We start from the raw sequence: 72,089 nt of genomic DNA on the forward strand, positions 1-72,089 counted from the left end.
TTGCCTTTAACGCGTCTTTACTCTCCTGTTTTTCTATCCCATCTTTCAACTCTCCTACTATCTGCACGTGGTAGCGATTGTGGCTCGGCTTGAGCCAGTAGGCAGGCCTGTGCACTTTCCTTTTCTTTCTTCCTGGCAACAACTTCTCTCTCTCTCTCTAATTATGAAAAGTGGCAGAGTGAAGCAAGAAGGACGAGAGACACGAGAACACAAGACAAGCGCTTGTCCTGTGTTCTCGCGTCTCTCGTCCTTGTTGCTTTGCGCTGCCGATTTCCATGAGGAAAAGCGCTGCCGCTCCTTCTCAGAGTACATCTCAACTGCGCTGCGAGAATTGGTTTGAGGAAAGGAGAAGCAAGTCTCACGTTTTGAGGGTGGTGGCGAAAGACATTTATTGCCTCGAAGAGAGTACATACAGGGAGGTATGATCGGACCGCTTGTTAAGTGGCCGGCCCTCACAGACTAGGCGGGGTTCCTGGTACGGGACACCAGTGGCGTCGGCCGCTGCCCGGATGCGCTCAACCAGGGCCGTTTGGGCCTGCAGGTCAGAGCAGCCGAGCATGGTCGCCTCCCAGTCCTCCAGGGTGGGGTGGAGTGATGGGGATATTGAATAACTTTATCATTGACGGACCCCTTATAGCCGAATTTTTTAGTGGTGGGTTGCCTCCTGGTCGTGGGTGGTGGCCGGCTGCCCGTGTCAGACGGCGACCTTCTCCACCCACTACACTAGGCTCAGTTGCGAGGTCCGGTCGGAGCAAGAGACCACGACCTCCAACCCTCCGTGTCCGCGAGGGACCATTGGGCTGGTGGATGTATGGAGGGACCATTGTCGGCATATGAACATAATGTGGCCGAATGTGGCTCTCGGGACCCCACAGAGGGAACACTAAGGGGTGTGAGCAGAAGCGAAGACTAGCGTAAGTAGCGCTGGGAGGCAATGCTGCGAGCCTGGAGAGAGAACGAGTCCACACTGATTGAAGAACTTTATTGTTGCAAAAGGATTCTCCTGGCAAAAGTGGGGCCCCCACCGGGAGGAAGAAGAGGAAATACTTTTTAAAAAAGAAGGGTTGTGCGAGCTTATGAGTGGGTTCCTCATTTCAGGGCATCACTGGCTTAAGCTACCCAGCGGACATGTTCTTTGAAGGCCCGTTGGTCCTACAGGTCATCGCTCTTCTGCAGCACGTCCCACCACTGAAAAGCCGTGTTTTTCGTCTGTAGTGTGTTTGGCTTGGCCCCACATTCTTACACAATGTGAAGAGCATAGTGCGGGCCTGGCACAAGATGCATCTGTAGGTGTATAATGCTCGGAGCATGAGATGTAGTGTATGGAGAGTATGGAGGTTTGGAGTTGTGTTCGTCTGTACCTGACGCAAGAGACAGCATATCGGGTGCCTAATTTCCTGGTGGAGAAAGTGTCTCTTCTGAAGACGCTCTAACTCGAGGCGTGCGTTATACCTGGAAGGCAGAGGGGTAAAATCGGGCACAGTGTATGACCCTGCTCAGTTGATAATGCTGTCGCGACTTGGTAGCATGTCCGTCTTTCCGGAGGGGAACGCTACCGCGTGCAGGTTTGAACGAAACCGGAGAGATCAGACAAAACAAAACGAAGCCGTATTTGTAATTTAAAGGAAAGGAGCCAATAAAAAAGGAAAGCACCAAGAAAAACACACACTCAACACCCGTACAACACTACAGAATAAAGGTAAGTGCTCATTAGGTACTGAGCGTCCAAGGTGAAGCGGTGATGTCTTGCAGGCATAGCGATTGTCCAGACCCACTAGAGTATCGGTTACGGGTCCAATTGGACTTATTTTTGGAAATGTGGCGGAAAGTTTGAAGGATGCTTCACTCCCGCCACCGGTTGGCCCGGTATTACACTGCCTCAGGGATCGGCCTTGTCTTTAGCGCGTCTTTACTATCCTGTCTTTCTATCCCATCTTTCAACTCTCCTACTATCTGCACGTGGTAGCGATTGTGGCTCGGCTTGAGCCAGTGGGCAGGCCTGTGCACTTTCCTTTTGTTTCTTCCAGGCAACAACTTCTCTCTCATGGCGGACACGGGTGGTTGTAGTGTGACGTGTTGCTGGCGTTAGGTCGAAGAAAGCGGCGGAAGGGAGCGAGGTAGTGCTAGGAGCGGTGAGGAACACGGGGAGACGCCGGTGGACTTCCGTCAGCAGCACGAAGAACTTGGCAGCAGCAGAAAGAACAAGCGTAGCCGAGGCCCGTCGACGGCAGCCCGATTTATCAAGCGGCTTATTTTCAAGAAACCTTTCGCGATAGGCATCTGCTGTAAACCGAGAATGTTGGAGAAGGGCTACCTTTGCCTTATCGTAATCGATTGGATCAGTTGGAGACAGTCGACCGAACACACGGAGAGCCTCCCCACTCAGACATACTCAGTGCAGTAGCCCATTTTTCTTTGGGCCAGCTGTGCCTTTCTGTAGTACGCTCAAAACGCTTGAGGTATGCATCCAAATCATCCATGCGACCGTCGAAAGGCCGGATCAACTTGTAGGCTAACCGCTGCTGAGGGCCCCGGTGCGGGTTTTAGATCACCCCTCCCCCCCCCTCCAGCTTCTGCGAGCCTTAATTGGAACTGCAACCTACGGTCTTCAGCCTCTTCTAGCGATTTTGCATGCTCGCGTTTGTTTGGTGCTTTACGCTCCTCAGCGACTGCTTGCGCCTTGGCGTGCTCGCGTTCGGCTTCTGCTTTCGCCTTGGCGTGCTCACGTACGGGTTCTGCTCGCGCCTTTTCATGCTCGCGTTGAGCCTCGCGTTCGGCTGCACGTGCTGCGCGTTCCTTCCCTTGCTCGGCAGCCACCCACGTGCGCAGCTCGCTTCCTTTCAACCCCAACTCTTTCCCTAACTCAATTAACTCCGTTAGCGTGCTCATCGTTTCATCATGAAAAAAATTCTACAATATAAGGTAAACGGCTTCGTTCTGTCGTGGACGCCAATTGTCGAGAATTGGTAGCGCGTCCCCGACATTCCGAAGGGGAACGCTATCGCGTGCAGGTTCGAACGAAACAGGAAAGAGATCAGACAAAACAAAACGAAGCCGCATTTTTAATTTAAAGGAAAAGTACCAATAAGAAAAAAACACAAAGAAAAAAGAATTGCTGACGGCCTAGCTCTTTTTGGTCAGGATATATGTAGCGAAATCGCCGAGATTTCTGCATTGGAAAAGTGAATTCGCCAAATGTGCCTTTATTCATGGTTAAAGCTTGAGCCGTCGTGGCGGATTGGTAGCGTCTCCGCCTCAAACGCCATAAGCCCTAGTTCGATTCCGGGCTTGTGCCGGTATTCGCCTGGCTGGAATAAAGCTGTCCAGTTCGCGTCTCAATGGTCCTGTTTTCCTCGACTCTACAGGTACCGGCGTTTTTTATTCAGGGAGTGTGAGGGGGGTTTCAGTGGCTCTCATAGATGCCGCCACCGAATACGATGGTTAGCGTTTAAGCGCAGACTCTGTTAAGGCGCGTTTATACTCCGGCGCAACGCGCGCGTGCGCGCTGCACGGCGACGTCACGTCAGCCAAAGTTTGACCCACTATACTCCAACTGCGCTTGAGCGCCGACGCGTTCGGCGCCTTCGGCGCACTCTGACCGCAATGGCGGAGACGTGGAGCTTGTCTCCATTTCGCGCTGAGTGCGCCAGCCGCAGCCGGCCCGGCCAGGCCGGTTCGGCTCCACGGCGAGGCACGCATTGTGACGTCATGTGCCACCTCGGAGCACCGCCACGGCGAAATCGCAAGTTCACGGCAAGTAAAGCATTCGCTTTAAAAAATTGGCGTTGGCTTAGCTCAGCTATGCCAGGATATACGGAGCGAAGGCTAAGACATAGCATGGTTAGCCTTGGTTAATCTTGATTGCAAGTACATGTTAGTCTGGTTGTATAGCTATGTAGTCGCATTAAAGATGACACAACAGTGGTTGAGGCGCAGGCGAGCTCTTCTTTTCAATCCTCCGACGTGTTATCAGGCATGCGACTAAGGAGAGCGCAACGACGAGGAACGCGGTGTGACGTCATGCTAGATAGCGCGGCGAGCGCGCAAAGCACAGTAACCGTCTCACATATCTCGGTGGACACCTAAACATGCCATAAAGGAAGGGATAAAGGAGGGAAGGAAAGAAGAAATAGTAGTAAGTAGTTTTATTAAAATGATAATAAAAAGGAATGAAAAGATTTTTGCTAGCCCCGGCATCTAAAGCACCTGAGCTGGGGCAGCGGAATAAAAAAAAGGACCGCAGGCAGAATGAAGAAATGAAATGAAAGAGGTGAAGGGACAGGAAGAGAGGGGGAAAGAGAAAGAAGAAAGAAAAATTTTAAAGTTACATTTTGAGGAAAGGCGCGGCGCTGCGCAGCGGCAGAAGACCTGTGGCTCGGTGCTACTAGTGACGCGTGCGCAGTTGTTGTTAGGGAGCGCGAGAGAGAAATATGCGCGGCGAGGCGCGCGTTGTGACGTCATGTGCCTCCTCGGAATGCGGCCACGGCTTTCTTCCTTCTTCCTTTCCTCTTTCACTCCCTCCCTCATCCCCTCCATTACGGCGCGGTTCAGGTGTCCAACGATATATGAGACAGATACTGTGCCATTTCCTTTCCCCAAAAAACCAATTATTATTATTATTGAAATCGCAAGTTCACGGTTAGTAAAGCTTTAGCTTTAAAAGAGTGAGTTGCCCATCCAAGCAGCCTCCACTATTTCTCCTTATTCAACCCCTGATCACCCATACATTCCGCGGAGTTTCCCTCAGAAATCGCTAGCGCAATCAACACTATAGCTGCCAAACAAATGGGAGCGATGCAGCAACAGCCATACAAGCTCAGGCGCAGCTCATACAGTCCATGACTGACAAGATAGAAACCGCGATCAACACGCGCTTGGACAAACTTGAATCCAGCATCAACAAGCTTTTCGAACTTGTACTTTATCAGGAATTGCCTCGTAAGCAGGACGTAGCGCTACCCGCGGCCTGTCCTCATCCAGTTTCTGCAGACCAGCAACTTGGCACAAAATAGCACGCGAAAAGGTCGTTGGCGACGCCAATCCACTACACAAACAGGAACATTTATATGGCAGTGTAACTGCCGCAGAATACGCCATAGCAAGCGCAGCATATATCGTAAAGTCCGCTAATCCCCCCCATGTCATCTCTCTGCAAGAGATGGAAACCAATCGCACTCATATCCGCCGTTACCAGATAGCGGCCCCTACGCCGCGTATGCCAATTTCACGCTCGCATCAATGCCGGTGCTAGACCGTACACCCACAAGCACGCCCGACAGCAAGGGCAATCATTATACCAAGACAGAGCTCAGCTCACCAGCGCACAGATGGTGGCTGCGTTTTTATGGAGGCAAAACGCTGAGGCGCCCGTGTGCAGTGGGATGTCAGTGCATGTTAAAGATAATAACAATAATAATAATAATTGGTTTCTGGGAAAAGGAAATGGTGCAGTACCTGTCTCTATATTGGCGGATACCTGAACCGCGCCGTCAGGGAAGAAATAAAGGGGGGAATGAAAGAAGAAAGGAAGAAGAGGTACCGTAGTGGAGGACTCCGGAATAATTTAGACCACCTGGGGATCTTTAACGTGCACTGATATCGCACAGCACACGGGCGCCTTATCGTTTTTCCTCCATAAAAACACAGCCGCCGCGGTCTTGAGGGAAGGAAATTGCAATGAAAATTGGTTTTAAGGGAGGGAAATACGCCTGTATCACTATTCTCGCCAAACACCCGCACCACGCCAAAAGAGAAGTGAAATTCCTTTCCTTACTGCGCGGTTCAGGTGTCCACCGAGATGCGCCATTTTTCACTCACGGCCAAAGACGCCGACGACGCCGGCTTTTCTGCTACACAGCTCCTTAATCCTGTCGCGTTGAAAGTGCCTCTCTCGTGGTTGTGCGGGAACAGCACGAGTCACAAGCTCGGCTTCCGCCTGACCGAAAAGAAGAGAAAAAAAACTGTTGTCTGCATCCGCCTTATGGCGCGGAGAGGTGGTTTAACTATGTCGGAAGGGTACCAGAAGGCTTAAATTCCAACACGTCAGCTAGGCGAAAAAAATTGGTTTCTTGCAGGCGGAGAATAACGCAGCCAGATGAAGGAGCGAATACGACCACCTCGACCTGCATCTTAACATTGCGGAACCCTTGCACGTTAAGAGTGATAATGTTAAAGGTAGTCATGTTAGATATAAAAAATAAAACGCAGAGTCGCAAAGCTTAGGCAATAAAAAGCGCACCACGAACGGCGCCAAACCACCTCAAAGCAGTTCGAACAGCGCGAAGGACTACGACCGGTTCAGATGACTGCTAATGGAGCCAACAGGTTTCGCCAAGCTTATAATCTTTGCCATTGCACGAAACGCTCTAAGGTGCACTGGGTATGTCAGTGAATGTAGGCCTTTTACACCGAAAGCTATAAGATTTCCCTCCATGTGCGCGAGTTTGACCTTGAACCGAGGAGAAACCACATGACAGCTATAACGTAACTCAGCCGCCGTCGCCAGTCTTCAGTCGCGGAGGTCCCGGTCCCCATGTTCTAGGCGTGCATGCCAGGGGCGGGGAGCAGGGGACCTCCTACACCAGTGGAAATAGTTTTAATCCCAGCCATCCGCCGCCGCACCCGCGGATACAGAGGGGCCGTCGGCGTTCATCGAAGTTGTCGTTGACAACGTTCTAAAAAACTGCTTTTTGAGGGAAGGAAATGACGCTGTATCTCGCTTTCACTGTGGACACTAGAACCGCGTCTTAAGGGAAAGGATGAAAGAGGGAGTGAAAGAAGGCAGACAGAAAGGTGTGCCGTAGGAGTGGTGTCCACAATTATTTCGGCACTACGGCACCTCCTTTTCTCTCTTTCTTCTTTCAGTCCCACTTTCGTTCCTTCCCTTACGACTCGGTTCGGGCGTCCACCGAATGTGAGTTACTGCGCCATTTCCTTTTCTAAAAAAAGAAAGAAATTCATTTTTCCATCCGAACGCGGCCTGGCATAGGAAAGGTCCAGTAGCTAGTTCGCATCAAGCAGAAGTAGTGGTGGTTTAATAAAGTAATAACAAAAACCAAGGATAATATTTTTGATAGCCCCGGCATCTGTCATCGAACTGAAGCACCTAAGCTCGGGCAGCGGAAGTAAAGGATAGCATGCAGAATGGAGAAATGAAATGAAAAACGTGAAGGGGAGGAAGAGAGTAAAGGGGGAGAGGTCATGTACGCAAACTATTTACGCAGTGATAAATGTGTAAAGGTTGCGTGCGTGATTAGCTCATGATGAAGCAATAAAAGCACACGCGCACAGCACTATGTTGACTACAACTGGAGTGGGGCATCCAGTTGTTAATCATCTAAGGTAGCACTCCCAGAGCATATGGTCACTGCTTGTAACTACCTGGCAGACAAAAGACGAAACGTCAAGCCCGTCTTTTTGAGGAATGCACAGATGCTCACCAAGGTTTGCTCACGGGAGCGCGCACTGCCCAGCGGCCACAATAGTGTCGTGAGGGAATCTCGAAAATGCACTTTGAGGAGCGGAAAGGCGCAGTACCAGATGAACCGCGCCCGATGAGCAGGGGTAGTAAGGAATGAAAGAGACAGGGGCTGTAGTAGATTCAGGGGATGATTTCGACCGCCGAGAGTGCTCTAGCGGAATGGAATGAAGCGACGCTTTAGTAACATCGGCAAAAGTTCACCGTTGATGTAAAACACATATCATCAAATTACCACATTCCATGCACTCAGCCGCATGACACTGCCACCACCCCACAGTCCCTGCCGCCCTTATCCAGCGCCACATGGCATCAATTAGAGACGGGCTGCTTTATTTCACCCTGTCGTCTCTCATGCTTTCACTACAGCTTCCCTCCTGATTGTAACACTTGTGGCGTGCCTAGATCCACACTTTTCTACTACCTTTGGGAATGTCCTTCCCCACAGGCAGTACCCCCATCCCTAATCCCACCCATTTTTCCTGGGAGGCTGCTTTACAGAGCGCTAAGCCCGGCATCCAGAAATCGCTGCTGTAACGGGCTTTATGTGAAGCACAAGCCTTTGGATTCCTGGACTAGCAGGAGACCACACTGGAATATTTCTTTTCATCGAACAAAAGTTGTGTCCTTCGATCTATCAATCCATCCATACATCCATCCGTCCATCCGTCCGTCCGTCCGTCCATCCATCTCTCCATTCATTCATTCATTAATCCATCCATCCATCCATCCGTCCGTCCGCCCGTCCGTCCATCCATCCATCCATTCATTCATCCATCCACCCGTCCATACATCCATCAGTCCGTCCGTCCGTCCATCCATCCATGCATCCGTCCGTCCATCCATCCTTCCATCCATCCATCCATCCATCCATCCATCCATCTACCCGTCCGTCCGTCCGTCCGTCCGTCCATCCATCCATCCATCCATCAATCCACTGTTATCCTGACGACTCGTTTTTGCGATGAAGTGTAGTGCAGAACCATGCGTCGAATCCACGCATCTAGCGAATTGCAGTTATTGCGGTTATGTTTAACGTGCACTGACATCGCACAGCACACGGGCGCCTTTAACGTTTTGCCTCCATAAAAACGCAGCCGCCGCGGTAACCCTGGATACCCGGATCAGTAGCCGAGTAACCACTGAGCCACCGCGGCGGGTTGAGGAAATGAAATGATGCAGTAACTTTCCCGCTTATCTCACGGAGCACCCCAACCGGTAGCTACAGCCTGTTGAGTGGAACTTGGTCCCGTGACCAACAACGTGACGAACCACGTGATCAGCCACGGCGCCACGCCTCCGAAAGCTGCTTTGCACCACGTGACCATCCACGCGACACACGCGGCGCAGCCACGCTGAATGCTCGAAATGCTACCGTAATGTAGTTATCGCTACAAAAGAGGTGCCGTAGTGGAGGTCTCCACAATAATTTCGATCACCAGAGGATCTTTAACGCGCAGTGACGTCGCACAGAACACATAAGCCTTATGCGTTTCGCCTCCATCGAAATGAGGCCGCCGCGATTGGGTCAATTTTGCTTTCAAGCTCGTAGTTTTATGTTTGCTGGAGCCAATGAGCGTACATACAAACTTTCTCTAAGTGTGTCTACGAAAATGTCTGGCACGTCTATGCGAGACTCCACGGTAGCAGAGGCCGAGGAAGGAGCCGTTGCGGTAGCGTTGCCGGCGGCTTTAGAACCGGGCGTTCGCTAACAACACTCACGGCTCTCAAGAGCCTGATGAAATTACATGAATAGCAGGATAGGTCGTCACGCGCTCCGTATACTCGTCGCAGTGAGCGACAGAATTATATACTCTGAAGAAGAAAACGACAAGAACACACACAAAATTCTGTGCGTACCTGTACACATGGCAGTGGCAGGAAATCAAGAGGCTGACAGCCTCGCTCAGGGATACATCATTTTCCGATCATCCGACCAGACCGCGGAACTTGTGCCAGCATGCAAGGAATAGTCGGCCAAACTAGAAAACTAAAGGCAGAAGAAAGCGATGTCCCCCACCGCACAAATCTCTCAGCAGAGAGGAAGCTATCGCTTGGAGACAATTACAGACAGGTCGTTACCCAACCTACATATACTAAACAAAATGCACCCTACGATGAAAATGGACAAATGTCCCTGGTGCGACGAGAAACCCACACTATATCAGATCACATGGGACTTTCAAAACAAAGACATGGTCCCCAAGATGCAACACCCAAGTGCAGAACAAAGAGAGACTCTGCTTTCCAGCAACTGCTGTGAAGACCAAAAAGGTCTGGTAGAGCGAACTCAATGGGTGCCAGTGGCCAGTGGATCCCTGGACTGAGGGCAACCGACAATTTGTTAGAACCTAACGATGTCTGTCGACAGAGAGGACTCTTGGTGATACAACTAAGGATAGAATATCTCTCGTGATGTCCCAAAACCGCAGAAAGAAGCGCTAGAGTACAATAAAAATTTTTCCTCGTCCTCCTATGGCAGTCACAGACGCCAGTGAAATTAGAACAATATAGCTCCTCTACTTCACGGAAATTCACACTCCTGTTTCGTAATCTGTCGGGATAGCTGCAGCTGTCCGTAAGACAATAGGAGACTGCTCTAAAAGTGTGACGGTGGCTGAGCCTTGATGGTCACGGGATGTACATGGCGACCTCTGACCGTTACCTCTAGTATTGAAGCTACCGCTTCGAAAGGGATATGTAGCTTATGCGAGAAAAGCTCACAGGGCAGGTCTAGACGAAAAAGAGTTATCAGTGAAAATTTTAAAGCAGTGGTGTCAATGCGTCACCGTCTAAGCACAATAACCAAGGGCCTTCATGAATAGCTTGCTCTGCACAATACCTCCAATCTTTCATCAAAAGACCAACTGAGAAACCTATACAACAAGTACATATTAAACTTTTTTTGTGGAAATCCTTCAAGGTGCAGTCGACTTGTAACAGGAAGTGCTTAAAAATTACTAAATAATCACTGTATTATTAATGCGAAAGCATCGTTAGGCTAAGTCGGCTGCCGCATGTCTGCAAAATGTCTCCGCCGCAGTTATGGCGCTTTCAAAAAAAGATAGCATAGAACGAATTATTGTAATCGACAGAAGACAATATCAGAATTATGCACAAAAAGTTGAGGTCAAACGGATGATTATTAATTAATTACACCCAAAATATCTCAAAAAGAGAGAATAGTTCAGAACATAGCGAAATGTGAAAACAAGTAGGTCGGGAGAACTAACCATGGCGCCAAAATTCAAAACGAATCATGGCGCCAAGTTCGAAAGCTCAAAGTGGGCAACTGAAATGAAAACGGGGTATAACAACAGTAAATGTGATTAATTAGGGAAATTTATTTCAGCAATTGGGGAAATTGTTGAATTAACATCGAACCTCACAATCAGTAGAATCATTAAAACCAATTTATAGCTAATAAATAAGACTTAATAATAAGGCAAAAGGGGCAAAGAGAATCAAAGAGGGCAAAGAGTGTCGAAGGGGCATCAAGCGCCCACGACCCCAGACCAATTCTGCTAGTTCGGGTGCCAGGGCACGCAGGCAACCCCGGAAACGAGGAGGCGCACTCTACTGCTCGAGCATACGTCCACCGAGCAGGCCAAACAGTCGAGAGGGATTGCGCGAAGGACAGACTAATCGCCTACAATGAAATCATGCTACACTACAGACAGTAAAGGGTCACATATCCGCCACCACACCACACCCTCAATAAGAAACAACAGATTATATGGAGGCAACTCCATTGCAGAACGTTTCCTGCACTGGCCTATCTGGCACTAATACACCCGGGTCAATACAAGCACGAATGCTCTCTTTGTGGGGCTCCAAGAGCAAACTTCGAACACATACTCTTCATATGCCGAGCAGTCCAACCACCATCTCGCTGGAACCTCACAAACCTAGCAGTTTAGTAGATCGTGGTCTCTAGCTCAGAGCCGCCCTCACAGAAGGGGCTGGTGGGATTGGCGGGGAAGGTCGCCAGAAGTCATGAACTGATGGCCGGCAGCCGGGATTAAGAACCCAGCCAACCAAGCCTCCCCTAACGCAATCTTCCAATGCGGTTTGCCGCAGTAATCTTTAACGCTTTTGAAAAGATTCTCCCCCTTGGGTGATTCCCATAGTAAATATTTGAACGAAATTGTTTCCGCTTCGACTTAGTGGAACGGGTCCCTGGTTTGAATCCTGGACCAGGAGAAAGAGCAAGACATTTATTGGCACCCGTCACAGAAATTGACAGAGTCAAGTCACTCAAATTCACTGACGAGGAGGATATTTTTTTACCAGCAAGGTTTCCGTGAAAGCTCTGTAGATTTTCTTTGTCGCCGCAGGGACACCCACGGTTAGATGGCAATGAGAAATTACCCGCTTGTTTATATATAGTTAAGGACCGTCTCAGTCACGAGCGGAACTCTCCCGTTCTCGACTTTAGACGCATGGGCTCGACAGATTCTATCATCATCCTCTTCGAACAAAACTGGGTGCCCAAGCACATCTACTACTCCACGGTACTCTACAGGTGCTACCTCTTCAAAAATAAGATCGAGCACTGCCGTAACTACACGCATTCGGCCACCGTGCGAACGTGTGCCCGGCTCCCAAGCAATACCGTTGTCCCGGCTGCGATCAAGTCATCCCCCTGAGGTCCACTCCTGCACGCCGCAATGCAAGGTCTACGGTAATGCAAACCTGACGGCGGACAGAACGCGGAAGACACGTTCTTGTCAAAAAGAGGTACTGGGATGCCAAGTGAGCCGCCGAGGCAAACGCCAGCCAGACTGCCGCCAGTCAGGCTCCACCCAAACACCGCAGCAGCTCCACGACCCGCAAGCCCCAGGCCCCGCCGCTCACATAGAAGTCCTTTCCGGTGATGCAGCCTGCTGCACACAAACAGCTGTCCAGCCCTAAGAAGCCCAAGACCCGGTCCCGCTCCTGTCCTGCAACACGCCACCAGCCCCTCTGGTCCCACCGAGGCTTCCGCCGCCCCTACCCCCACTCTCCGACCACCACCTACTCCTACGCGCGAACCGCCTGCCAAGAAGTGGGCAGCAACACCCACTGCCTCACTGACCGCACCAACCCCGACTGAGGGAATGCCAGCCCTGCCTCCAAATTTCGAACAACTCATGGAGGCGAGAATTCAAGCCGCGGTGTAGACGGCCATCCAGGCCTTCACAAATCAATTCGCCAAACTCAGTACCCGTCTAGACGAATTTTCTAGCCAAATTGACGAGCTTTTTAAAGAGCAAGAGGCTCGCCAAGCCACAGCGCGTGCTGCAATGCGGCCTAAAGAGAAAGCCCGGCTGCACACCGTCTCCAACTACTCCACGGCAAACGACAGCTTCAGTGATGGCGAGACCACGCACTAGCCTCACCATCTGTGGTTCCAAGAGGGGGCTGCTTCACGATTTCCCAGCTCGGCCAGACGGCCCCCACGTGCTTGCGCTTCAAGAGCCCTCCAATCTCACCCTACTAAGCTACGTGCCCATCGTCTCCTTTTCTCCTACGCCCCCTCGCGTTGAATTTCTTGTACGCCGTGCGCTCACTACTATCTGCTACCACCTCGATGTCCCCGAATTTGACCATCTGCTCATCGAACTCACGCCTCCGCGCACTCGGGATACTAGTCTCTCCATCCTTAACGTGTACAGCCACCCGAAAAACCTGCGGCACGACTTCGACCGACTATTCCCGCTTGCCAAGCGAGGGGGAACACAGCCGACGCCCCCAAGGGGCGCGGGGTGTGGCTTGCAGCTGAGCAGGCCGGATTGTCTCCTCCCACATACCCCACCACCCCTACTCCCACCAAGAACAGCGTCTGCGCAGACACTATTCCTGACCTCACCTTCACACATCGCCTCCCTCACGCTGCGTGGTGTAACACAAGGAGAATTTCGGTAGTGACCACTACATTATCAAGATTCTCCTACAAGCAGGCCCAACACGTAGACCTTCTCGTCATGCCACCCTCACGAAGTGGGACTCGTTCCGCACCTCCCGAGCAGCCCGCACTCTACACACCATCTCAGACGTAGCCACTTGGTGCGACCAACTCCGGCGTAACGACCGCGCCATGACTAACCACTGCCCTGCAGAAAGGGCGGATTTTCATCTCCTGCACCTATAGGAGGCCAAGGCGGGTCTCGAACGGAGGTGGCGGCGTCAGCGCTGCAATATAACACTCAGACGCCGGCTGACCCGGCTCAACAAGGAGATTGAGACGCATGCTACAACTCTGTTTCGCAAAAATTGGGAATCTCTCTGTAGCAACCTGGACGGCAACATGAGCCTGCACCAGACCTGGAACCTATTCCGCCATCTCATTGATTTGACTCAGTCTAAGACACACTAGAAACACAACCTCATACACACATCCGAGGCATCCCACAGAAACTCCTTGACGAGCTTCATTATCTCTACTTACCCGCATATCCCTCCGCAGACAACCCTGACTACACAGGCTTCCCCAACGACTTTCTCGACCAACCGGTCACCGAGGTGAAAGTGAGGGCAGAACTTCAGCGCCTCAGCTCGTCCTCAGCTCGTTGTAGTGCACAAAGAATCCTCCAGTACATCGATTCCCCCTATGTCAAAGCCCTAACCGACTACTTCAACGAATGCTGGCTGTGCGGCGCCCTCCCACCTCAGTGGAAAGACGCCAAAGTAGTCTTTATTCCGAAATCTGGCAAACCTCTCCTTCCCGCTACCCTCCCTGCCATCTCTCTTACGTCGTGTGTGGGCAAGCTCATGGAGCTTGCTCTCCAGACCTGGCTCAGCCGGTATTTAGAGAACAACTACCTAATGCCTTCTTGAATGTTCGGATTCCGCCCGGTCTTATCCACCCAGGACGTCTTTCTACAACTTAAGCAACCACATTCTTGACTCCCCTGCGGGCGACACCAAGGCTATAGGCGGCGTCAACCTAACAACACCTTTCGAAAATGTTTCCCACGCAGTCATCCTAGATGGCCTCCACGCCCTACACGTGGGCCCGCGGATGTACAGTGACGTACGCGATTTCCTCTCCGAACGAACAGTCACTCTCACTATAAGCGACCATCGGCTGTCCGGTGTCTCAATGGGAGCGCGGAGAACTCCTCAGTATGCTCTACTGTCTCCTATTCTTTTTAATATAGCCCTTCTCCAAACTCCCCCACCACCTCGCCCAAATACCCGACCTACATTTCAGCCTCTATGCTGATGTTATGTTACCTCGCACGTCATAGAGGCAGTGATGCCGACATGGAACGCAGCCTACAGTCGGCCCTCAACATCATCGACTTATACGCTCGCACGAGCGGTCTAGACTGCTCCTTTTCTAAATCAGAACTCTTCTACCGCCCAGGCCGCACGACCTCGCCAACTCTCCCATCTCACTCACTCTAGGACACCACCCTCTTCCCCTGGTCTCCAATATTCGCATCCTGGGCCTCGTCCTTCGCTCCCACGGCGCGCATGGCAATGCCATCCAAATTCTCCAGACCCTAGCCCAGCAAGCCACCCTTCTCATTCGGAGCGTGGCGAACCGGCACGCGGGTCTGCGAGAGCCGAACACTCTCCGCCTCACCCAAGCTTGCATCACGAGCCGCACGGCGTACTCATTCCCTTACCTGCCCCTAAAGAAGAAGGAGCGGGACCGCATCAACGCATTCCTCAGGAGCTGCACGAAGGTTACGCTCCGCCTACCCCCCAGCACCTCTATTACCCGGCTCCTCAACCTCGGCACCCACAGCACGTCTGAGGAGCTGGCAGAAGCCACCCTAACAGCACAGCTGACTACCCTGTCGAGTACCGCGACAGGCCGCACTCTACTCTGTCAGCTAGACATCACCCCGGTCACCCATCCTGCCGAGGGGGTTCCCCTATCTCCAGACCTACGCTCCCATCTCATCCTTATTCCAATCCCTAAGAACGTGCACCCCGAGTACGACGGAGAACGCAGGATAGCCCGCGCCAAAGCCCTGCACAATCTCTATGGCAGCAGTCCCGAGGTAGCCTGCGTGGACGCGGTAGCGTACTCGTCGGGCTCCCGCATGGTTCTCGCCGTCGCTAATTCTCAGGCCCGACTCATCGCATCAGGATCCGTCACCACCGACTCATCGGAAATTGCAGAGGAAGCCGCCATTGCACTCGCTCTTTCCTCCACCTCTTCCACCAAAATTATCTCCCACTCAAACTCCGCACTATCAAATTTCGCCAAAGGCCTGATATCCCGCAAAGTGGCTCGGCACCCTTCTTCTAGCACCTTCTGGCACCCCACCCACCCACCCAGCTTCTGGCACCCCACCCACCCCGTAACCCTTATCTAGACCCCCGCACACGCAAGCCTCCCGGGTAACGAGGATGCCCACTCTCTCTCCCGAGGTCTCACTTTTCGGGCCGGAGTTGGACCTCCTCCGCCATCCCGGGAGCGTCTGCTTACGTTCAAAGATATTCTTGCCTTCTACCGAGATACCCGGCGCGTTTACGCACCGCCGGCTCCCTCCCTAGCCTTAACCCAGGCTTCCCACGGGCGCCGACTATAGACACGAACTGCTCCCTACCCTAATGACGACTTTGGTATTAGGGTCGGCTAGCGCGAGCGCAATGGCAACCTCCTCTCAACAGGCTATTCGCAATTACGATGCTGGCCGTATCTCTTGCCAGGCGTTACACATTCTACGTTCTACAGCACCCTCTTCCACATCTCGCTTACTTCTTTGGGCTCCAGCCCACGAGTCGCTCAGCGGAAACGCCCAGGCACACACACTCGCTCGAGATCTCAGCTGCCGAGCCGAGAGTGTGATCAGCCACCCTGCTTCCGCTGACACTAATATCCCACGCGCTTCACTATCTCTACTCACCACTTACACGGACATACTCCAGCACTACAGACTCCAAAGGTGCACATATCCTCCCGCACACCGCGATCTAACAAGGCGCGAGGCCGTCCAATGGCGCAAACTACAAACTGGCAGCTTCCCACACCCCCTCTTATACAGCAAGATATTCCCGGAACAGATAGCCCCCATGTGTAAACACTGCTCAACTCCGGCCACACTCATACACATGGTGTGGACATGTCCACATTACAACAGAGACAACGCAAACACCCCAGAGACGTGGGAGTCTCTCCTGTGTACTTCCAAGCCAGCAGACCAACGCTGGCTTATCCAGCGCGCGGTGGAGGCCGCGGCATCCCAAAGGATCCCCGCCGACCTCCTCTAAGTCAGCGCAACCGGTCCTTTGACTGGTCCCCTGTTTTTGGGCGCAATAAAAGAGTTTACCTACCTACCTCCCTACCCTATTCGAACCCGACTGCAGCGGCTGCGTTTTTATGGAGACAAAACGCTAAGGCACCCGTGTGCTGTGCGATGTCAGTGCGCGTTAAAGATCCCCGGGTGGTTGAAATGATTCCGTAGCCCTCCACTACAGCACGCCTTTTTTCTTTCACTCCCTCCTTTATCCCTTCCCTTACGGCGCAGTTCAGGTGTCCAACGATATATGACACAGATACTGCGCCATTTCCTTTCCCCTCAAGACCAATTATTATTATTGTCCCTACCCTATTCTCCTTCATGCCCGCTACCCCGATCAATTCCTTTCTTCTTGTAAGCTCTGCGGGAAACCGGGAGACTTCCTTCATGTCCTCCTCACATGTCCTGCCTTCCCACACCCTCCCTCCCCCACCACGGCGGTGTCATACTGGGAGACTCTCCTGCCCACCTCCGCTGCTGCTGACCAGTGCCGGATAATTACCGACGCCCTGAAGCGGATAGCCCTCCAAGGGCTGTCCTTTGCCCTGTAAGGACATCCCCCTAAGGGTTGCCTCGTGCCATGTTAGGGGCCTTGCCCCGCTCTGTATTTGGCAATAAATGTTTCCACCACCACCACCACTCTCTTCGTCCTCCTCCCTCTCCACTCCCCCCTCTCACCGGTGCGCCGCGCCGCCGGCAGCTGCTCAGCACCACGTGACCGACCACGTGACCACGTGATACCGCCGCCATGCTGAAGGCTCTAAATGCTAGCATAATGAAGCTATCGCTGCAAAATAAAACGAGGTCAGAGCATCTTCCTTTTTTGTCTGCATGTAGACAGCTCTCCCGATACATAATAATAATAATAATAATTAGTTTTTGGGGAAAGGAAGTGGCGCAGTATCTGTCTCATATATCGTTGGACACCTGAACCGCGCAATAAGGGAAGGGACAAGGGAGGGAGTGAAAGAAGAAGGGAAGAAGGAGGTGCCGTAGTGGAGGGCTCCGGAATAATTTCGACCACCTGGGGATCTTTAACGTGCACTGACATCACAGAGCACACAGGCGCCTTAGCGTTTTTCCTCCATAAAGACGCAGCCGCTGCGGTCGGGTTCAAACCCGGGAACTCCGGATCAGTAGTGGAGCGCCCTAACCACTGAGCCACCGCGGCGGGTCGGTACATCATCTGCAAATTTTCATTTGTGCGAAAGTTACCTCCTTGCACGGTCATTTTCTAGCGCATTTGATACGGACAAAATGCTGTTTATGAACACATGACTTTTTCTTCGCACATCCGCGTGCGCACGTACTGTCGGCTGCAGAAATGAATGGGGTGGGTGTTCTTGGAAACAAATAATGTGGATTAGCTAATCCAGGATACAAAGCGAAAGCTGTCAGCGTTCATTGTGTCATAGCGTTGGCGTTGATCACGCTCTAGACTCCGATGATGTTGAGAAATCAAAGGGGGCCAAACTGGCTGCATGGGTCAGTGGACACCTAAATTGCGCTTTGATGTACGTGGCAGCTGTGAGACAGAGAGATGGCATGGTGGGCCTGCTGCCTACCCATTGTGCGGAACGCGGTCAAAATAGCTTTCTGCGCAGCGGTGGTTCAAAGGTTAGAGCGCTTGCCTACAGATCTGGAGTACACGGCTTCGAAGCTGACCGCGGCAGCAGCGTTTAAAAGGAGGCGAAAAGCAAAGGCTCTCCTGTGCTGTGGGATATCAGTGCACCAAAGAACCTCAAAAAAGAGAAAATATTTTTTTAGTGAAAGGAAAGGGCGCAGTATCTGTCCCCACTTTCGCCAGGATAATCCTTTTGCAACAATAAAGTTCTTCAATCACTGTGGACTCGTTCTCTCTCCAGGCTCGCAGCATTGCCTCCCAGCGCTACTTACGCTCGTCTTCGCTTCTGCTCACACCCCTTAGTGTTCCCTCTGTGGGGTCCCAAGAGCCACATTCGACCACATTATGTGCATCTTCCGACAATGGTCCCTCCATCCACCCTCCATACATCCACCAGCCCAATGGTCCCTCGCGGACACGGAGGTTGGGAGGTCGTGGTCTCTTGATCCGACCGGACCTCGCAACTGAGCCTAGTGTAGTTGGTGGAGAAGGTCTCCGTCTGACACGGGCAGCCGGCCACCACCCACGACCAGGAGCCAACCCACGACTGAAAATTTCAGCTATAAGGGGTCCGTCAATGATAAAGTTATTCAATATCCCCATCAATCCACCCCACCCGGGAGGACTGGGAGGCGACCATGCTCGGCTGCTCTGACCTGCAGGCCCAAACGGCCCTGGTTGAGCGCATCCGGGCAGCGGCCGACGCCACTGGTGTCCCGTACCAGGAACCCCGCCTAGTCTGTGAGGGCCGGCCACTTAACAAGCGGTCCGATCATACCTCCCTGTATGTACTCTCTTCGAGGCAATAAATGTCTTTCGCCACCACCCTCAAAAAGTGAGACTGTTGCTTCTCCTTTCTTCAAACCAATTTTCGCAGCGCAGTTGAGATGAACTCTGAGAAGGAGCTGCAGCTCTTTTCCTCATGGAAAGCGGCAGCGCAAAGCAATAAAGACGAGAGATACGAGAACACAGGACAAGCGCTTGTCTTGTGTTCTCGTGTCTCTCTTTCGTATTTCTTGCTTCGCTCTGCCGCTTTTCATGATTAGAGAGAGAGAGAGAAGTTGTTGCCAGGAAGAAAGAAAAGGAAAGTGCACAGGCCTGCCCACTGGCTCAAGCCGAGCCACAATCGCTACCACGTGCAGATAGTAGGAGAGTTGAAAGATGGGATAGAAAGACAGGATAGTAAAGACGCGCTAAAGACAAGGCCGATCCCAGAGGCAGTGCAATACCGGGCCAACCGGTGGCGGGAGTGAAGCATCCTTCAAACTCTCCGCCACATTTCCAAAAATAAGTCCAATTCGACCCGTAACTTTCATGTCTAATTTCATGTTTATTCGCCAACTAGCCCGCACCTAAACACTAATCGGCGCTTGGGGAAAGGAAATGGCGCAGTATCTACCTCATGTAGTGGCCGACACCTCAACCGCGATGAAAGGGAAGGGATAAAAGAGGGACCGAGAGAAGAAAGGAAGAACGAAGTGCCGTGGTGGAGGGCTCCCGAACAATTTCGACCACCTGATGATCTTTAATACCCGCCGCGGTGGCTCAGTGGTTAGGGCGCTCGACTACTGATCCGGAGTTCCCGGGTTCGAACCCGACCGCGGTGGCTGTTGTTTTATGGAGGATAAACGCTAAGGCGCCCGTGTGCTGTGCGATGTCAGTGCACGTTTAAGATCCCCAGGTGGTCTAAATTATTCCGGAGCCCTCCACTATGGCACCTCTTCTTCATTTCTTCTTTCACTCCCTCCTTTATCCCTTCCCTTACGGCGCGGTTCAGGTGACCAACGATATATGAGACAGATACTGCGCCATTTCCTTTCCCTAAAAACCAATTATTAAGATCTTTAACATGCACTGACGTTAAACGTCCCCAGGTGGTCTACATCATTCTGGAGCCCTCCACTACGGCACCTCTTTCTTCCTTTATTCTCTCAGTCCCTCCTTCATTCCTTTCCTTACGGCACTGGCACGGTTCAGGTGTCAGCTGATATGCGAGACAGATACTGCGCTATTCTCTTTCCCAAAAAAAAAAGCAATTTTCATTTCTTTCCCGCCGCGGTGGCACAGTGGTTAGCGTGCTCGGCTAATGATCCGGAGTTCCCGGGTTCGAACCAGACCGTGGCGGCTGTTTTGAAGCGACCCGCCGCGGTGGCTCAGTGGTTAGGGCGCTCGACTACTGATCCGGAGTTCCCGGGTTCGAACCCGACCGCGGCAGCTGCGTTTTTATGGAGGAAAAACGCTAAGGCGCCCGTGTGCTGTGCGATGTCAGTGCACGTTAAAGATCCCCAGGTGGTCTAAATTATTCCGGAGCCCTCCACTACGGCACCTATTCTTCCTTTATTCTTTCACTCCCTCCTTTATCCCTTCCCATACGGCGCGGTTCAAGTCTCCAACGACATATGAGACAGATACTGCGCCATTTCCTTTCCACCAAAAACCAATTATTATTATTATTGTTTTGAAGCGAAAAGCTTCACTGCGCTAGTCAACACCACGCTTCGCACGAGCCGGCGTATGTCGGAGCACGAGTGACGTCACGCACGGCGCAGTTTCTCTCTCTCGCTCCCTAGTCACTAGTGCGCATACGCCACCAGTAGCACCGAGCCACAGGTGTTCTGCCGCTGCGCAGCACCGCGCCTTTCCTCAAAATCCAACATCGGTTTTCAGTTTTCGCTTCCCTCTTTCCCTCCCTCCTTTATCGTTTGCTTTACGCGCAATCTTGGAAAGAGTGGGTTCCTCGGCTGACATACGCGCCGTCCAGGACAACCGAGACCTACCCTCAACTCTGCGAACTCGCGTGTATGTAGCTCCACTCCCGAAAAACATGCACTCGGACTCACAAAAGGGACGACGAAAGGCGCGAGTGGACTATCTGCGCCGCACACATCGACAGGCACAAAATGCTGTATACGTGGACGCAGCCACGTACCCCGATTCAACAAACGCGGTGGCGGTCGTCTTGGACACCAATTTCAAGGAAATCGCCAGCGCCTCCCTACGAAACTGCTCTCCCACAGTAGCAGATACTGCTACAATTGCCCTCGCAATCCAGCACGGCGATGCTACGGGAAATTAGTTAAAAATTATTACCGACTCCCAGTCCGCGTGTCGCCTCTTCCTCTCTGGCAGACTTCCACACTCCGTCGCTCCCATTCTGACTACCCCACAAGTTCAAAATTCCACATGCAAGCACCAAACCACATGGACTCCTGGGCACGAGGGGCTCGAGGGAAACGAGGCCGCAGACAGTCTAGCTCGAGGATATACTAACCGAGCGACTAACCTCCCCGACCTCACCCCTCTCCCCTCTACGTACGGCGAGCGCCTCCTCTTTCTCCGAACACAAAGACAAGTCTATCCCCCACCACACCGTAAGCTAACGAGGGCAGAGGCGAGGTAATGGCGACAACTACAGACGAACACCTTTCCTAACCTACACAAGTACCACATGATCTTCCCCGACAGATATGACAGCAACTGCCCCTGGTGTGGCGAAATTCCAACAACATATCATGTAACGTGGGGCTGCTCCGGTCCCAAGCCCCCGAACTAGAGAAACATCACTCCGAGGAACAGTGGGAGTCTGCCCTGCTCAGCTCTGACTTGGCGACGCAGCGAAAGCTGATATCCCAAGCAAGAGCAACTGCGGTGGACATTGGGGTCCTGAAATAAGGACTCCACCCAAAATCTGTATTTTCGCCTCTCTATCCTACCTTTTTGGAATAAATGTTTTCTACTACTACTACTACTACTACTACCCTTGCTTAACGGCGCGGTTCGTGTGTCCACCGAGATATGTAAGACGGTTACTCTGCCATTTAATTTCTTCAAAAGCCAAACAAAACAAGTGAGCCAACGGCGTTCATAGAGTTCATTGGCGTTGACTTTGCAAAGAGCGTTTATTCTCAGGAAAGGTAAGGCGCACAACCGGCTCCGTGGGCCACTGGAGACCTCAATCTCGCTTTCGCTTGGTATATCCTGCATTAGCTCTGCTAATCCACTGTAATTTTTTATAGAAGTGAAACGCTAAGGCGCCCGTGTGCTGTGCAATGTCAGTGCACGTTAAAGATCCCCAGGTGGTCGAAATTATTCCGGAGCCCTCCACTACGGCACCTCTTTCTTCCTTTCTTCTCTTAGTCCCTCCTTTATGCCTTCCCTTACAGCGCGGTTCAGATGACCGCTGGTACGTGAGACACATACCAGGCCATTTATTTTTCCACAAAAACCAATATTCATTTCATTTTATTTATGATTTTAAAGCTTTGTTTCCAGTTTGTCCAGGTTAATCTTGTAATATCTCGCTATATTTGTGATAAATGCCTCTTGATGTGCAAAGATTAAATTAATGATTAAGAGCGGACGCGAGGTGATGAATATTTTACGCAATGTGGGCCCAACACTGAGCAAACTTTGAAAAAAAATTATCAATGTTCGGTCCGAGTGCCAGTGCAACAACGAGCACTTCATGCATTAACGTGGACCGTATCGTCGACAGGGTTTGACGGCTTCAGTAGCACTTCTGCATTTCCTCGTGCACTTTAGTGTCTGTGTGCTCTGCGCAGGCCTTTCAAATGTTCAGAACCCCGTCTAATCTGTGAATCAGCAACGAGGTATTGCCATTATGGTGCAGCAACTTGTGTCATTGTTTAATCATCCTCTATACATTTCCTCTTCTGCTCTGATCGCGCTACTTTGTATTTGCAGACATATATATATACTTTTGCGAGAAAATAACACGGATTAGCAGGGAATTCGAAATTGCTCGTTTCAGGCAATCAACAATGGCAGTCTTTTCAATCCACTACGACCTCATCGTGTTTCTCTTTCAAGTGACAGATACAAATGCAGCCGGAAAGGAAACCTGTTAAAATGTCTTCACCCGCCACGGTGGCTCAGTGGTTAGGGCGCTCGACTACCTGATCCGGAGTTCCCGGGTTCGAACCCGACCGCGGCGGCTGCCTTTTTATGTAGGAAAAACGCTAAGGCGCCCGTGTGCTGCGCGATGTCAGTGCACGTTAAAGATGGTGGTGGTGGTAGTGATTTTATTAAAATAATAGTAAGGAAGGAAGGAAAAGATTTTTGCTAGCCCCGGCATCTGCCATCGATACTGAAGCATCTGAGCTGGGGCAGCGGAAATAAAGAACAGCAGGCAGAATGGAGAAATGAAATGAAAGAGGTGAGAGGACACGAATAGAGGACAGGGGGAGAAGTAATATGTACAAACTATTTACACAATAAGAAATGTGTCCAGGTTGTGCGCGTTATTAGTTCATTTTAGAGGAATTAAGTCACACACGCGCACAGCACTGTGTAGGTTACAACTGGAGTGGGGCGTCCAGTTATTAATCGTTCAAGGTAGAACTCGCGGAGCGTTCGGTCACTGCGTGTAACTACCTGACTTAGAACAGACGGGAGGTCAAGCCCGTGTGTTCGAGGAATGCACAGAGGCTCACCAAAGTTCGCTCACGAGTGCGCGCACTGCCCTGCGGCCACAATAGCGTCTTGATGGAGTCTGGTAGTATGCCCTGCGCCCTATAGGCCGCGAGCATATCGCGACGAGCATCGGCGAACGCGGAGCAGCGGAGGAGCAGATGTTCTAGTGTTTCCACTGCACCGCATCCGTCACACACATCACTCGTCGCGATTCCGTGACGCACCCGTCGTTCCCCGGGCCACACGCAGCCAATGCGCGCGCGGAGGATCATTGCACGTTGTGACCGTGTAAGTGCGCGACAGCCGGTGACACTGTCGATGCGCTCACCTCCCGCGATGCGTGGGTCGGGGTGCTGCTTTCGGAGATGGTCGTGAATGGCCGCACGCACGTCCTCCAGCGCAAGGGGCAGACCGCTGGCAGGTAGTTGGTGTGCAGCGGTCGCGAGGTCGTCAGCTTCTTCGTTGCCGGCGATGCCGCAGTGACCGGGCACCCACTGTGCACGCACGGCACAACCCCTCTGCGCGAGGCGCTCGATGCGCGAGCGAATTTCCCGCACTAGTGGGGTACCGCGGCCGTTAGATTGCAGGCGGCTGAGGGCGGCGCGGGAGTCGCACAGCAGAGCACTCCTGGGCGGCGGAGGGCCGAGGGTGAGCAGCAGGTCCAACCCGAGCCGGATCCCCATCAACTCCGCCGTGGTGGAGGAGCCCAGGAAGGCTGCGTGTTGCTGGCTGTGCAGTCGCAGGGCGGGGATGGTGGCCGCCGCAGCAAGGGAGCAGCTGTCGCATGCCACTGAGCCGTCGGTGTACACGAGGAGATGGTCCTGGAGCTCCTCGTGTATGACGGCTCTGGCCAGCTGCTGCACAGCGCAAAGGGGTGTGCTCCGCTTTCCCGCGATGCCGACGATCTCTCGCTGTACCTCCGAAGCAGCAGACCAGGGCGCGCAGGATCCGTAGGGGGGTGGGCCTTGGGTCAATTGCTCATACTCGAGCAGCGCCGCGCCCATTCGTGAGCGCGGGTGCGAGCGCATACGCTGCAGCAGCGAGCCGCCGTCCGGTGCGCGGTGAAGCCGGTCGATGTGATTCAGCGCCCTGAGCACTGCTTGGAGCTCAAGGGGCCACGCTCCTGCCTCGGCCAACGTTGCGGCGCACTGCGAGTTTTTGGACAGGCCTAGGCACACGCGCAGGGACTTGTGGTGCTGAAGCTCGAGCTTCTTCCAGCACGGTTTGCGCACCGTGACGAGCGGCAGCGCATAGAGCCCGCCCCCAAGGCTGCAGCATTGTATAGACGCAGCGCGGCTTGCTGGGAGATGCTCTGGCCTCGAGCGGTGAGCTTGTGCACGGCGGCGGTGATCCTCTTCATCTGCAGACAGGCCTTGGTCGCCGCGGGGCGGAAGGAAAGGCGCCAGTCGATGTCCAGGCCAAGGTACCGCACCGATTTACGCCAAAGAATCGGAGTCCCGTCTAGTGACAGTGGCGCAAAGTGCGAGCGCGAGCGCGAAACGCAGGCCATGGCCACCGATTTGTCCGCGCTCAGCGACAGATCAAGGCCGCGCAAGCTGGCATCGATTGCGGTCAGGGCTCCCTGAAGGCACCACAGAGCTATGTCGTCTGCATATATGGACATGTACACATGGTGTCGCCCGCTCGTGGGGAGGGAGGCCGGCACCACCGACATGGCCACATTAAACAGAAATGGTGATAGGACAGAGCCCTGCGGCACGCCCATGTCGACCGGGCGAGGCTTGGAGAGCTTACCCCCTACTCGTACGCGCATGGTGCGCCCGCTCAGGAAGCCATGAACGTATCGCAAAAGGCGCCCGCTCACACCAGCCCCCTCAAGCACCGCGAGAATTGGTGCGCGGTGAACGTTGTCAAAAGCGCCCGAGACGTCCAGTAGCAGCAGCAGCGCAACCTGGCCTGCTGCCCTGGCATGCTCCAGCGCGGTAACAACGTCCGATATAGAATCAGCCGTGCACCGCATCCCACGGAAACCCGTCTGCCGCTCGTCAAACAAATCAGCCTCCGCAGCCCGCTCGTTCAGACGCTGCAACGCCATATGCTCCATGAGCTTACCTGCCGCCGATGTTAATGCCACTGGCCGGTATCCGCTCAGCTCCGTAGGCGGGCGCCCTGCCTTTCGGATGGGACAAACGACCGCGGTTCGCCAATCCTCCGGTAGCTCCCCGCGTTCCCACACCAGGTTGATCTGCTGCAGGAGGATCTGTCGTTGCTGCGCATCCAGGTTTCGCAGCATCTGGTATGTCACCCCGTCCGGTCCGGGCGCTGAGCGGCGGCGGCAGCGCTGCAGCGCATTGTTCGAAGGCGGCGTTCGAAGCGAGCGGACGTGTTTTTTAGCTCTCTGCTGCTTCGGACGCTGGGCCTAAGGCATCGCGGCGTTGCGGGGTCTCCCCATGGAGGCCACAGACACCGTGAACGAGCGAAGGCCTGTGTTCGGCGGTGACAATCAGCAACGCAGGGCAGGCCGCTCACGCTCACGATCACGGAGACGAACGCCGTCCAGAGGAAGGTCGTCCAGCACCATTCGGCGAATGAAGGCCGAGATCGCTGATCTCATCACCACCTCGGAGAACCTTGAGTCCGTCATCGGGACCTTGGACGTGTCGCCGGCGGACCCACGCGTTCTAGCCTTGAGGGACGCCATGGCGCTCGCTCACCAGACGCAGAACTCTATGGCGGCTCCCTCCCCGCCATTTCTGGCCACCCCTGCGCTTCCTGCCGCCATTGCTACTCCTGGGGAACCGGCTGTGACGCCCTCACCCCCTGATGCTGCTGCTGCGGGCTCACCACGGACACCTGCAGCCGAGGAGAGCATGTGCACCCCAATGGACGAGTCGGCTCTCCGGAAACGGCGACGCTCAACGGGGGCCGAGGAGGAGAGGGACTCGGAAACCAAAAGGGACATCGCGGTGGCCAAGCGGGAAGATCGAAGGCCCCCCACCGTCACTGTTGCCTCTCCCTCCACACTCGAAGGAGCAGGGCCTTCCCAGCACGAGCCCCATGGAGCCCACCTCCAGCCTGCTGCTGATGCTGCTGCTGTTGCTGGTGGGGCGACGGCGTCCGGAAGAAAAAGGGGTGCGACCTCACCAAATCCCGCCGCACGAGACCAGGCTGCGGCTGGGGCTTCGTCTGCTGGCAGCGAGCGCGCACAACTCCGCGGCGCGCCGCAGCAATGCCCCGCAGGCAGCGGCGACGCTGATGCTGGGGCCAGCCTGGTCCCGTGGCGCATTATCACTACCAAGGCACAGCGGCGTCGGAGAGCTGCCCTGGAGCGAGCCGCGGCTGCCGTGGAGGTCCCGTCCAGCCTGGTGGGGACGGTGCTGTTTCGGCCGGCGAACCGGGGCACCGCCTTCACCAGGGAACAGGGCTGGGAGTTGGCCGAGGAGATCGGATCCCGCCCGGGCGTCCTCGCCGTCCGGATAAACATGCGGCGGAATTTGGTGGCAGTGGACACGGGGAGCAGCGATCCTCTCCAGGCCCTACTAGCCACGGCCGTCATCCGCGGCGTGCCGGTCTGCGCCAAGGAGCCTCCTCCTCGAAATCAAAGCTCCGGCCTGGTCTTCGGTGTGGACGGGCGCAGGACGGCGGAGGAGCTGCTAGCGGCGGCGGAGTCAATGGTACCGATGGTGTCGGCGTCTCAGTCGGGCAGCACACTCGCTCTCCGTTTTGCGGCGCCGACACCCCCCGCGTTCATCACCATATTCAAGCGCAGGCGCGCGGTCCGCCCCTGCCGTCCCCGGCCGCTCCAGTGTGCCAAGTGCGCCAGCCTGGGGCATGCCACTGAGGTGTGTCGTGCTCCTGCCCGATGCACGCGCAGCGGCGTGCCGCACGAGCCTGGTACCTGCGCGAGCAAGCCCCGCTGCATTTACTGCGGGGGGCGGCACGCAGCCATTGACCCAGCGTGCCCGCACTGGCAGCGAGAGCGTCACGTGGCCACTTTAATGGCCACATCCATGGCCCCGATGTCCAGGCGGGTTGTCCGAGCCGTCGTCCAGGCTGAGACAGCGGCCCCAGCCCAGCAACATCAGCAGACGCCGCGCGCTCTTTCATATGCGCAGGTCGTCAGGGGAACACCCCAGCAGCAGCAGCAGCAGACACAGAAGCAACGGCAGCGCCGGCAGCGGCAGCGGCGATCCGGTTGCCCGGCGTCCCGTACAGCGCGGCCCGAGCCTGCGGCCGCTTCTCACGGCCAGCCCCCTGACGCACGGGACGCGGAGATCGCGCGCTTAAAGCTGGCGTTGCGCGCCCTCAGTGCACTTTTTCCCGGAGGGCACCGATGGACACCGGGCTTGCTTAGGTGCTCCCGCACAGATAAGCCAGCATGATGGCTAGCCGCCGGACTCCCTCCCGCATACCATCCATCCTGCAGTGGAACGTGCGCTCACTTGCTGCGCGGTACGCCGAAATGCGAGTTCGCATCGCACAGGATTCGCCGGAAGTTATCGCGCTGCAGGAGACGTACGTACGTTCACATGACGGGGAGCCCCAGATGCGGCTACCTGGCCACATTGGCTACCACTCAGCCACCACGTGCGAGGAACCCACCTGTGCTGCAGTGCCCTGTTGTGTCACATCTCATCGCCCCGGTAAATCAAGGTGCGCGATATACGTGCGGCAGGACGTCCAGCACACCCTCGTCGGCTCGGTGGCGGCGACATCTGACGCCCAGGAGTGCGTGGTGGTGACAGTGCGCGTCGGTGGTGTTGACACGTTAAAGATCCCCCGGTGGTCGAAATTATTCCGGAACCCTCCACTGCAGCACCTCTTTCTTCCTTTTTTTCTTTCACTCGCTCCTTTATCCCTTCCCTTACGGCTCGGTTCAGATGTCCAACGATATGAGACATACTGCGCCATTTCCTTTCCCCCAAAACAAATTATTATTATTATTATTATTATTATTATTATTAAAATGTGTTCCTTGCGAAGCGGTTGGTTGCGGTCTCTGCATGTTGTTCAGGTGTACCAGTGGCGCGTTGCGGACAACTTAGGTGCAGCGCTGGGGGGGGGGGGTGAATCTGGGGCATGTGAAGAGGAGCTAACTTCCGCACTGACACTGCGCTTGTCGTAATATATTATTAATGATTGGTTTTTGAGGAAAGGAAATGGCGCAGTATCTGTATCATATCGGCGGACACCTGAACCGCGCCGTAAGGGAAGGGATAAATGAGGAAGTGAAAGACGAAAGGAAGAATGAGGTGCCGTAGTGGAGGGCTCCAGAATAATTTCGACCACCTGGGGATCTTTAACCTGCACTGACATCGCACAGCACACGGGCGCCTTAGCGTTTTTCCTCCATAAAAATGCAGCCGCCGCGGTCGGGTTCGAACCCGGTTACTCCGGATCAGTAATCGAGCGCCTAACCACTGAGCCACCGCGGCGAATAATTTCGACCACCTGGGGATCTTTAACGTGCACTGACATCGTACAGCACACGGGCTCCTTAGCGTTTTGCCTCCATAAAAACGCAGCCGCCGTGGTCGGGGCTTGTCATCTCCGACTTCCAGTTAAAACAACGGAAGTGACGATGATAACACTCTCATTTTTGCTTAATTCTCGCGAGAAGGTTTTTGCGGCATCGATGCATACACTTCTCTATGCTCATAGAGCGTTTCTATTCCTTGACATCTATTTTCTCTGTATATTCAATCTAGACATGCATCCATGTCATTACTGCTTGTATGCTTCGAATTCTATCAGTGCATGTCTTCGTATAAAGGGAAACCCCGCGCAAGTATCTTCAATGAGTAGCTTGTTGAAGGTATGTTTTAATGAAATATCAGCAGCGCTAGAGCGTGGTACTGAATCGGAACATGTTTATTTTGTAGCGGCGGTGATGCGCAGGGTCATCGCACCTGTTTATGCTGTCTCTACTGACACCATTGGCCCAAATTTTAGATAGTTAGCTCTACTGGTCGCGTGACGAACCTCCGCGTTATGGTGACGGATAGAATCCAAGATGTCGGCCTCCAAGTGGTTGTCACGGTAACCAAACTACATAATGGAACAAAAAAATTTCACGATTGCACTTAAGTCTGCTCAAGAGCGGAGATACAAAAAGCTTTCTTTTCCTCTCTTTCTCTTGTTATTTCTTAGTTTAATTTTTATTCATTTTTCTTCTTTACTTTGTCATTTTTATTCTTGCATTCTATATATTTCCTGTTTCGTTTGTTACTTCTCGTTTTTGTTCGTTTTAATTTTTATTTATTTTGAACTATTGATATCGTCATTACTATTATCGCTATCACCAACTATCACTATCGTTGTCATCACTATCAGCTGCTATCTTCAAACTGTCACTAGCTAACATTCTCTCTATCTATCCTTTATTTCCGCTGCCCCAGCTCAGGTCCTTCAGTATCGATGGCAGATGCCGGGGCTAGCAAAAATCTTTTCCTTCCTTTTTACTATTATTTTTAATAAAACCACTACAACCACCACCTATCTATCTCTACCAATATTGGTAGCTGTCATTATCATTATCACCATTTTTACTATCGAGTTACACATACATTGTTTATCAACTTTTGCATTTTATTTCAAATACCATACAATTTATGGCTGACAGTTCGTGTGCACACTTTTGCAGACTTCTGTCAACAGATTCTGTGCACGCCACTGATTAGCCAAGGAAGGCTTATGCCTTAATAATAACAGGCGGCAGCGGAACTCTCAAGCATCACGACTCGAAATAAATTATGCCGATACGGTATATCTATATATCCCTCTCGGGCAGGCGTCAAAGTCGGGCCGCTTAGTCCCGACATTCGTGTAAAATGTGTGGGCCAACCGTCTGCCGCAGAATGTTCCGGATGGCATCATACGATTCAACGAATCATGCAGCATAAACCTGCTGGTTAACTTAGAGCCTAGCTCACGGCAGGGATTCAAACCGGCGACCTATGTACCCTAGTTCCACGTGTTTAGGAATGTTCACATGAACATTATAGCTCAACCGTTTCTGGAAAAGTGTTCGAGGTCCCAGAATAAATTTGAAGTGCTCCTTACCTCACACTCTTGGATATAAGAATAAAAACTGCGCTGGACCAGAAAGTAATAAAAATTGTATTATTCAATCAACTAAATGAAGAACCTGATGTCTCAGAGAATACATATACTAAAGATTTATACTGCGATTACCTTGAACTGCCCGTACAATACGGTGTCCAACTGCCGGCCATTGGACTGTTTTCTTTATCGTCTTTACCAATTTACAAAAAAACGTTACTCCTCTGCAAGATTCTGAGCAGCTTATTCTATTATACACCATTTAAATATTTAGCATTACCGTTGAATCTGCTGTATATAATATCTCATCTTGATGAAATATTCTCCAATAAAATATCGCCCATACGTAAATCAAGACTATGAAAATTTCACTTGAGTTTGTTAGGCACGCTTTTTGCGATCACGTACTTTTTGTTGCAGCGTTTATAAGTAAAATATTCGACACATCAGTATGTTATCGCGTTGGCCCTTTCCTGGCTTTCCCTGACCTTTAAAGCACTGATTTCCAGAATCTTCTGCCATTCGCTTCTCGCAGTCACCATCGGCCATGTTCAAGAGCCCCGTTTCCTCGCGTATGGAACAGGAACCTTAGGCAACCCGCACCACCACTGCACCTGAAGCCGGCGCCCTCTTCTTGCTTCTGCTGTTCGCAACTTTTCTTCTCTCACAGAACCAGAAGCCCGTGCTGTGCACATGTTCTGCGTGTCAAGAGTTCCGCAGAACCACTCGTCACTTCGTCTGCGGCGTCTGGAGAGCCAGGCGGACGTCGCCAACGCGGTGGACGACATGAGAGAGGCCGCCAGCAAGGACACGAACCAACCGACCTCCGGGCAGAGCGTCGTATAAGAGGTCACCCTCTTGTAACCCAACTGCTGGACAAACTTCCCATGATCAGTATACCCTCCGCAAGCGAGTATTGTGCGACCCTGCCGTGCCCATGCCACACATTTCTCAGCATGAACATAGTTTGACTTGGCCAAGGTGATAGATTGACCACGCGGAGTCAGAACTTGTGGATCGATGTACACGGCTCATTTGCGCTCTTCACTGAAGGACAAGCGAGGCTGCGAAGGCTATACAGTGTACGCAGGTGCTTTAAGTTCATCGCGAGCAAGTTTCCATGAAACGATTGAGAAACTACAGTTACGTTGAAAGAAAACAGCAAGTTGGCTGAGGCGGTCCTTCGCCAGCTTGATAACGCCCTCAAAAGCAAGGGAGACAGCCCTTTCAAATGAAACAGTTGAAAACTGAAATGGGTGGAAACTACTCATAGTACGGCATGAAATATCTCGAAATGCGGAAAAAATTCGTCAGAGACACTCCTTTTCATGTTGTCGATGGTAGCAAGGTACGCCCCTCTGTTCGCAAACTACGTGCTCGTCTCTAACTACTACGGTGTAACAAATTACGACGTTATTAAATACCGTCATGGAAGCTGGTTCTTCGAGCTCGCCTAAAACTTCGTCGGAGACTACCTTATGGCACTGTACAATAACCTGGTCTTGAGGATTCTTCGTGGATTTTTTACTCCCAGCCGCTGACAGGCTGGCTCTCCAGGGGCTGGCATACCATGTGTAAAAGAGGGACCCACTGGGCCACTCCTATAGGCTATGATGAGGGCTCTACTCCCCACCTGTAATTTCAATGGCCAATAAAGTTTACATCACCACTGACGCCGACGACGACGCCGGCTTCTCTGCGGCACGAGCACCTTAACGCTATCGCGTTAACAAGGGTTCATTTTAATTTAAGTGCCATTGTACAGCGACGAGTAAAGTTTTTCATCTTCAAATAGAAGCGAAAATATTCAACCTGCCTAAGAAGGAAAATTTTGGGTCCATAGAGTGCAAACAGACAGTTAAACAGGTTCTTTCCTTTGCTCTCCCAGCTGACTAAAAAATGCCTGCCTTGTTTAATGAAACATTCCGCCAACAAAGCCATCGTGTTTCAAGTAAATCTGAAATAAACTTTTCGTTTCCTTTACAATTTTAGAGCATGTGCCTCTTCAATCTCTCAAGAAATATAAAATCCCTGTCAGTTTTCCGGCGACGCACTTTTATCTAGCATAAGCGCTTTACTGAACCGAAAAAGTACAGGCATGGTGATTGCCGTCTCCATTTTATCTAAACACAAAAACTAGGTGTTAGTATCAAGATAAATGCTCTTCCGTCGATTCTAACCCCGCTTCTTATGCTGTAAGAAATATATGAAAAAAAATCACTATACAATTATACGAACTGATGCAGCGAAGCTGCCACAACAGGGGCTTTTGATTTTCGATTTGCACCCTACGCCTGCCTAATGAATTGCTGAATCTGACATCGCCGTCACTTTTCGTTTCCTATCCTACACAAGCTTCTGGTCATCATTGTCATCATCTGCCTGACTACGCTCACTGGAGGAGAAAGGCCTCTCCCACATCTCTCCAATTAACCCTGTCCTCTGCAAGCTACGGCTACGCTATCCCCGAAGACTTGATATATCACCTCATCCGCCCACCTGACATTCTGCTTCCCCCTGCTACGCTTCCCTTATCTTGGAATCCACTCCTTTAACAGCGGTTACCTTGCCTTTGCATTACATGCTCAGCCCAAGCCCATGTCTTCATCTTTATGTCGACTAGGACGTCATTAACGCGCGTTTGCTCCCTCACCTTCTAAGCCTTCCTTCGCTCTCTTAACGTTACACCTATCATTTTTGTTTCCATGAGTCCCTACGTTGTCCTTAACTTAAGCTGAACCCTTTTCATTATCCTCCACGTTTTTGCCCCAGGGGTAAGTACTGGTGAGATACAGCTGTTATACACTGTTCTTCTGGTGGCTGGAAACTTCTGAAGTGTCCAGATAGGGTAGAAGCCTTCCGGATGGTGGACGCCGGCGGAGAGTGGTCGTGGGTGTGTAGTGGGCTCCTCTCAAGGGCTTGTAGTGAGTGAATCTATCTGGTGGGTGGAAGTGGGTTTCATTCCACTACTGCGTGGGCTTCTGGAGGGTGAGAAGGGTGGAGTCCTTCTGGAAGGTGGAACGGGGCGAAGAGTGGAGGTTGTGCGCGTGCACAGGGGCTCCTCTCATGGGCTTTTGGTGCGGTGACACTTTTTCACGGTGCAGGTTGGTGCTGGGTTGCGCTCCTGGGGGATAAAGGGAGTAGAATGATGCATTTGGTCTAGTGGGTAAGGGCTGGGTTGGTTTATGGATTCTGAAGGGTGGAGATTGGTGATGACTGGGTGTGATTGGGTGTGTGGGTGTGTAGTAGGCTTCTCTCTTGTGCGTCTGGTGTGTCAAGGTATTCTGTAGTGTGGCCGAGTGTGGAGAGTAGAGCTGGGAGGGGCTTCTGTAGGGCAGAGGCTTCACTCCTTTGCTGTCACAAGCCGACGCTTGGATTCTGCGGAATGGAACTGCTACTGCTGTAGCAACAAAAGCATATACCATGACGCTTTGTGCCGCTGTCTTAAATTTTCTTTGCACGTCGTAGGCGTAAAACTACTGCGAAATTACACTGACACGAACTAATGGTCTAGTTTCAGAGCCAAGCACTATTCCGTACAATTCGTATGTTCTACCGTTTTAAGTTGGAACAAGTGAAAAATATCCGAAGCATCCGAATACCATCACGTGACAAAATACTAATTGAACAGTATTCACCCAACATTTCCGCAACTCAGCTTCTGAGATGAGGGTAACTACGCACGTAATGTTAGCGCATTAACTTCATCGCTTGGAACCGTCGTCGCAAAACGTCAGTTTTCAACTCAGGGCCGTTTAATTCTGGTCAGGCGTCCCACGCAGCTAAACACATTCCTCTTCAAAATTCTTTTCAAGCCACTGACAAGCCGCTCTTCCTCGTTGTTGAACAGCTGTTTGGATAGGTAGCGAAGCGACTTGTCCTCTTCTCCGCTGAAAGACCTCGCTTCGAAGGTAGGCAGCCCAAGGTTCGTGAGCGTGACTTCGTCAGCGCAGAGCCGAACTCTGCCGTCCCGGCGGTTACGGCGGACAACAAATCGAACGGTGAGGTCGGTTCCTTTCACGACTGTATCAAATTCTCCGCCTACTTCTGCGAAAAAAGAGAGTAAACGTTTGTAGGACTAGGCTTATCGGCTTTGCGGCATGAATCAGCGAAAGCTGTTATAGCTTTGGTTTAGCTATAGCCCGTGGGACAACCCTCAGGTTGCGAGTTAGTCCGCCCTCTTCCTTCCACGATACCCACCCTCTGGGTTCTTACCGTGGCAGCTACCTTCTGGCTGCGCATTCCTCCGCCATGACCTAGCAACCTGCCCACCGTGACAAGCAGCAGTGAAATCATTTCGCTGAGTAATGTCCTACGCTTGACGTCGTAGGTTACACGCTATAATGCAGGGCCATTAGGCTAAACCAACCCTATATCAGCTTTCACTGCATAAATTTACAGAAGCTACTGCGGACTGCTTACGTGCTGTGAATGCGAAATCATTTGTTTGTCGTCGTGGGCTACTAGCTATGTTTGTTTACTAGTTAGTAGTAGTTATTAAGTATTACTAATGTCTCAAAGGCCTTTAGATTGAAGACCTTTGTGGTATTGGCCTTTAGGTTGAACGCATTGAGGTCAAAGGTATTTCGCGTGAAGGAATTTATGCCAAAGACCTTTAGGGTGACGGTCTTAAGGTTGAAGACATTTACAGTAAACGCCTTTAGGCCTTTACCATACCCTAAAACGTGTCTTTATCCTAAAGGCTTTCACCCTATAGACAAACTAAAGACCATTTGGTGTCTATGTGCACGTCGAGTCCCCTATTGACTCTTTAACGGTTGCAATGGCAGCTGTGCTGATAATGCCTGTGTATTTTTGATAACCATTTCGTCTGGACGACATTGCAGGGTTTCACTGCCAATGGAACGTATGATATTTTGGAATCAAATAATCACAGGGTGGTTACGAGTTTGCAACGCGAAAAGCTCAGCGTTAGCAGGCTTGTGATCGCGAAAAAATACAGAAATACTAGAGTTGACGTATCAGGATTTTCTGGTAATGTGATCACTAATTTGGAAAAATAGGGGTTTTGAGATAACGAGATTTTTTTCGGCATAGTGACACCAGTGTTGTCGTACATAAAAAATCGGGCGAATCATGCTAACTAGTAAATTAATTACCTAAACGTTTTAACTAATAAAGATAGGCTCCTGATTGCAAGTAGAAATTGGTAGACGGCCGTTAGTAATAACCGTGTAAAACTTCGAAAGCACAATTACCCTCGGTGCTGTGGCTCGACAAAATTTGGCTATCTCGACTAGATACACGCAATGGAGGGGTTGCTTTGCCTGCATGCTTCTCTAAATTATATTTTGGCATGGTGAAGACAAAACTAGTTAAGCCACAGCAGGAAGGGTAGTGACGTTTTCAAAATTCTAAAAACTTGTATGCCTAATACTAACGGCCGGCTACAAATCTCTAATTTCTATCAGGTACCTATTGGTAATAGAGTTGACTGTTAGAATTTAGTTGACGACTTTAGTAGTTAACATAATTCGTCACTTTTTTGATGTCCGCCAACATTGGCATGACTATGCCGCAAAAAGCTCCTCTTTACCTCAAAAATTACCGATCACCTTCCCTGAAACACCCGAGAGTGTATGCCCTAACCACTAGGTCAACACAGGAATGGCCTAATGGTTTAGTCATCCGCCTCGTATTAAGGAGATGCGTAAAGGCTGAACTCGTATGTCTGATGTGCACTGTAACCGGCGGCTGCCCGAAGGTTCTGTTTCGCCCGTGGGTGGCCAGCGGCGGGCTAGCGCAGGTCGAAGGCGCAAAACTCGTAAAGGAGAATAAGAGCAGCTAATTATTTAACTACTAAGCCACGAGAGTGGGGTCCTTATATGCGGGAGCTGCTGGGCTCGTAGGTGAATGCTGAATTTTTTTTTTACCGGTGGTGCTTTGCATCCTCCGGGCCCGGAACACTATGCGGACGCGCCGCCGACGCCATCTCTTTTAGGAACGAGCTAAGACCCAACGCTGTAAAAACTTGAAAGTGCGCAGAACACTTTGGTTAATCTCGATTGCCAAACCACGTGTATCCACTCTAGCCTGTCTCACCTCAAAAATTGGCACCGAATAAATCGTGTATGAGGTGTAATAAGTTAAGGTTGACGTTGTACACTATTACTGATTAATTTGATACATGATAAATTATTACTCCTAGTCGCTGTCCATTGCGTTGGTTAAAAATTGTTTCTTCAACACCTAAAACATTTTCATTATTTATTATATGCCTTGAGTCTTAGACATTTGTTTCCTCTTCTTTCTGCTAAAAATAAATTTCAGTACCCTAGTCCACATCATACGAAATGAGAAACACACATTTTCCGTAAGAAGAGAGGTCTAAAATTTAGAACAGCCAGTTGGTAAAAACTCAACAGTCTTTAAACGCAAGGTGGGCAGAAAACTGGTTGACGCCAGCGCTTGTGCTACCCATTATTTTTTTTGTCTTGCGCTTAACCCTTACAAAAATGGTCTATAGACAGTCTATAGACTTCTTAATCCCTCTATTCTCTTGTTATAAATATTTTCGTCTATTCATAGTCTATCGACTGTGTATAGACAAAAGTCTACTAAAAGTGTATGGACATAAATCTATAGATTGTAGACTGTCCATAGGATTTGTATTTCCTATAGACTTTTCCCTACTGTTTGCCTATAGAAATGCTACAGATGTTTACGACAGAAGTTTGAGGACAGTCTACCGAATGTCTAAAGAAATTTTTGTAAGGGAAAGGCTCCACTGTAGCAAAATAAAGACGGGCGCTGTCAATTCAAAGTCGATGGAAATTTTCACTATGAACAACCAGCTCACCCAAATGCAACGATGTCAATTCAAATCATTGGCATGCAGCTACAGTGCAGTCCGTGTCCAACATTCTTGGACAAACGTTTTGAATATTGGAAGACTGTAAGGTACTGGTACACCAATATTGAGGCAAATGGTTCATTTTGCCACAATATGAAAATCTCTTTTTTTTGGTGTTTACATAGGTCGAATAGAGCCGTTAATAATGCCATAGAAAACCAACGGGGAACGCATTTGACGCCAGCAAAAACGTTTATAGCAAAAATTTAAAGCCTGCCGACGGGAGACATGCTGATATATTGACTGTTACAGTGAAATCTTGCAATATACGAAGAAATTGCGACATTCAAAAATGCTTTTGTCCAGAATTGTTGGGTATTGTATTGAAAAATGTAAATGTTTCAATGGGTGCAGGAAATAGGATTATGGACCATTTTGTTTAGTTTTATATTATTAACGTCCCGAAGCGGCTCGGGCTATGAAGTTTGCCGTAAAAGAAAATTTCGGCCAGCTGGGTTTCTTTAAGGTGCACCCACATTGAACAGCACACGGGCCCCTACCATGTCGCCTCCGTTTAAACGTGAAAGACGTGGATTCGACCCGGCTGCGGAGTTAACCCTATAAAACCAAACCAAACGTTCAGTAATCCTGTTTGGTGAGCCGATTCAAACATACATACATTTTTCAACAGGAAGGTTACAATATAGCGATTACCTGCGTTGCCATCACTACCATGGCGTGCGCCGAGCTTCCACCAGAGGGTCGACAGTACGGTGGAGAGAGTGTACCTGGCTTCGACCGTATCCTTTCGGCCCCGGAAGCAGTAGCGTTTGAAGCCCTTGGCATCGTGCTGCCCCACCTGGGTTACATTCAACTTCCAGGCCGTGGTGTTGGCGTAGTCGTACCCGCTGACCCTGCCGCTCACGCCGGGAAGCGGGATCTTTCCTGGCGATTGATTTCTGATCATCTCGAGCAAATCCATCACGGTCAAGTCGCCGACTGGTGGCCAGTCTGGGAACGGCGGACAGCCATCATCAAACTCATCAGCATACGATTGAGCTCATCGTAGAAGAAGGCGCTCACGTTGCGACCTCCAATAACTATTTAAACTCAGGTTCATGAAGTTCGGATCCATTCTCTCACTCTAAGAGACTGATCACTGGCTATATGTCGTGCTCAAACGCGTCCTGGCTAAGACCTGCATGTCTTTTGTTGTTTTCTTGTGTGCTTCAACTTTCGCGCTGGTTTTCCGAAATCCATTCCTGCTCAAGAAAATTGAGTGACATTAGTTTCAGCTAGGATGCCGTCAAGCGCTTGCTGTCTTAGTCATAATTTTATCCTTCCGACCGTGGACGTTATAATTAGCCTTTTCCTTACTGTCGCTCCCGGTGTTTTTCCCAGCCTAGCCGCTTTCGACATTACAGATCGATCTATAAAAGAGCTGAATAGATTTGCCTGTCACAGGCAATCGTTTATTCTCTAGCACACCGAAATGGCAAGTACTATATTGGTTCAGTCACGGCACTTATAAAGACATAAGCGCTTAGATTTAATTAATCTCAAGTGAAAGAGAAACGTAACTGACCGCCAAAAAGTACGAGGAAACCTAAAAGCTTAAACATAACTTGCTTGGTACACTGCAAAAGTTAATAAATAGCATACATCTGATAGGACAATTCTACGAAAACAACTGCATTTGCCCTGAATTATTACTTTCATGGTTTTACTCGAATCACTGCTTTTTACCGTAAGCCAGTGCTTCACACGCTCGATAGAAGTTTTTTGAAGGGAACAGGTGGAGGTGGTGAGTGGGTGTGTTTCTGGAGGTTGGCGGTGGAAGTGTGGGCAGCCTCCTCGGTGCGGAGGTAGGTGGAACTTCTGGGGGGAATCTGGCTTTCACACTGCGTCTTCGAATTCGGTTTCGCCGTCGTTTAGACAACAGGGAAAGGTGGGCTAGTTAAAGGTTCGTACTTTTATGCTTATAGTAACATTGAGAACGACGTGGGACGACGAGAGAAACAGACAGTGACCGAGGGCAGAACTTCAACTGAGTTTTACCTCGTAGACAAATCACATTTATACGTTCGTCGTAATCACACCTGGAAAATAAAAAAAATAAAAAGAATGATGGTCGATTTGCGCAGTTAGGCCAGATGCGAACTAGGTGTGCTAGCTGTTCGGTTTTCACTTCGGTTCCGGTGTTCAGATACAGTGTTTTCTTTTTTTTTTGAACGCGAAATTTATTGTCCCAGGGCATCAATGATGGGTGAAGGTGTGGTGAATAATCTAAATGAATGGAAAAAGGTTAGCTGATTTGATGAAGTCCAGTAGAGAACGATGGTACGGTCCCTGCGTCCAGGCAATGTATAAATAAGGGTTGCTTGGTGAAAGACCTGCTGCCATCACGTGCCGGATCCTTGTAGGCTTGAGAGCTGGGCAGTCGCACAGTAAGTGCTGAATGTCGGCCTCAATGTCCTCGCGTTCACATATCGGACACCCTGGCCTAGGAAACAAATATCGGTAGTGAGGCCACTTCCGAGTAACGGCAGGTGTGACGGCAACCCCGACCCGGATCCTCCTAAGCGCAACCTCCTCTTCACGGGTAAGACCGCGGCGGAGGGTTACCGCACACGGAGGGATGAGAGCACGTGTGCGGCGCCGGAGGAGTTCCTTTCTTGATGAAAGTAGGGTAAAATTGTCCAAATGAGGGAGCCGAGGCGGTGATGAGTTAGAATTCGCAAGGCGGGTCGCTAAATCTGCCTCCCTTTGATAGGTCAGCAGATCCCGTGGGACCCACTCAATACGTACTGGCTGCGGGATGCGTGCCGCGAGCCGGTGGATGTCCTGACATAACGTGGGACAGCGGCTAACACGTCGTAGCAACCGGACAACTTGAAGGGCGTCAGTGCGGATGACTACGCGGGCCGCAGGGAGCATAGTTAAGTTGACCACAGAGCAGAGTGCTTCTTTAACTGCAACGACCTCAGCACAAAAGGACGAAGGGGGTTCCGTAAGCTGAAGCCAAGAGGTTTGATTCAGGGCACGTCTGCACGGGCAGTAGATAGCTGTTGTTGCTCTGCAGTTTTGTATGCTTGCGTCTACGTAGACAACAATGGATCCTTCAGGCAGGCAAGCATCTTGTTCCTCAAATTTTGTTCCTCAAATGGTGGTATCGCCGAGAGGCTGTTCATTGCTTCGCCAGATACAGTGTTCATGGATGGCAGTTGTTCGGACAGCGGTAATGGGTTAATCTGCAATATATGCGCTACTGGTCAATCTCACTCATAGATCCCTGGGAGTCTTCCTACCACTCCTGGCGCAGTGGTGCAGCGGTCAAACGAGTTGTCACTGCCCTTCTGTGAACAGGTGCTGCCATCGGTGGGACTTGGGTTACTTGGGTTGAGGTGCGACCCAGGTTGCTCTGCCCGAGCAGCCGTTCACAATTAATTGAGCTGCCGCCTGGAACGGTGGGCAGGTGAGTCGCCTGCCACAAAACTGTCTTCAGACAAACACACAGTGGCTAAATGCAGGGTATAGCCACTGTTAGTGCTAGCGCATGCACTAAAACTGTCATGCTGGCGTGTGTGGCACACACTTCTATCTAGGTTTAACCAGCAGGATAGTTTTTGTGGTGATTGTTTGTTAGTTTTCACGTCTGATTACGACGAATGTGTAAACGTTACGTGTCTCTGAAATAAATCTCAGTTGAGGTTCCGCGATCCGTCCTGCCTGTTTCTTCCGTCGTTCCATGTTCACGCGCTTACAATATGCATACAAGTTCGCCGTCACAATCTCGTTCCGTCACTGCATGTGCCTGTAGTGTGCGCAGACCTTGTGAAAAGATTAGAAGGTGGCGGTGGGTGAATGAGCAGACCCCTATCTAAGGATCTAGGAGTGCGCGATGCGAAGGTGATTACTGTTTCTGCCGGGTGCTGGCTTCGGTCTCCGAACCCAGGCAAACGCCATCATTTTTGTATGGCGACATTGGTACTGCTTATGCAATAAAATAAGCAAACATAAAGGGTCATTTTTGTAAATAGACTGAGAAATCTTTCTCATACACAGATAATACGTATTCCATCAGAAACTAAATTCAATATCTTAGTACTACACAGCTATGAGAACACAACGGGAAAAGATCTTCTGGTTTGTGCTCGACATTGTATTGTTTGTTTAGAAAACAAATTCGATAAGTAATACTGTAGGAGCGCAAAAATTATAACAGAAATGTTATAAAAAAACAACAAAGCTTTGACAAACTTTGCGCTAGAGATATGAAGACCGCATTTTTGTCCCATAAAAATGGCCAGATGCCAGCTCAAACTACGCCATTTATTATTGGGTCCTGAAAAATAAAATAGAATAGCAACAACCACTTCTAACTCAACTGTGAAGTATATTTTATGTATAAGTAAACTATATCCAGTATTACCCAATAAACGCTAGAAGTCCCAGACGGGAGCCGCAGGTTTACATTCAAGCAGTGCGAAGCTCGCCACGTGATTCATGCTATTCCTGCAAATGTCGCACCAGGCCTTGTGCATACACTATCCTTTTTTACTAGTTTTATTCGCGAGCTTGGCTATTTTCAAAAAGTATGGGGTCTTTTAGAAGTCACAGTAACACCAAACATAACTTTAATGAAAGAAACTTGTAAACAAGTTGAGTTCAGTGACTGTCAGCTTCTCTTTTTTAGGAGAGCAAGAGAAATTGCAGCTAAACAGGACAGTACATCTATTAACGCAGCAGCCTACCTCAAATAAATCAACACGGGTTAACTTACGGCCCGTTTGGTATTTCGAAGAAATTAGAACAAAACAATAATTCTACGCGATAGCTTGGACAAAGAAAACCGCAATCATATCACTACACTTCAAAGTATCTTTAAGTATGTTAAGTCAGAATCTGTAACCATCTTAACACTGTTCAATGTCCCCAAATTGAAGAAATTTACGCGGTTACTTTACTTGGTAACAAAATTGTTGTCGATAAAGAAGATGCAACAGTTCGCCTTCACTTGCAAACTAGTTTTTTAAGTGACCATTTTCTACTCCTGTGGAGTAGTTTAAATTCACAATTAAGAGAGATTATACTGCAACGTGAAATTTACTTCAGCGTTTTCCGATGATCTAGCATCGATAGTAAGATTAGATTTTAGAAAAGAACTTGAAAAAAAAGCGCACCCAGGGCTAAATTTTGTCAGAGCAAGTGCGCGTCCCAAAAACCCTTGAATATAATAAGTAACTGACGATGCTTCGTATAGGAGGCACCACTGTTCTACCTGTTCGTGAACACATGGCACGCGCCACTCATTTGGTGGCTTTTTTTTTTGTTATCTTACGTCCCATACTCAAGTTTTTCATTTTATTTATGGGCTACGGGTTAGCTAGTTTGTGCTTTATATATTTCATTACACGTGATAACGCTATGTTTTCTTCTCCCTTCATTCAGGCCTGCACGTGCGCGCATTTTTAAGACCAAATGGTATATCACAAATGAAAAACGCAAACAGTATCACAACAGTAAATCAGCCGCACAGAAAAGCTCCGACTCCAGGCGATGAACTGACATACATGCAACTCAAATTAGCTTGCCCTATTGAAAGTGAAGAGTCGCGTTTTCCAACCTTCTAGAGGTGCGATGTGTCAGCTAACAAAGAAGGGAGTCGGGGTCCACAGAGGTAGATAAAACTAGCTGCATACCCTATTGAATAATTTCAATAGGTTTGAATGAGTCAGCAAATAGGATTAATGTCACATTTGCTTTTGTTATTTAGTATTAACGTCCCGAGGTGACTCTGGCTCTGAAGGACACCGCAGTGAAGTGCTCCAGATAATTTCGACCTCCTGGGGTTCTTTAACCTGCACTGACATCACACAGTACACGAAAGTCACGGTTTCGATCCCGTCCGCGGCAGTCGCATTTCGACGGAGGCGAAATGCTAGATCCCCATGTACTGTGCGATGTTAGTGGACGTTATTAACCCCAGAGGGCCGAAATTATCCAGAGCCCTCCACTACGGCGTTCCTCATAGCCTAAGTCGCCTTGGAATAATAATCCTAAAAACCAAACCAAATGTGCCATAATCCTATACGCTGACCCATTCGAACCTAGACCGGAAAGACGCGTGTTCGATCCCGGCCGCGGCGGTTGAATTTAGATGAGGGCAAAATTCTAGAGGCCCGTGTGTTGTGCGATGTCAGTGCACGATAAAGAACCCCAGGTGGTCGAAATTTCCGGAGCCCTCCACTACGGCGTTCCTCAGAACGTGAGTGGCTTTGAGACGTTAAACCCCCATAAGCCATATAGATTTTTCAATGGGGCGACCACAATCATAATGCTGCAAGCAACTTTATTGCGGCAAGCGCACATGAAAATGCCGCAATAACTATTCTTATAATGACGATGTCAGACCTGTTGCCTCTGTGCCCTAAACCGAGATGTAATCCAAAGTGATTGGGCTGATCCCACCACTGCATTTTACCACAGCAGAATTTTAACGAGCACTGCTAAGACTCTATTGCAGATTTTTTTTTTTGACGACATCAATGTTCGTGAACAAGGGAGCAAATTATTCATTTGCATCCACCCAACGCAGTCATACGGCTGTAAAAGAAAGCTTTGTAGCCCTAAACATTTGACCAACACTGTCCCCACTTCGAGTCATTGATCAATTCGCTCTCACCGTGCCATATAGCCATCCCGATTATCTCATTTCAGGTGACGCGGTGGTCCCTGTTTCGAACCACGGAGAAGGACGAATTTTTCTTTAACTACGAAGTTTCTGTGGAAGCTGTTAGCTTTCTTTTCTAGCCGTTTGGGTGCGCTTTGGGTGGATGCAAACGAGTAATTACAAATTTACTCCGCCTTTGGGGATTCCTCTAAATATTTCGCCAATGTTCGTGAAATGCAATGTCCCAGGAAAGATACAGGTTGACTATTTGTGTGCTGAATTACTCACTCCGGCATACTCGTGTCCTGGAGGAAACCACTGAGATGACCAGGCATATTGTCGCCCACGCGGTCGTGCCTCTAGCCATCTCTAAATGGAAAACAAAAATTAGGGGGCACTTCAGCTTCGTCTTAAGGCTATGACGCGACAGCGTGAATGAAATTAGCATGCATCAGTTGGCACACCATCCCACGTGATGCACCACAGGACACACAAGGTCGTGCTTTAGCCGGATCAAACGAAAGTGCTTTAGTGGTTTAGGGGTAGCATATCTCAATCGCAACGCAGAGGTCAGTGGTTTGGTACCAAACTAATTGTCCCAATTTTATTTTCAGATAAATAATTTACTGTACATCCTTACAAGTCATAATGACATTTGAGTCATGCTGTGGTGCCATAAGCACAATTTCATTATAGTTTTAATCATTTTCATTCCACAGCTCAACGTGTGGCGTCGCAACCCTCTCGATCATTCGCGATTTTCCATACATTCCAGATTTTCCAGCACCAGCAACAATTGCGGTTTCTGCGCTAAACGGAGCTTCACATCATCATCATCAGCCTGACAGCGCCCACTGCAGGTCAAAGGCCTCTCCCATGTCTCTCTAATTAACCCTGTCCTCTACCAGCTGCGCCCACCATATGCCCGCAAACTTCTTAATCTCGTGCGCCCACCTAATTTTCTGCCTCCCCGTGCTACGCCAAATGTTTCGTGCTTAGCAATGCAACACCGCCAGAATTTTTTAGGAAAGTTAACGGCGTAGTAACTGTCGTACGTCTCGTCGCACACCTCAACCGCACCTTATGGGAAGAGGTAGATGCGACAACGTTGAAGGGTAAATGCCCATAATGAATGTGGAAATGATCATTCTCTACTTTACATTCATAGATCGCTCGGAGCCCTCATACCACTCCTGGCGCAGTGGTTAAGTGGTTAAGCCATGCGGCACTACGTCTTAATGCCCTTACTTTTGCACTTCTTTAAAATAATAAATGTTAAGAGCAGAAAGCTACTAAAAATGGTATGTATCATTTGTAAGACCTAGAATATTTACAGCATACGGGAAAAGAACCAGACTGTATTACATTCCATCTTTTTTTCAATGACTTCCTATAAGATTCAACAGTTGTATCTGTAGTAAAAGCAGATAAACAATTGAATGAATGGATACTCCATAAAGTACAATAAATAATTTGGTGGGCTACTAGTCATGAAGAAAATTTCCCTTTCTGTTTTTCAATAATAATTAAACCAATTGTTTTCTTCAATCTACGAGTAATTAGCTCCTCTATTGCTCATTCTACTATATAGCTGCTAGTTATGTGCACGAGATTTAGTATGCCATAGAGGACTGGTGTGCATAGTATAACACGAATGTATAAGAGGAACATGTAAAGAAAGATGTATAAGCTGACTGTTGGCGTTGTATGTGTTTGCAGTGACAAGTATATGTGAGAGATGTAAAGCAATCGTAATTTTACCGATGATGTAGAACAGATTCTGTGGTGTTTAAAGAACGATGTATAAAACAAATGTTTTTTGAGTGCGCGTTCATTGAGGATATAGTTATGAGAGCTAAGTATAGGACACTGACAGATGCTGATTTGTACGATTGACCCGCATAAAAGCAACATTGCTTTCGCAGGGACGGTTAAAATTTTGTAATGTAAAAATGACCGCAATAAATTCTACAACTCAGCATTATCGAGAGCCGCGTACCAGTGTTTCAAAAGCATGTCACAAGTGACGTCCAGTTATTTAGACTAGCAAGCAATAAAACACATCCCTCACTTCTCCGGGACACAAAACTGCACAGGTACCGTGGGTCAGTTCAAGAAAGTTGCATGTTTCAGTTAACCCCATGAAGTGCAGGCATTGAAAACTTCGGGAAAATGTTACGACCTTCGAGATTTTACCACTATTGATCCTTTCATTGCAGGAATGTCAAGAAACAAAGACTGGTCAAGAGCAATATGGCTGCAGCAAAATTAAATCGGATAATTTTGATGATTTTCGAATGTATGACGAAAACAAAACCACGCGTGAATAAGTAGCCAAACGCAATAAATGTACTTATGAATGGCCCAACTATCCTTGAAGGTTTGTCTTGCAAGGTGTTTTGTTATCAACACTTTTTAATAGTTGCCGTTGTTTCAGCAGGCTTCCTGCCTCTCTGGCATTTGACAATGACTTTTCTTTGACAAATATATTCGAAACGACCACTCCATGAAGTATGTTAGCAGATGATGCAGTTCCGCGAGCAGAAATGAACATCATTCTCATTTTTACGCTCTGCATAGCAAATGATACGTTGAGTGTTGCAAAGTTAAAAGGAACTATGACAACAGCGTTTTGCCATGAAAAAGCTTTAGTGTGATATAGATCTTGGCCAAAATACTTCACGACACTAACGACCTGCTTTTGAACTATATGTTGGAGCACATACGCTGCCCCTGAAAGCCCAAATGTTTTGTAAGGCGAGATTGAAGGCCCTTGCCTGGCAGAGAACTGGAGCTTCACGGCTGTCACAGGTGCTCTACAACGTAGCTGAAAAGCGAGCCGTCGCTACTGAAACAAGGTTTATGATGCAATAATCTCATACAGTTTTGGTCACACAGATGTCAAAAGTTATCATAAATATCATGCAATATACACGACAATGTATAACATTCGTATGATATGTGCATAATATTTTATGATAAAGTTTTATGAGGCTATTGCATCATACACCTTTTTTCAGCGGGTATATGTGATCCGAAGACTTTTGATCGAGGGTGCACAGACAACTGTGATACCAGAATAGACAATGAATTAACATACAAGACCATACTTTGTTCACTTATCAATTTTTTGTCTAAGTTGATAATGCCCCGTTCTCATCGTCCACTCAAAACAAAACTGCTTATAACGGAGGAAAAGTGTGCCCTTTTTACTAATACTTTGGTGCAATTTTTGCTCGAATGTGGATAATATATTTCGTTTAATACTTAAGGCACCTGTACATTCCAGGGGCCGTATTCCGTAACCCTTCTTCTCTTCATTGCTTTGGTCCTTTATCATTGGCACCGGCCTCATGTGACGTCAGGGCCAACAGCTGTCGAACATTGTCTTATCAACCCCGTTATTGAAGTCTGGTTTGACCAATAGCAAGAAGGCAATATAAAGGAAAGAAGAAAAACGAAGCTTACAAGCTACGGCACCTGATTTCTACGCCTCGAACCACTGGTCATCAAAGTCATCACCCCATTAGGACCCTCTCACCTTGGACACTGCGAAACTCCCAACATCCGCGATGGCAACCGCAAAAAAGAGCGTGCGCTTGGGGCAAGAAAAACAGACGTTGTGCGAGCCTCGGGGGCGCACGTTTTCCGAGCAATGGGTGCCATATGCCATAGCGGCACGTGAATAGAAAGATACACGAAGACACCCGTGTTCCCAGGAATGGCGGGAGCGTCTTTGCGCTCCTAATTGTGAGGAGAAAGACATCGATCACCGAGACTTTCAGGTAGAGAGGTGATTATTCACTCGCATATTCTCGACGGCACGTGGTAGGGCTTGCTTTTTGGAACGCCCTCGGGGCTTTGGACGCGCAAAAGGGAGCCTGTGCACAACGGCGCCAGCTGCTCGGGCATTTTCGGTCTCTGGAAAACACAACGCGCGCCTCAGTACATTAAAAGAATACCCAGACCGGCTGCATCGTTTACGTATTTGTTTAACGCTCATTATGGATGGAAAAGAAAAAAATGGCGGTGGTTTAGCTCTGGTGAAACCTGTACTGGCGCGATAGCTACAGCTGGCCGAGTGGAGCTTGGTTACGTGACCAACCGCGTGATCAGCCTCGGCGCAGCGCCACCGGCAGCTCCTCCACACCACGTGACCAACCAGGTGACAGCATAGCGGCACAGCCACCGCCACGGCGCCGCCGCGCTGAAGGCTCGAAATGCTACCGTAATGTATTTATCCCTACAAAGTTGGCGGTGGTTTAGTTCAGGTTACATCTGGAGTGACGCGATAGCTACAGCTGGCCGAGTGGAACTTGCACAGTTGAGTTTCGAAGTTAGTATTTCACCGCTCCATTTCTCTGGGCGTTGCTTCTTCATCTTCGTCCCACTTGACACGGCGCATGCGTAGAGCAGTTGCAGCTCGGTTTCGCCGGCGCGCCGCGCCGCCAGCAGCAACAGCTGCTCCGCACCACGTGCCCATCCACGCTGAAGGCTCGAAATTCTGCCGTAATGTAGCGCTCGCTACAAAAGATCACCGTATTGCTACGAGTGTCGTGACTCGAATGGTCAAGCGTTAGCAGAGACGGGGCGTCGAATGTCCCTGTGCAGAAACACCAACGAGGTCGTCGGCTGCTGGTGCAGAGCCGCGCCAGTGGACCTATTCTTGAAGCCCAGCCTAGACTGTCCGTCGTATCCTCTTCCGTCGCCTGCCAGTAGCACGCGACGATAAGGAACGCTGCCGGAAGATTCCTCCAAAATCTAGAAAGGCAGCGTCGATCGTTATGCTAAATCGCGAGAGCTCTCGCAGCTTAAAAAGTGTCATGTGTATTCAGCTGGATAAGCGAGTACCTAAGCTTACCAGCTTGTCGCAGCCAACTGCTACTCATCCGTCCTTTACTGTTTCCATTCAGGTGTCTCAAGGCATCGTACTAGGAACCCGTTCTTTTCTAACCTATGTTAATAACCTGCCCATTAAACTAGCATCCAAAATTCGGCTTTTTGCAGACTATTGTTTAGCGTACTGCTCCGAAAGCCACCTGTCTGAAGTTACCGTTCTGCCCAACGACGTGTGCTGCACGAAAACGAAAATAGAAGTGTGCTACAATTTCTGGCTTATGAATTTAAATGTTGAAAAAACTACATCCCTCTCTTTCAATCGCTGTCGTAACTACCCAACTCCCACCCACCGATTTTACATTTGTCCTCTAGTCCTGACAAAATTTAGTACCTAAGCACTGACCTATCCCGAGACCTACCTTGGTGCAAAATATTAATGCGACAGCCTTTAATCGCTCATTCTTGCGTTCGTCCGTCCGTTACGCTCTTCAAATGGGTAATAAAAAGAATTTGTGCACCTTGGGATTCGAACCACCAACCTTCCGTTCCGCAGCCGAGCGTGCTAACGCCTACGCAACTTCCTGCCAACCCATATGTAGTTCTCCTTGTCTAGGATGCTAGAGAGTGTTGGCAGAAAGGCGTCGAATCAGACGGATGCCTCCCAAACGCCCTCCAGTGTCTCCAGCATTTAAGATTCCCAAACAAGTGTGTAGTTAATTACCATCTTAACCACACATCAGTGACACAAGCAGCAACACCGTGCCAAAGGCTTTCACCTCACCGCACTTTAGGTCAACAGTGACCCCCTGAATTTTAACCATACTGCTAACTGTACAAATCGTACCCTTGGCTACTTACGCCGTAACCTCCACCTACTATCAAACTTACGCCTATTTAGTAAATACAGTAGAGCCCACTTATAACGAACCCGACAGCTGCGTGAATTGCGTTCGTTGTCACCGAGGTTCGTAGTAAGTGGACTTCACGTGTTACAGCCAAAGTCAGACCGTTTAAGGCCTCCATGCACGTCGGCTTATTCAACGTAGACCTTGTTACGGCGCTTTTCAAGCTCTCCAGCGCAGTCACAGGTTGCTCGCCGATGGCATCTTACCTACAAGAGAGTTTAAGGACGCAATATGCCTAATCTCGATGGAATCACTCGTGGTATAGCACGTTGCAGGTCGGCCTCCTCATCCTCGTCTTCATCAGATTCCTGGGAATGGGGGAGTTCTCGCACTTCGCATGCAATTATTTTTCCGAATCTATGGCTTCCCGATGTCGGCGTCGTGATCCGCACCAACGAAGTCCTCCCAGGCGACATCAGGTCGGGCCAGCTGCGCATCGGTGACGGGTTGACAACATTCCAAATACGTCTCGAATCTGGAGCACCCAGGTTCGATCGTGACCGCGGCGCCCGAGTTTCGATGGAGGCGAAACGCAAAAAGGCGCCCGTGTGCTGTGCTGTGCGATGTCATTATAGTTTAAAGATCGCCAGGTAGTCGAAATTGATCCGGAGGCCTCCACTACAGCATCTCTTTCTTCCTTTCTTCTTTTACTCCCTTCTTTGTCCCTTCCCTTACGGCGCAGTTCGGGTGCCCGCCGAGATACGTGAGACAGATACTGCGCCATTTCCTGTCCACAAAACCATTTTTTTTTCGTGTGTTGCTCTACAGCGTAGTCCTCAATAGCTTCTGGGTCCCTAAAAGCTGTCTTACGGAAGCAGTCCTTGATGGACTCCGCAGTCAGTTCCATCCAAGTGACCTAATTAGTCCAGGGCGGCGAGCAGAGTAATTGCAAATGGGACGTCACGGCCAGAGGTGGGCATTTGACCTAAAAAATCTCGACCTCACCTCAACCTCAAAAAATATTTGCCGACCTCACTCAACCCCAACCTACTCAGTTGAGGTTAAGGTCTCCTGAGACGCCCTGGTTCACTTTTCCTGAGGCCGCTGCCCACCTCACTCAATCTCAAAAATTGAGGTTGAGGTTGGCTGCTCGACTTCATCAAACAAAAAGCGGTGAAGTTTTCCAGTTAAAAACAATCCTGAGAATCCTGTGAGACAAGAAAGCCAAAATAATGATGGTATTCCTTAACAAGGTGTGTACAGACACTATGTGCGCGCCGTAGAAGCAGCTTGTAATCTGGGATGAACCGTTGGAAAGTTCATGGCCTGCGGCCAGAGGTGTCCCGTGTGCGATTACCACCAGTACGTCGGTGAGTACTTTATATGTGCCAATATTTGACAACCTGCTTCGTGTATGCATATATACTATATTTGTTCGTATTGAATGCCTCTCGCTTATTCACGCACGAACTGGCAATTGACAAACAAAGCCCTTCTACACCATCTACCAGAAATTGGGAGGCCTGAGTAGAAGCCAGCGGCTTCTTTTATTAATGCGAAAGCATTAGATGGCTCACTTTCGATGTCATATCCACAAAAAAAGTGTCCGCAAGAAACGGCACCATTTGACGTCAGAAGCCGACGAGTCACGCGACGACGATGATGACGTCAGGTAATTAATTAAAGCTAATTAATATATTGGATAACGCTAAGAATGATTGCTATAATTAGTAATGACATCATGTGACTGTGACGTCATACCAGGTCACGTCACAGCGAAGTAATGTGCCATCAAACCTAGTCACGTGACGACGCTGTAATATGACATCACACCTACTCAAGTGACAACGATGTAATTTCTCGTCATACCAGGCCCCCATCCACCTCCTCCCACCCCCATTTCAAGATCCATATGGACCCCACATTACTACACATGCGCAAATTACGCACTACAAAGAGCGCCCACAACCCGGTCCACATTAATGACATTCGGATTGTCCAGCAGGTAAACGCGCCAGTTCTCATGTCTGACATACTACAAAGATCATGTAAGGACACATGCTGTCGACCCTCGAGATGATGGCGATGACGATGATAATACTAATAGTGTATCTTTATGAATCCGAGGAAGTCTGATATACTGCTACCAAATTAAAAGTTGCCAGAATATTGCTTAGATGTTCATTACCCAGCAACCGAAGACAATTATTGTGCGGGAAAAGAGGAATACCTGCAGCTAATAATTAAGGATGATGATGTTGATGTTCCCGGGAGGTCAATACAATCCCCCGTTTTCGCCACTTCTCTCCAAGTGGGGATGGTAATTGTCTCAAAATCCTGGGAATTCTCCGATGACGCGGTGAACCCGCGGCATTTTGAAAGAAAGGGCTGGAGTAGACGTCTTCTAACACTGTGCCAACTATTAAAATCACACGAGTCAAAACAACCGGCCTAAAGATTTCTCTGTTGCGAAATTTGAGCGGAGGGCCGTGGCGCTCCTGACAGAGAGAGCGGCTCACGCTGCCCACCCAGCCCCCGCCCCCCCCCCCCCCTCCCGGAAAAAAAGAACACCGCCAAAATGCTCATACGCCTGAAGAGAATTCTGGGTACCATTTCGTCAACCAGTCTGAGATAAGCTGCTTTAAGTCCATCATTTGTTTTAAAAATTGAAATTATCAACGGTACACCAGCATCATCGACGTTTTTTTTTGTTTTTTTTACCCGCGAGCACCGCGCTAGCATTCTGCGATGCCATTTAATGTGAACGATGGGTCTCTGCAAGATATTTAAAGGAAAGATAATGGGTAGTGCCTGGTCGTCTGCAAGGCAGGCCGCCAACCCAACTCACCCCATACGAGAAAATAAAAAAAAACAGAACGACTACAAAACATACAAACAAAAATCGCACACTAAAAAACAGAAGCGAACAACAGTGTGCCCCGTTAAACGTGATATTAGAAGGTTTGAAACAGTGCCTCAGGAGCACAGCACCAGCACGTAATCAGTTCTATTAACACATCTTTATTAAAAAAGGAAAAGAAATAATCTACCACGTCACCATACATTAATTATACTTTAGCATTTTTTCACCGCTGTAACACCACTTTACGTTGGTACGTTCGCCCCGTGCTGTGGCGTTTCGGCATAACAAGAGAATTTCCGAAAAAGAACAAGGAATACGGGAGGCCAAAGAGAGGTTATTCGGAAGGATATAAAAGAGAAATTATATCTGCATCTGCTTGCATTACGACAGGATACTATGAGCAACGTGAATTGTGCCCACGTCAAGTGGCTGCAGTCTTGCTTGTCGCGTTCGGTAGAAGAAGAGCGTGGTGACTGCAATGAGCGAAAGCAGCACGGTGTGCGCCGCAGTGTTGTCGAGCACTAGAGGGGCCTTTCTATTCTATTTTTCTCCATTTCGTGGTCGAACTCAACAAGCCACTCGGCGAACAATTGTCACCTTTATTATTCATGCCCCCTTTAAACTAATGCCTATGACACACTCGTCGAATAAAAAAAAAAATGTCGCGCATCATTCAGGCCGTTCGTGCATGCAGCATACGGGAACGCAGCTTCTAAAGCACTGCGCCTTGCGAGTCTTCCCGATGACAAACGGCGACCACAGAAAAAAGCGAAGCGTATACTACACTTCCCACCAGGGCTACGCGTCCTATTTCTAGGCGTGCGTTTTTGACGGCATTCCATACGTTCCTTATTTCTTATCTGTAATTTTGTTATTTATTTATTTTTTGGATTGCCACATTATATCCGTAGGAAGTGGGAGACACGAAGGCTAGGAGACGCTCGTCGCTCTGCGCTCCTGCTAGAAGCGGTGGTTTTCGACTTCGGGGCCGAGTTTACTCAGCCTCCTCGTTCGCTATAACCACGTTTGTGCAGCCGCAGGCGTTCGTTGGATCTGAGACGCAGTGCGATTACCCTAATACACATTTTGACGGTGGCACCACCTTCGTGCATAATAAGCGAGCGTTCGTTATAACTGCGGCTATTATAAGTGGGCTCCAGAGTACACAACTAGAATATGTATACATTCTGTATTCAACCCTCATCAAGCTAACCTAAAAAATTTACTCGAACTCATTCGTGATCGCGCAGCTAGATTCATCTTTTCCAACCATTCTCATCGCACTGTCTCCGAATTAAAACTCAGCTTGATTCCTTAGCTTCCCGACGTAAACTTACATGTCTCTGCTTTTTATCAAACGCTTTAATGCAAATGCATTACTAGTAGCCTCATTAAGAGAAAAGTCACCAGTGTGTGTATGTGGGGGGGGGGGGGGGGTTGCTTGCGTGTGCCTGCAGATGGTGCAGAAAATCACAGCAATGGCAAGCAAAGTAGGGCACACAGCAATCCGAGCACCTCCACTTCAGACAAACCTTATAAATGTTATCCGTCAATATACACCCGCTACTGGCCGACCTCCATGTAGCGCCATTCATGCGTCGCATTCGTACCTAAATCGTGACGCAACCGTTTGTCGTACAGCGCTCTAGGTGGCGGCAACCGATTTCTCGTTGCATATATATAGCTTACATGTGCTAGTAAAATTGCGGGCTAGCTTGCGACAAGGATTCGAACCGACGGCATATGCACCTTCAATTGCATCCCTTCCCAGATTTCGTATCACAATTTTGATGCAGCCGTTCGTCGTACAGCGTTCCGGGTGGTGTCATACGCACGTGTGCGTGTGTGTGGATGGTTTCATGCTTGGAAAACAAAAACCTGATCGCTTGAAATAAACTCAGTCCCACACCGCAACGAAACGTCTACGTCTAGCGTCCATGACATGCTTTCGCAGACTTATGTGTCTCTGCCGAATTCATTGTTCATACCTTGACTTTGGACATCTTCATCCGTCTAGCCCCACCGTCTGTCCCACCACAACTATCCTAAAACCGTCTAACCCCAGCACGTCCATGCCGCAACATTTCAGAAGTCATCTTTTCTACACACAGCTCTGGATTGGGGCGAGCTTCCCGCTTCATGGCCTTGTTAGCTCACCAATACCAACTGAAGACCGCCACCGAAAACCATCTCTAACCCTTACATCCGCCCTTCATGAACTAACCCTTAACGGGGCCTTTGCAAAACAAATGAATGAAATAAATGGTATAGAAAGCGTCTTAGATCGCAACTCGGGCCGAGACGGGTACTGAACGACTCGACGTTGTTGTACCACAGCTTTTTCAACCAAAGTTCGTTCGGCTAGCATCCTGTTTAAGCCAGGCGAAGAGCTGCTCGGATCACCTCAGACTCGTCGCGCTGCAGGGCAAAGCATCCAGACACGCCTAGATACGCATGGGGCCGGCGCAAGCCGCCGTGGGGTGGCCAGCACGCCGGCGAACTGGGTGACGCAACCACCGGCGAGCTACCTAGGGTATCATAAGCGAGCCTGGAAAGAGCGGAGGAGACGCAGAGATTGGGTCTCGGTCTTTCGATGAAGTCCATCTCGAGAAGTAGCTGTAATTCTGCATATAAATAACTTTTCGTCACAAACACAATAGGCCACAATGTCACAACAGTGACAGCGGTGAGATGGCAGCTTCGGTATCGATCGGCACCAGCTACCTCAGCTTCGTAATAATAATAATAATAATAATAATAATAATAATAATAATAATAATAATAATAATAATAATAATAATAATAATAATAATAATAATTGGTTTTTAGGGAAAGGAAATGGCGCAGTATCTGTCTCATATATCGTTGGACACCTGAACCGCGCCGTAAGGGAAGGGATAAGAGAGGGAGTGAAAGAAGAAAGGAAGAATTAGGTGCCGTAGTGGAGGGCTCCGGAAAAATTTCGACCACCTGGGGATCTTTAACGTGCACTGACATCGCGCAGCACACGGGCGCCTTAGCGTTTTTCCTCCATGAAAACGCAGCCGCCGCGGTCGGGTTCGAACCCGGAAACTCCGGATCAGTAGTCGAGCGCCCTAACCACTGAGCCACCGCGGCGGGTAGCTTCGTAAATGCAAAATGCTTTTTCCCTCCATTCACTAGACTTCTCTAAGCCAGGTTGTCGTTGTGTAGAAGACGGCTGTTTGAAGCCTTGGAGAGAACTTTGTTTCTAGCCTAGTAGGAGCGCTTTGACACCAAATCTGGTGCTGAGGGAGCGAACAAGGCAGTGTTGAGAAGATAAGCGTGTCACACTAGTGGCTCGATAGCAGTGAACGCCAAGTGAATTCTAAAACGGGCAAACGGCAAGACGTTATTGTGAGTAACGGAGAACCTTCAGGTGAAGGAATTCATCGAAATTTGTTACGTGTTGAGCGTTGATTTGGGGCCTTCAGGAAGAAAGAAGGCGATTCTTGAGGTCATGCGGGCGAAAGAAATGACGGCTGAGGAAGTCAGCGAGGCCAGTGCTGATATCAACGAAAGCTTTGAGCGCGAGAAAGCGGAAAGGAAGAAAGCGGAGAGGAAAGAACGAGAACTTCGTGAGGGCGAGAAAGCATCGACTCTGAGTGCGATGAGCTTGAATGGCAGATGCGCCTCGAGCGCAATGAGTTTGAATGGCATGAACGCCATCTGGAAAAACAAAAGCGTCGCCGGCACAAAGAACTTGAAAAGCAGGAACTGCGCGAGTGTGAAGAAGCCCAACACAGTGAGCGCAAGTTGGCAAGGTAAAAGCACCGCGAGTGGGAAGATACTCGAAAGAGCGCGAGAGCAGGCACGAGGAGCATGAAAAGAGCTTTTCCCGCGAAAGAAAACTTAGGGAGCTGGAAATTGAAGCCCGCCAGACCAGTGTGGAGAGGCATGAAGCATTAATTGTCATAGTTCAGGCTAAGGGTTCGACGGTGCGGGACAAACTTTGGTCATCGCTGAAGATATGGCCAGGTATAGAGCTGGACGAGTTCGAGCGCGTCTGTCAGAAAAGTCGCATCGAGCGGTATCGTTGGGCAAAGAAGTTTGTAGCCCTTATTTCTAGCTAAACGTCGGATGGTATTAAGTGCCTGTTAGACGGCGGATTGAAGAACTGTGATGACCTGAATGGCGTTTTATTGATGAAATATCGGCTGTCACCGGCGGATCTTTGCGAAAGGTACGAATACGAAGAGTCAGCATTTGTAGTTATTATCCCTACAAGTTCAAAGGCGATAAATTAGAATGGCTTAACAGTGAGGAAGTTTCAGACATTGAGGACACGACAGCAGAGAGCGTAGCCGTTGAGCAACACTGCCAGTGCGCCACAGAAGAAATTAGCTGGTACGTGGTAGAGGCCCTTCCTGCTATCATAGTCGACGACGCTCAGAATTCGCCAACTGAAGGAACGCCTTTCTTACCTTAGTATACGATAGTCTCGCCTTTATAAGATGCGGTTTCATTTAATGTTAATGTGGAGGAGTTGAGAGGACTTGTATCTTCTACCGTGTCCAAGGCAGAAGTTGTAGAGCAAGGTGGAGTAGTCCGGCTGAAAATTGATGAAAAAACTCAATCCCGATGTAGCAAAGTCAAAGTGGTTGACACGCAGGAAAATGAATCGCCGCTGGCGGAAAAGGTAACACGTGAGGTTTTCGGCGTGCCATGTCACTACCTCACCTGGAGGATCATCAAAAAATGGACGCCCTATTAAGAAAATCCTAAAGGTGGCCCTCGGCTTACCCAAACGCACCGCCGCACTGAAGTTACCCGAATTAGGCATCCGCAATATTTTCGCTATAAGGAGGCGCTCCTTATAGCACAAAAGTAGGAGTTAGAGCTAACAGAAATAGAAGTTAGCAAAAAGTGATTGGGAGAATGCTGGCTAAAAAGCATAGAGAAGTTAGAACTGCAGGATCAAAATTTGTATTAAAAGAATCTGGCGAATTTATAGACCGTTAACACCGTCAGAGAAAAATTTTTAAAAAGAAGCCGAGCATGATGGCAACTGCCTCCACCCCGTTTCAAAAAGACGCTCCTATCTTCCATATATCTATCCATCCAAGGATGAGCTTGGCTCATGATGGCCTTAGCTGCCTCTGTGCCATAAAACCCAACACAACCCATCCAACGCGTTCGTACTCCTCTGCGTCCAGCCGCTCCATCAGAAAATGTACCCCGAAATACACGACACACAAGGAGACAAGAGCCAAGGTCCTGGACAAGTTCCTAGTCTGAAGAGCAGAGACGGTATACGCAGACGCCTCCAGCTGCCTAGAAATCAGAACTTCAGTAGTCGGCCACAGATCAGGCGATCACCAACGTCACCTTCAACTACGACAACCTTAATGGAAGCGGATGAAGTTTCCATTCTCCTAGAGATGGTCGAAGGCTCCAGGAAGGTCAGTCCCTACACATTAGTCACGGGCTTCCAAGCGGCTTACCGGAACTACTCTGGGGGTGGTGTCAGCAAGCCGGCCCTCCAAATCCTAACGAAAGGCCCGACGGCCGACAGTGGTGAGCGTAATGTTCTCATTAAGAAAACAACGACCAACTAGGTAAATTCGACACAAGAAAATGCCCAGAACGCTCACCAGAGGAGAGCAGACGCTCAAACACATGAAGCCTCAACCATAAATGCCTCGCTAAGTAGCCTCCCTTTTGATATCCGCTCTTCCCATCTTGACGTCCTCTTTAAGGAGAAGTACACGTGTCATGACTCCCACTTGCACTTACCTCCTCCCTCAAAATTTAACGAGAAAGGAAGAGGTGTTTCCTAGAAGGACTAGGGTTGAGGCGGCTGTTATCCAGTCGATAACGGGCCGATGGGGCTCTCAAGAACAGTCCCTAGCTCATGTCCTACATGTTCCACACCCGCCGCCCATGTGGTTATTCGCCACCTGCTGTGAACGTGTCCCGGAACAAGCGCTTAAAGAACAAGACGACTACAGGAAGTTGGCCTAACGGCTACTGAGTGTTGTCCGTCAGCCATGTGGCTGACGGACAACACTAAGAGCCGGAGACTGCTCAGGTTTCTGGATGAAAATAACCTCTATGACCTTTTATAGTACACTGACTGCCCCATCTAATGCCATATGGAAAGTCCTCGAAATAAAAAAAGTTATATAAACCCCAGGACACGCCGGCCCGAGTGAGAACTGCGCAGCGGATACCGTTGCTCGAGGGTACACAAAGCAAGCTGCGAAAGACCCGCTAGAACACTTATGTGAAGGGATCGAATGGGCAGCTGCGTTGAATCACTGTGAGGTCGATCACGCGCCCAGTCCGTGGGCTGCCAGGACGCGTCCCCAACACACTCTCGCCACTTCCGGCACATTATGGTTCCTGCTGTCTCTGCGGCAGTGATGAACAGCCCTAATGGGGGCCCACTCGGCTTCGAAGGTCAGGCACCTGCGCTGCACAACGCTGCGCGGGGACCGAAAGGCCGACGCTGCCCTCGCGCAGAAGGTTTCATTACGGGAAAACGGGGTCTCTTTCCGAGGCGGGAGCATTTAGCTGCTCGCCTTAAACAAACACAGCCGCGTCCACCGCCGATGGCTCGCGGCGCCGCGGCCCGCCGCCCTTGCCGACACCCGACACACTGTCGTTGCGTCTCGCGGGGGGGTCCCGTGCCGTGAGCTAATGGGGACGTCGGTTTCGGGGAATTGTCCCGGGCGGCGGACGTCCATTTTAACCCCCGTAAACAACAGATGCGGATCCCTCGTTGACGCCGCCGCGTGCATTAGTGGCACCGCGGACACGCCGGCGCCTCCTTGAAGCATCTGTCGAGAGACGACTCCCAGTCGCTTGAACCCGCCCGGAATGTTGTCGCGCCTCGTCCGTAACAGCGGCAAGCTAAGCCGCGTATGCGCACGAGAGGCGCCCCGCTGTGGCCCGATGACAGGACTAAGTGCGGAACAGCTGCGGGCCGGACGAGAGTCAAAGGAAAACGATTGCACCTGCGGGCACAATGGGAGGTTGTTTTTGCTTTTTCTTCTGGGGGCGAGAGTGTGAGCAATACTGTGAAGGCATGGGGCGTGCCACCTAAACCTGGTGGGCCAATCATTTCGAGTGTCTATTCCCGGAATGCCATGTTCGTATAGCTATTTCGATGTTCTTTTCGTGTTGGGCATTTTAGGGAAAGGGTTTTGAACCTTGCCGAAGCGGGAAGGCGTGCCATACAGTTTTTGAACCAATCAGGTGTTAGTTGTTTGTGATTGGGTGATGCAAGGGGTGGGCCAGTCTCCTAGGTCTTTAAAACCAGGTCCGGAGCCGGGAAAAGGCGTTCTGAGCTAGATTTAGATCCCTTGCATCTTTGGCGATGCCAAGGAGGGAAGATTTTCCCTTAGCCAGTTCCATGTAATCATGCTTGCCGTTTATTCTGTTGTAAATATGTGAATTCCTGTATAAAGTTTCAGTTTTCCTTCCTTCAGTCAAGTTTTGCCGGATCTCGTCTGTTATACCGTCTCGTCTCGGACGGTGGGGCACCCGGTGGTGGAGCCCGGTATACGAGTTATACGAAATCTCACCACGACCAAGAAGAACGAACCTATCTTTACTGGCGCAGTCGAGCAGGATCCTTTCGTTATCAGGAGATAGCAAAGGAGGAAGAGACGACGTTCCGGCAACGGGCCAAGCATCGGCGGCTGAGGAGGAGCAAGAGCTGAAGGCAGGAATCGGCAGCTTCCAAGGGAACCAGCAGCGGAGACTCCAAGGGTGGACCAGCAGCGCAAGGCGGTAGCCGGTCGGGAGAAGCTGCGTGGGGAAGCGGGCGGCGACAGAGAGACAGCGACAGCGACGAAAGTCGGACGCCAGCGAGGTGCATCTCATCAGTGGGTGAGTCCTCTTTGCCTTTCACCTTGGCGGGGGCATTGCTGTCTGGATAGGCGGTCTGGGAGTGCATGAACACCCGGTTCGCACACTTAAACCCGGACAGGCGGAAAGCGAGCACGATGAGTGAGGGAGAGGAAACGGTTGTTTCGGAGGACAGTTCGTCTGTGTCTGACGCTCAGATTAGCAAGATGGCTCTGGAAATTAAAAAAGAAGAGGCCAGAGCTGCTGAGGAGCACCGTCGAGCTCTCGAGGTCCAGCTTGAACTTGCAAAATTCCAAGCAAGCAACAAAGGAGTAAGCCTGGAGCAGAACGCCACGGCGTTGGAGAGAAGCGACTCGCGAGCGGAGTTCTGTCGGTACTCGAAATGGTTGTCGGGAGTGCTCCCGAAGTTCCCGGCAGAGGCAGAAGTGCCTGTCTGGTTCGAGTCGATTGAACACACCCTGGAGGCCTACGCGGTCCCGAAGGAACAGTGGGGCCAAATTGTATTTCCGCTAATAGTGGATAAGGTGCGGTTCTTGTCGACGCGCTTGACACCTTCGCAGCATAAGGAGTACGAAGTCCTGAAGAAAGTGGTGCTAGAAGAGCTTAAGCTCTCAGCGGGAGAATATCTTAGAAGGTTCATAACATCGAAAAAACTGCCTAATGAGAGCTGGAGGGCGTTTGCGACTCGCCTGCAGAGTTATCTCAATTTCTATGTGGAGGAAAGGGGGGTGAAAACGTTGGAGGGAATTGTTGAGTTGCTAGTGGCGGACCAACTAAAGAACACCCTGTCTGAGGACGCCCTTCGATACGTAACTTTGCAGGAGGGTGAGGGATGGAAGAAAGCGCCAACGTTGGCGGCATTACTGCAGACGTTCGAGGAAGCGCAGGGAAAGAACAGCGCAGTGAAAAAGCACGAGCAGAAAAAGGGGGAGAGCTCAAATGGTCGAGACGGAAAGCGAGATACGTACCAACCCAAACGGGAGGCGACAGGAATACAAAGGCCGGACACGAAGCAGAAGTATAAAGGGTGCTTTTCGTGTGGGTCGATGGGTCACAGGAGGGCCGAATGCCCGCATGGCTCGGGACGAACACCCACGAAAGCGCTTAACGCTAAAGGGGAAAGCCTTACTGCACGGGTGGCGACACAGGCACGAGCGGCCGCACAAAGCGAACTAAGACCGATAACTCTGTCTTGTCAGAATAGGCAAATTAATGCAATTCTGGACACAGGCGCAGAAATCACGGTTGTGCGGGAGAGCATAGTACCCCCGGGACTGGTGGAGCCACATGGGTCCATCGAATTGGTGTCAGCCTTTGGTGAAAAGGTACGGGCTAAGCTTGCAGTTGTGCCCCTGATGTTAAACCGCGGGGCAGGCATTTTCTCCGAGATTAAAGAAGCGGTGCCAGTGGTATGCGCTCTGACCGACAAGCTAGCGTCGAGAACGGACTGTTTGCTTTCGGAGGAAGCATGGGAGTCACTGAGGGAGGAGTGTGATATGAAAGGGCTAGTAGAGGCGAACGACGGTCAGGTGGCAGACCACGTGGGGGTGGAACGGGACAAGTTACACGGGCCGCTAGAAGAGAAACCAGTCAAGGAGGGCGTAACTCCCCACGCGGAAGTGCACGCGGTGGTCGGCAGGGCAAGCGAGAGCGGCGCACTAATCGCCGAAGACACAGCTCGTAGTGTAACCGAGGAAAGCAGCGCCTCGGCGGTTTTCAGGGAGGAGCAGCGCAATGACGCCACATTGCAAGAAGTGTGGAAAAACGCCAGGGCTGGGAAAGGTGGCATAACTGAAGTAGACGGTCTCCTCTACCATAAGGAAAACTTGCTTGGGCAACCAGTAATGCAGCTGGTGCTCCCTAAATCCCGACGTCAAGAAGTACTTAGGTTAGCCCATGAATCAAACTGGGGCGGTCACCTTGGATTCAGGAAAACTAAGGCGCGAATCAAGTACACGTTTTATTGGCCAGGTATGGAAGGGGATGTAAGGGCATACTGTAACAGCTGCCATGGGTGTCAGACAAGGGCGGATCGCCGCCAGACGGACAGAGTGCCGATAGAACCGCTAACGAGGCCTCGATACCCGTTCGAACAGGTCAACGTCGACGTTATAGGTCCATTGGATCCACCCTCAGGAAGGGGTCACAGGTACGCGTTGTGCATCATCGATTTGTGCACACGATGGCCTGAGGTGGTGTGCTTGCGCTCCCTCAGTGCGAAGGCCACCTGTGACGCGCTCCTGACGGTGTTCAGCCGGACGGGAATTCCGGAAGTAGTCGCCTCAGACTGCGGGACAAACTTTACGGCCGAACTCACACAAGAGTTTCTGAAGAGGCTAGGCTGCTCGCCAAGGTTTTCAACGCCGGGGCACCCCGAAAGTAACGGCGCGGTCGAACGTTGGAACCGGACATTTAAGAACATGCTGTATCATATCATCCAGGAGGAAGGAAAGGAATGGGACAAGTTTGTGCCCTTCTTGTTATGGGCGTACCGCGAGGTACCACATGACACGACGGGCGTCGCCCCGTTCCAGATGCTGTACGGGCGAGAACCAACCGGTCCGCTGGGGGTTTTAAAGCGCAGCTGGGCGGGACAGATAAGTGTACCAGCTATGCTGGGGCCGTCCCCATCACAGTATATGCGGGAGCTGAAGAGGCGCCTAGAGCATGCAGCGGAGGTGGCACAATTAGTGAGCTCGAAGCAGCAGAACGCGTACGCGACCCAGTACAACAGGCGGGCGAAGGACAAAACTTTTCAGATAGGAGACAGTGTGCTGGTGTTTGACGAGCAACGTCCTGGAAAAATGTTCCCGCAGTGGAAAGGGCCGGGCAGCGTTGACGGAAAGTATCGCGAACACTCGTACTTCGTGCAGATGCCAGGAGGTGCCCGAAAATTAGTACACGCCAGCAAACTACGGCCGTATCAGAAGCGCGTAATGACAGTTGGGGTGATATTTGATGAGGACAGGGCGTTTGGCGAAGTAGAGTACGTGCCTCGATCGGTGTCAACGCGGGCTACAGTATCGGTCCTCCCCAAGGACATGACGGCCCATCTGAAGGCGGAGGAAGGCGACCTCATTCGCAAAGTGTTCACCGAACACCGAGGCCTATTCGACGACAAGCCGGGAGTAGCGAAAATAGGAGAACACAGGATCGTTTTAGAGGAGGGCTTCACACCAAGGTCAGGTTACCCTTATCGAATACCCGCAAGCCTAAAAGGCGAAGTGGGCAAGCAAGTAGATGAGCTACTTGAGATGGGTCTGATTTTTCCCTGCGAAAGCCCCCACGCCCATCCCGTGGTCTGTGTCCCCAAAAAGGACGGGTCGATGAGAATGTGTGTGGACTTTAGAAAGCTCAATGCGGGGACAGTGGCAGATGCCTACCCGATGTCGTTGCAGCAGGAGCTCATTCTGAGCGTAGGAAGGGCTAAGTACATTACGCTCCTCGACCTTAGAAGAGGGTATTGGCAGGTGCCCCTGGCACAGTCGGCTCAGCTACTCACCGCTTTTGTCTGCCATCGGGGGCAGTTTGCGTGGACGGTAATGCCGTTTGGGCTGAAAAACGCGGCCCAGACGTTTCAAAGAGCCATGAACGAGCTTTTACTCCCGCATTCTGCCTACGCGTGTGCGTACTTAGACGACATCGCCGTGTTCAGCGAGGCGTTGCCTGACCACATACGACACTTGCACGCCGTCTTCGCAGCGTTAGAGAGGGCGAACCTGAAAGTTAAGCTGGAAAAGTGTCAGGTGGCGAGAGGGTCAATCCGTTACTTGGGACACATAGTGGGCTCGGGAAATCACGCACCCGATCCCGAAAAATTGAAAGCCATTAGGGGACTGAGGGCACCGAAAACGAAGAAAGAGCTCCGTAGCGTGCTCGGGCTGTGCGGTTATTACCGGGGCTATGTGCCCAACTATGCGGAGGTGGCAGCGCCGCTGACAGAGCTAACGGGGAAAAGGATTCCTAACAAAATTCCGTGGCCCGCGGAAGCTGAAAGTGCGTTTCAGCGACTCAAGGCGGCACTCTGTGAAGCTGCGGCTCTCGGGACGCCCGATGCTGGCAAGCCGTTTTGGCTGTACACGGACGCCTCAGCGGTTGCGGCGGGAGCCTGTCTCTCCCAGTGTGCCGCGGATGGCTCCGAGCGGCCAATTGCGTTCGCGAGTTGCAGATTTTCTCCAACGCAGGCTCGATGGTCAACCATAGAAAGAGAGGCGTTTGCAGTCATCTGGGGGCTGGGGAAGTTCGACCTCTGGTTGTTCGGCGCTCAGGTTACTGTGGTGTCTGACCACAACCCCCTCTCCTTTCTTACTCTCACCACGCCTCAGGGAGCGAAGCTGACGCGTTGGGCACTTGCCCTACAGAGATATAATGTGTCAATAAAACACAGGAAAGGGAGCGCTCACGGTAACGCTGACGCGCTGTCTAGGTTGCCGAACGACAGCTGGGAGGCAGACAGCAATGATCACGCCGGGGGGCAAGGAAGAGAGGACATGTGTACCAAAGAGCAAACCCAGTGACGTGTGCTGTGGCAGTAACTGGAACTGCGGTGTAATCCGCTCGTTTGGGTGTTTGCAGTGTCGCAATGTGTTTGCAGTGTCACAATGTGTTTGCAGTGTCACAATGTGTTTGCAGTGTCGCAATTTGTTTGCAGTGTCGCAATGTGTTTGCAGTGTCACAGTGTGTTTGCAGTGTCACAATGTGTTTGCAGTGTCGCAATTTGTTTGCAGTGTCGCAATTTGATTGCAGCGTTGCGATGTGTTTGCAGTAGTATCCCCACTACTTAGGTCGCCCTCAGAGCGATTTTATAGGCGAAAAGGGATCCCTCGTTGTGTTATAATTCTACAAGGTGCCATTTGGGCCCCTGGTAGAATCTTAACGGGGGCGTGTGAAGGGATCGAATGGGCAGCTGCGTTGAATCACTGTGAGGTCGATCACGCGCCCAGTCCGTGGGCTGCCAGGACGCGTCCCCAACACACTCTCGCCACTTCCGGCACATTATGGTTCCTGCTGTCTCTGCGGCAGTGATGAACAGCCCTAATGGGGGCCCACTCGGCTTCGAAGGTCAGGCACCTGCGCTGCACAACGCTGCGCGGGGACCGAAAGGCCGACGCTGCCCTCGCGCAGAAGGTTTCATTACGGGAAAACGGGGTCTCTTTCCGAGGCGGGAGCATTTAGCTGCTCGCCTTAAACAAACACAGCCGCGTCCACCGCCGATGGCTCGCGGCGCCGCGGCCCGCCGCCCTTGCCGACACCCGACACACTGTCGTTGCGTCTCGCGGGGGGGTCCCGTGCCGTGAGCTAATGGGGACGTCGGTTTCGGGGAATTGTCCCGGGCGGCGGACGTCCATTTTAACCCCCGTAAACAACAGATGCGGATCCCTCGTTGACGCCGCCGCGTGCATTAGTGGCACCGCGGACACGCCGGCGCCTCCTTGAAGCATCTGTCGAGAGACGACTCCCAGTCGCTTGAACCCGCCCGGAATGTTGTCGCGCCTCGTCCGTAACAGCGGCAAGCTAAGCCGCGTATGCGCACGAGAGGCGCCCCGCTGTGGCCCGATGACAGGACTAAGTGCGGAACAGCTGCGGGCCGGACGAGAGTCAAAGGAAAACGATTGCACCTGCGGGCACAATGGGAGGTTGTTTTTGCTTTTTCTTCTGGGGGCGAGAGTGTGAGCAATACTGTGAAGGCATGGGGCGTGCCACCTAAACCTGGTGGGCCAATCATTTCGAGTGTCTATTCCCGGAATGCCATGTTCGTATAGCTATTTCGATGTTCTTTTCGTGTTGGGCATTTTAGGGAAAGGGTTTTGAACCTTGCCGAAGCGGGAAGGCGTGCCATACAGTTTTTGAACCAATCAGGTGTTAGTTGTTTGTGATTGGGTGATGCAAGGGGTGGGCCAGTCTCCTAGGTCTTTAAAACCAGGTCCGGAGCCGGGAAAAGGCGTTCTGAGCTAGATTTAGATCCCTTGCATCTTTGGCGATGCCAAGGAGGGAAGATTTTCCCTTAGCCAGTTCCATGTAATCATGCTTGCCGTTTATTCTGTTGTAAATATGTGAATTCCTGTATAAAGTTTCAGTTTTCCTTCCTTCAGTCAAGTTTTGCCGGATCTCGTCTGTTATACCGTCTCGTCTCGGACGGTGGGGCACCCGGTGGTGCACTCTAAGAAAAAAGGGTGTGAGAAGGGGGTAAAAAAGACTTTTACACCCTTTAGAGGACCCTAGGAGTAACTTTGCACCCGTCAATAGCATGCTCCTGATCACTTACCCCCTTTTAGAAAACTTACTCTCTACTTACCCTCCCTACCAGTGTTGATAACTGCGCGTCCGTTCCCGCCCCTAAAACAGCGGGAAGATTAGTTTGCTCGTATGTCACGACGGGGCGCTCGTAGAGCATTTTGTGTAGGGTGCCTGGACGCCCGCTCACCTCCGCTTTTAGGGTGAGGACGCGCTTTGTACCACCCCGCGCCGCCGTTCCCCCATCGCCGCGGCATGTTTCCCACTCGCAGGTCGCGTACTGCGCGCTATGCGTATGGCGACTTCAATAATGCGACTTAACTGGAAATAGCACACAATTGTTTCACTAGTGGCAGTAGCGTTTTAGCACTTTTGAGTGTATTTTATGCATGTTGCACTCGCTCCGACTACATGACAATCGACAAGATATGACGGATTGCTGTGTTTCTTTAATGGCTGCATTGAAAATCGACGGCAGTTATTTGTTCTTCATTGATAGTGATAAAATAGACTATATCAGGGTCCCCAAATTCCATTAAATTATACGGCTTTTGTTGTTTTGAACGTACGGACTTTTCGCAAAGCCCCGAGTTTCTCGTTTATACAAGCAACGCGGAGGATGACCTGCCAAATGTAATACTTTTGCGTAGTTAACACCCACTTTTCCAGATTTATCTGAAGTGCATTTGTCTTATTACTGCACTGTATGTGAAAAGTATTCCACGTAACAATGTCAAGTTTCTCTTCCAAGTGGTCCGTCGTGGCACTGCTCTGGAGTGAATTCAAACTGAGGACGCGTCTCAAACCAAATGACCATATCTTCTTAACTGCTTCTCTTAGCGGCTTGTACCGCAACAAAATAATTCAGATGGTTGCGTTTCCCTTTGGATGGTGTTGACTACAAGTAGACTCATGATGCGATGCGACGACGTCTTCGTAATTCGAAGCGACTAAGTCGCTTTATTCGAGGGAAATTTAACTAAACAATTTTTTTTTTCATTCCAAAACACGAAGAAAAATCATTCAAATCGACTGATTCACAAAGACACTTCCCAAATCAGCTTCTGATAACTACTTATTTTGAATACCGTTGTCCCCGCCAGGCTACACTAACAAAGAGAAGCCGACGCAACACAGGCCGCCTTACTCGCTTCCGCGGAGCCGTCTGCTCCAGTTGCTAAAAGACGCTGGCTTACTGCCAAACTCGGTTAGTCGTCGGGCAGGGCTGTAGATGGGTCTGGGCTAGTAGGAAAACCACGTTTGAGGTAAAGCGCGCAGGAAGACGCTGGCTAGTGAACATGACTGACAAGCTCTCATCCCCACTGCATCGAAAGCTGAGGGGAAAAAATGAGTAATCTATACGACGTTGTGTCCCAGAAACAAGTGTGACGAATTTTGCTGATGTGGCTGCATGACGGAAATGAAAAGAGCCTTTTTCTCCAGTTGTAGATTCTTTTTAAACGATACGAAAAGGAACGCAAATAAACCATTACTGGAGAAAAATCCGCCTTTTGTTGGCGTCACGCAGCCACGACTTCTTTGCTTACTGACGCACAGAAGATAGGTTTGGCGCCAGGATATTCGCAGTGAGCTGATGCAAAGAAGTAGAGAGAGGGGAGGGTTATAATGCCTTCGTGACATTAAGATAAGACATGATAGACTGAACAAAACGCTGCGACGAGAATATGCGGAAAATATTTGCTTGCTAACACAACGTTGGAAAAGATCCGTGTAGTGTATATAAATAGTATTTAGAATTTCATTGTTTAACGAACGTATTTGCTCTTCAAAACTTATGCTGCCACCTATGGCGCGAAGACGCTGCGGTGGAGAGTAGTCGCGCTTGCGCCTCGAAGGCATTCCAAAATTTCGAATGTCTCCGCGGAGCTCCGTCGACTCGAATTTCATGTGAACCGAATGCCGTTAAAAGACGTCGTGTAGCAGCGCAGCTATGGCAGTCGAGTCGAATGACATTCGTTTGGAAGGCATTCGAGGCATTCGAAACGCCCGTGTAGCACAGGTATAACCCGCGCAGAAGGCTTCTACTCGAGGCGTGGCACATTCAATAGACACGAAAGAATGTTAATCGCTCCCTGGGGACACGCACCGCCAGCGCGACTGAAGCGGGGTCCTGTTTACAGCAATGGAAGGATCGCGAGGCTCTCGATGACTCTTTTCGTCACAGTTTGAAGCTCTTTCAGGTTCCACGAACTTCGCGGTTTAAGTTGTCCTTTCAATGCCCCCAAACCCTTCTCTCCCCGGCTTGAAATCCTCTCCGTCTGCTCGAGAGCCGAAGCAAGCCAGCACCAAGAACATGGAGATGCATACCCCTTTTCGACGCCTGTTCTGGCATATGCTTTTACACTCTATTTCCAAATCTGGCGGCGAGCGTCGTGCTTCAGATTCTCTCCTCCGTTTATCCCCTCCCTGTTGGACGAAGAATACAGTGGAGGGCGACTGGGTGACTCATCTGCCCTCGCGCTAACTCTTTCAGTCAGCAGAGCAGGAAGTGAAAACGCGGTAATTGAACAATGGTTTTTGGCTGGAAAATATCTTCCTGTAAGTCAGCATTCCTGCAGTTTTGCGAGTTGTCCATTGTACTCCTGGACAGCTTTTTGTGGCTCTGCAGCCAAGGCTAGGCAGGAAAAAGAACAAAACGGGCCAAATTTCTCTTCCCAGAACTGGTCGCAATGTTCATTGGCGCCCTCACCCCTATCTCTTTCCTACTATCCCCTCACCTCTTTCGTTTCACTTCTTCAAACTACCTGCTATCCTTTATTTCCGCTACCCCAGCTCAGGTGCCACCGATTAGTGATGGCAGATGCCGGGGTGAGCAAACATCTTTTACCTTCCTTTTGTTATTTTAAATAAATAATCACTTACATACAACTGGTCGCCACGATGAAGGACTTCTCACAATCTTTACACATTTTCCAGAGAAAACACATTTGGAACAGCAGTTTTCAGTGACACCGAAAATCTCCCAGAAAAGACGAGCGATAAAGATGGGGCGAATAAAGAACGAACGAATATTCAAAGCACTCTATCGCTAAAGAATAGCACAGGAGGGAAAGAGACGCGGACGCGCAGCTCGGGAGCCATGCTAACCCCTCTTGTTCATCAGAGCCTTTTAGTTTCACCCCCCATACCCGCTACGTGCTCTCCACTCTCCGTGCGATTACCTTGCTGCCCGTGCACTGTGCTGACTCCCTGCTCATGAGAACGTATTTCTCCTTCGCTGAGACGATCATTTTGGTCAATACAGGCATGTACAAGTCGAGCACTGTGGAATGCTAAAGTAGTCATGGTTTTCAGCTGTGAGAGATGTCCCTACTATGCGTCAAGCTACGCGAGCGTAGTGAACCACATAGGGAAGGTTCACTCTCAAGAGCCGAACTTTAAAGTAGTGTGCGGGATAGAAGGCTGTCCTAACGTCTACGGCTCCTACAAGTCATACCGCCAGCACCTCAACAGAAAGCATTCTGAATTTATCAAGACCGCCGAAGTTTACAAGCCATGCAGCGGCAGTGACAACGTAGCATCGGATACCGGCGTGGACGAAGGCCCATCACCTCACTCCATCGAGACCACGTCCGACGAGACTCGGCGAGCAAATGGAAATCCACCTACTGACGACAGCCCTGAATATGAGCTCGACGAAGTTAAGCGCCATTTGATGCTCTTTTTTTTGAAGACGACAGAGACGCGCTGTTTGCCACGGAGTGTTGCGCATGACATATTTGATGATATTAAGGTGTTTGTGCAACTTTTGTTATCTGCAGTTCTGCGGCGCACTTTGAAGGCCGGGCAGAACGGCCGCACTAGTCTGTGTGATGAAGTGGAAACTTTGGGAGTTGACATTGTCGATTTTCTGTGGGCTGAACTTCAAAGTGATCATGCCGTTCTGGCATACGTGCAGAAAAGGCTTCATTATGTTCAGCTAGAGGAAGTTAAACTTTCAGGAGAAACTGACCCGAGAGTCTGTGGTGTGTGCTTTTATGTACCCTTGGAACGTTCCCTTAAAGCTCTGCTGACGTCTCATGAAGTAGTTGAAGCAGTTTTGCATCAGGCAAGAATTGATTCCAGCCAAAAGCTTCGGAATTTTTTTGACGGCGCTTTTGTTAAAGAGCACGCTTTACTCATAGAAGGCTCAGCGAAATCAGTACTTCTGTTATTGTATACTGACGAATTCGAAATCTGCAATCCTCTCGGCTCGGCTGCCGGATCGCACAAAATATTGGCAGTGTATTTTTCGATCCTGAATCTCCACCCAAAATACAGGAGCAAATTGAGCTCTATTCACCTGCTGCTCCTTGCCAAATACACCGATGTGCGAAGATTTGGCATATGTCAAGTAATCGCTCCGCTAGTGAATGACATAAAGCGTCTTTACGAAGAGGGCTTAACATTTCTTTTCAACAGTTCCGAGATTGCACTCCGTGTTTTTGTAGTTGGTTTTACCGGAGACAACCTGTCACTGCATAAGATAGGGGGGTTCCGCGCATATTTTGCAAACGGCAGGGTCTGCCGATTTTGCCTTGCTCACAAAAAGAAGTTGAACACACTACTGTCGGAAGCAGATGTAACTGTGCGAACAGCAGCTGCACACAGCAGCCACCTCACGGCTGTAACGCTTGACAGAGACAATGCGCAACTGCATGGCGTTAATGAGGAGTCTTCCCTCCTGAAAATCCCTGACTTCGACGTCACACAACAGTTGCTTCCCGACTGTATGCACGATATTCTGGAGGGAGGAATAGGATTCGTGGTTAAACATGTGCTCCAGGGCTTATTGTCTTCTGGTGTGCTAAAGACCGAGCAGTTGAAGAACATTTGTAACTATAGTTTCCAACAAAATGATAAGAGAAATCGCCCAGTAGCAATCAGCATTTCTCGGAAGGGCATCGTGCTCAAAGGCACAGCAAGCCAGAAGCAGTGCTTATTCCGTTTACTGCCGCAGTTTTTCGCCGACATAGTGCCAGAAGGTGACCCTGACTGGGAGATATATCTTCAGTTCCGGGAGATAGTTAATATAGTCTTAGCAGAAGAAATTCCTGAAGATTGCTGCAGTTATTTGGAGGTCCAAATTTCTTATTTTTTAAAGAATTTTGGAACCAGATATCCAAATGTGCATATCATTCCCAAGATTCACTACTTAATCCATTACCCAAGATTCATTTCATTGTTCG

General features: G+C 50.2%; 1 protein-coding gene across 1 annotated transcript; it reads right to left on the reverse strand.

Annotated features, from left to right (window-relative positions):
• Positions 1–34,536: 34,536 nt before the first annotated feature.
• On the reverse strand, positions 34,537–47,889 carry LOC144135005 (uncharacterized). Its single transcript, XM_077667783.1, has 4 exons — positions 47,828–47,889; positions 44,575–44,655; positions 38,328–38,624; positions 34,537–34,846 (listed from the first exon to the last, which is right to left on the reverse strand). Exons 2-4 carry the CDS (start codon positions 44,651–44,653, stop codon positions 34,545–34,547), a joined length of 678 nt encoding a protein of 225 aa, XP_077523909.1. The 5' UTR covers positions 44,654–44,655; positions 47,828–47,889; the 3' UTR covers positions 34,537–34,544.
• Positions 47,890–72,089: the final 24,200 nt, after the last annotated feature.

The sequence above is a fragment of the Amblyomma americanum genome, chromosome 5 (assembly GCF_052857255.1).
Source record: "Amblyomma americanum isolate KBUSLIRL-KWMA chromosome 5, ASM5285725v1, whole genome shotgun sequence".
Lineage (NCBI taxonomy): Eukaryota > Metazoa > Arthropoda > Arachnida > Ixodida > Ixodidae > Amblyomma > Amblyomma americanum.

Bases quoted from the DNA above. Each gene is read 5' to 3' on its own strand.
- LOC144135005 (XM_077667783.1), bottom strand. From the start codon at position 44,653: ATGGCTAGAGGCACGACCGCGTGGGCGACAATATGCCTGGTCATCTCA. The intron at 38,625-44,574 runs GTGAGTAATTCA...CGCCGTTCCCAG, and splicing joins CAGGACACGAGTATGCCGGA to ACTGGCCACCAGTCGGCGAC. The intron at 34,847-38,327 runs GTAATCGCTATA...CTTTTTTCGCAG, and splicing joins TGGTAGTGATGGCAACGCAG to AAGTAGGCGGAGAATTTGAT.